Here is a 72089-nt window from a genome sequence, read left to right on the forward strand (position 1 = left end):
GGTCCTCAGGTAACTAAGAATGCTTGGCGCTTCTGCTAAGAGGAAAGATTTGACAAGTTGATCAGTGTCTTTTTCCTACCCCAGTGCTTCCGCTGTTCCAATCCCCCACCCTTTGTAGGGCTGTCCAACGCAGCCAATGGCACAGCCCAAGAGTCCTCCTTTCATTCACATGTAATTACCTTCTGTTTTGAGGACAGAGGGGAAACAAGAGCTGAGGAAAAACATTTCTCTGGGGCCTGAATAGATGTTTAGGGTTATAGGTTGCACACACCAGTGCTGAATGCCAGATCTTGGGTGCACTGTTCTTTAGGACATGTATTTCTTCATGTGTTTGTGATATGCATAGCTCTTAAAGTGTGGAGCCCATGGAAGGGACCTTTCTTGCCTGGTTGTAAGGACGATTCTAGGCACAGAAACTTATACCGCGTACTTTGCATTTTGCCATGCAGCATGAATGTGTGTCTCTACACATTCATACCAAGACACCAGGTTCTGTCAGTTCTGCTACCTAAATATTTCTTCATCCATCTCCTCTCTCCACCCCACTCTTCTGTGTGACTTCAGGCTCTCACCATCTCAATCCTGCCCAAGCCTTCTTGCTCTTCTTGCCTCCATATTCACCCCTGTTCAGTTGTTTTCCATGCTGCTTTAGAGCAATCATTTTAAAAGGCCATTAGTCATCTTATTCCCGTGTATGGCTCTCCAGGGCCTCAGTGATAAAATTAAAAGCACTTCCAATCCATGTCCTTCCTTTAGGCCTAATCTTTTACAAACCCTCCATTTAAAAGGGGTAGAGTAAATATGCCATTATGAATGTAAAGTTTGGAATTGGACACAACTGACCTATCACTTGTGAAACTTACTTCACCTTCTATAGGTCTAAGTTTTGTCCTCAATACAAAAGGGAAAAAGAATACTTCATTGTCTGGGTATCGGAGGCATGTGAAGCTGTTGATATACTAAGATCATAGTTGATATGTAAGAAATGGTAGCTATTAGCATTTCTGTTAAAATTTAAGGTCCTTCATCATTTTTGCTCATTTAGTTTCCTGCCATGATAAGGTAGTATGAATGCTTCCGAATTCCAAAGAGAACATGTGGAATTTGGAGACCTGTTCAGGTGTGAAAGAAAAAATGTGGGGGAAAAATCCTGGAGATGAGATGAAATTCCGTAGTCAGATGTTATTTTCAAAACTTGGTAGTGATAAGAAAATACAATGCTGACTTTGATACACCTGCCTCTTCCCCAGCCTGTTTTCAGAAAGGCAATTGCTGGAATGTAGATTGCTCTGGTTTTAGTCCCCTCTTCCCTAAAGTGATCTGGATCCATAAATAGCCATTGAGGTGATTTGGTTTTGATGTTGTATTATTTTTCTCATAAGAGATGGAATTACTCTGTCTTTAGGAAATTCCAGGAGCATATATATTTTTCTCTATCCTTTTTTACATGCTGTTAAATGAAATCAGTTGCTGAGATTTCTCATTTCCAATACCCATATTTGACAAGGGAGGGTGGGAGAAATAAAAATGACTTGAGCAGTGTAAAACAACAGCCAAAATTCATTATATTCCTTCCTGTTTTTGTGCTCATTCTTTTTTTATTTTTATTTTTATTTTTTAAATTTTTTTTTCAACGTTTATTTATTTTTGGGACAGAGAGAGACAGAGCATGAACGGGGGAGGGGCAGAGAGAGAGGGAGACACAGAATCGGAAACAGGCTCCAGGCTCTGAGCCATCAGCCCAGAGCCCGACGCGGGGCTCGAACTCACGGACCGCGAGATCGTGACCTGGCTGAAGTCGGACGCTTAACCGACTGCGCCACCCAGGCGCCCCTGTGCTCATTCTTAAGAGTACATTCTGCCCCAGTCAGACTCCAGTAGCAAATTTTCTAGGCAACATTCAGAAGAAACATAGGGCAAGGGTATTTTGTTACCAGAACAAAATACAATTTACCAGAATAAAATATAATTTATCAGTGTTTCGTTCCTGAATGAGGAATTTACTAAAGTTATAGTCTTCTCATCCTAAAAAGTCTTTACTATTAGTGCTAGTACAACAAAGAATGTAGTTTGGAATGGCAGTAATGCAGCCTATTGAAATCAGATTTAAAAAAATAAAAATTTGTTCTTTCTCATCAATGGGAGTCATATTTCATGGGATAGGAGGAAATCATCAATGTTGTATACACGTTATTCCAGGCCTTTCCCTCTTGGATACAGATGGAAGTTTCTATGAATTCCTTGCAGAGCCATGTATTAAATGACAGTGGCCATGGGGATCTTCCATGAGAAAATCTTTCCATGAAAATCAGCCTTCTTGTTGCTCTTAATCTGGAAACAAGTGGGCTGAGGAATCATTTTACGGCCCTTCCTGGAATGTCATTTCTGACACAAATGAATTCTGTTTAACTGAATGTATCATTTTATTGTAACCAGTTCAGTGGAATTTGAAAACGAAGTATTTCACATTATTTGTGTGAGGACTCCTGACTGTCACTATGGACAAACATTAGTGCACAATGTGCTGACTTCTGAGCTCGGGCCACTCTTCTCTTTGTAACACTCTTCTTTGCCCTTCGGTTTGGTTTAGCTTGAAGATTTACTACCAGGTGTACAAGCCGGGATGTTGTGAAATAGCCAGAGAATTAGGGTGGCTCTTGTGGGTGTTTCTTGCTTCCTTATTTGTGTTCTTTAATTCAGAGTTCTGGAATAGTGAACATGTCAGAAATTCATCTTGTGGTGAGTAATAGTGGTCTTCTATTATGGAGATTTCCAGCAGAGGGCTGTGCTGATAGTTCAGTGTTTTAAAATATTTTGGGGGCACCTGGTTGGCTCAGTGGGTAGAGCATGTGACTCTTGATCTCGGGGTTGTGACTTTGAGCCTCATTTTGGGTGTAGAGATGACTTAAAAATAAAACCAAGGGGCACCTCGGTGGCTCAGTTGGTTAAACGTCCAACTCAATTTCAACTCAGGTCATGATCTCACAGTTTGTGGGATCAAGCCCCACATCAGGCTCTGTGCTGACAGTATGGAGCCTGCTTGGAATTCTTTCTCTCTTCCTCTTTCCCTACCCCTCCCTCTCTAAACAAACAAACAAACAAACAAACATTTTTAATTAAATTTAAAAAATTTTAAAAATAATGAGTTATTTTGAAAAGGACTCTGTTTGATACGGACCAGTGACAAAGATAGAAAAGGGCACTTTTCTTGCTGGTCTACAATGGACCCCATTCCATTGTTGGCACAAGAGTGACTTATAATTTGGCCCCATAGCCAGGTTAGATTGCAGGGGTCTATCTTCCCACCATTTGAATCTTGCTTTGGCAGCAGAAGTGACATGAACCAGTTGTGGGCCTAGATATTATTATGTATAGAACTTGTTTGTGTGACTTGTCATGAATTCCTTCCCAGAGCTGCACATACACAATCATGGGGGGCTTAGTTTGCTTGTGCTCCATGGGTATCTGGCCTCGGGATCAGATTTGGCCCTTCAGTTCAGGATGCTAAGAAGGATTAATGTGCCTCACATTTCTCCTGGAGCCAGACCAGGATGGCCCCCTGGTATGGATCTGGAAGGGAAGAGGAATAAACAAATGCCCAGGCTCCTAAGATTGTGAGATAGGGTAAGAGAAACAGAAGGGAAAACAAACAAACAAACAGCCGAGGACTGCACTTAGGTAAACTTAGTAAGTAAATATAAATTACACACGGAAGGTACCTCTATTGCGCCTGCAGGAATAGTTAATTGGAAGCCTCACCTGAGCAGAGGACTCATTGCCCAGGACCCTCAATTGGGACTCCAGTGCGGCTGTTCACCTCAGGGCTTCCCCCGCCAGAAGGTTGGATGTTGTGAGTACCCAATTTAATGAATTAAGCCTTCTTCGTTCTTCTTTATACTCCTCTCCCTCTTTATGTTTACTGTAATTGTTTAATTCTGTATATTCCTTTCCCTTATGATTAATAAAGCTTTCCTCCACGAAGCTGAAAGTGCGGCTATTGTGAATTACTGTTATTCAGAACAGGTATATCCCCAGAGACCTTTTCATTACTACGAGGATGGCTATTATCAGAGACCAAAAACCACAACCAATACCAGATAATAACAAGGACTGGCAAGAATATGGAAAAATTGGGACCCTATGCACTGTTGGCAAGAATGTAGAATGGTGAAGGTGCTATGGAAAACAGCATGGGGAGTCCTCAAAAACATTAAAAACAGAAGTGCCATATGTTCTGGCAATCCCACCCAATTTGTTATGTCCAAAAGAATTGAAATAAAGATCTTGAAGTGGTATTTGCACTCCCATGTTTATTGCCACGTTATTCATAATAGTCAAGAGGTGGAAACAACCAAAATGCCCATTGATGGATGAATCAATAAAGAAAATGTGGTATACGTGTACAGTGGAATATTATTCAGCCATAAACAAAGAAGGAAATCCTGTCATGTGCTTCAGCTTGGATAAACTTTGATGGCATTATGCTAAATGGAATAAACCAGTTACAGAAGGAAGAATACTGTATGACGTGAGGTATCTAAAGTAGCAAATTTGTAGAAACAAAGTAGAATGTTAGTTGCCAGGGGCTAGAGGGAGGGGAAAATGGGGAATCTATATTCCCAGGATATGGAACTTCAGTCATGCCAGATGAAAAGTTCTAGAGATCTGCTGTAGAACATTGTGCTGATAGTTAACAATACTGTATTGTATACTTAAAAAGTTAACAGGCTAGAACTGATGTTATGTGTTTTTTGTGAAAAGGAAGAAAGAAAGAAAAGAAAGAAGAAAAGAAGAAAAAGAAAGGAAGAAAGAAAGAGTTTCTGCCCATAGAGTAGGGAGATTTGGCAACAATTGTCTAGTGAAATTTCGTAACTGTTATGGATCAGTGACTTGCACATGCTACCTATTCATCCCCCTTCAAAACAGGAGAGTCTAGGGGCGCGTGGGTGGCTCAGTCAGTTAAGCGTTCAACCTCAGCTCAGGTCATGATCTCACAGTTCATGAGTTCAAGCCCTGCGTCAGACTCTGTGTTGACAGCTTGGAGGCTGGAGCCTGCTTCAGATTCTGTGTCTCCCTCTCTCTCTGCTCCTACCCTGCTCATGCGCATGCATGCACCCCCCCCACTCTCAAAAATAAATAAACGTTAAAAAATTTTTTAAACAAAAAAACCAGGAGGATCTATGTGCTTACTTTGTCTCAGTCTCACTATTATATGTCAAGTGTACATACTGGAAAATTACTTGTGTTTTCTTTTTTTTTTTAATTTTTTTTTCAACGTTTATTTATTTTTGGGACAGAGAGAGACAGAGCATGAACGGGGGAGGGTCAGAGAGAGAGGGAGACACAGAATCGGAAACAGGCTCCAGGCTCTGAGCCATCAGCCCAGAGCCTGACGCGGGGCTCGAACTCACGGACCGCGAGATGGTGACCTGGCTGAAGTCGGACGCTTAACCGACTGCACCACCCAGGCGCCCCAATAACTTGTGTTTTCAATCACGTAGTCCTCAGATCGAGAGTGGCAGCCGGACCCAGTGTAGGTGACAAGATCCTAGACTTGAAACATGATAAGATTGGGTAAACCTCTTGGGGGTCTTGAGAGGAAGGGAGTATATTTTGTATGTGGGACTTATTTGAATAATTATGGTCGAGGAGAGGAAGATGGTGTGTTATTTTTCCCTCTGTGTCTAAATCCCTTTACAGTATTACTTTGAAGACTTTCCCGTTAAGTCATGAAGTCTGTCTCCCCACCACCTGAATCAGGGCTGGCCTTGTGACTTCCTTTAACAAATAGAATGTGACAGAGGTGACTTGTGCCAGTTTCAAGCATAGACCTCAAGTTTTTGTTCTCTCTTAGAACCCCATTAGAAGACTGAGCTAGCCTTCTGGATCCTGAGACACGTGGCTCAGCTGCCTCCAGTATCTCTCAAGCTGCAGCTGACCTTAGACACGTGAAAGAACCCAGCTGAAAGGAGAAACGCCACCCAGCTGAGCCCAGACTAAAACTCTCCGTCCTACAGAAGCATGACCTAAATAATTGTTTTAAACCAGTAAACTTTAGCAAGAGCTAATTCATACCGCCCCAGACAATTTATTACCTTGTAAAATCTTAGCAGACGAAAGGCTTTCTTTAAAAAGTATAAAGTAGCAGAAGGATTCACTGCTACTTTCTAATTGAAAAGCCACTAATCCCAAACTATTATTTTATTGTCACAAATGATTTTCAAAGTAGCTGGCTGGCTCAGTCGGTAGAGCATATGACACTCATGTGACACCTGAGTTCAAGCCCCACGTTGGACAAGGAGCCTACAAATAATTTTCTTTCCTTTTATTGTACATACAGCTTGCACTTCAGCATATAATGGGCTTGTTGAAACTTTTGAGTGTGGTGTGCTTAAACACACGTGTATGAGCTGTGTGAAGCTAGTAAAAGAAGCACTGGATGTTTCTAGCATCTTTCATAACGATTATGCAGACAAGTCATGAATTGACTCTCCAGTGAAAAGAGAAAAACTTCCACTATTTTACTAATTGTACAGATCAAAGGGGCATTTCATTTGATGATGATTGCACATTAGCTGCATGGAATAATTGTTTTTCAGTCTTCTTTAATCCTAAGGTTATTATAAGCTTCTTGTTTCACTGGAAACTTTGCCCCAAAAGGGATCTATTTATTCTATTACTGCTTTTATTCAGGAGATAACTATGGGGAAGTATACCAGTTGTTTTTTTTTTTTTTTAACACTTATTCATTTTTGAGAGAGAGAGAGAGAGAGAGAGAGAGAGAGAGAGAGAGAGAGAACACGAGTGGGGGAGGGGCAGAGAGAAAGGGAGACACAGAATCTGAAGCAGGCTCCAGGCTCTGAGCTGTCAGCACAGAGCCGGATGCGGAGCTCGAACTCATGGACCGCCAGATCTCATGGACCTGAGCTGAAGTCAGACACTTAACCGAATAAGCCACCCAGGTGCCCCCAAAAGTATACCAGTTTTAATGGAACATATCATAAACAGAATGGAAATGAAGCTCATCTTTTATAGCAGGACCTGTTCATGAAGACAGTCATACTGATTTTCTACCATAGACAACTAAAAGGGAAACAATTCCATTTGCAATGGCATCCAACAGGACAAAATACCCAGGAGTAAATTTAACCAAGGACGTAAAAACGTATACACTGCAAAGTATAAGACATTAATGAAGGAAATTGAAGAAGACACAAATAAATGGAAAGATATTCTTTGCTCATGTATTGGAAGAAATAATGTTGTTAAACACACTACCCAAAGCAATGCACAGATTCTGGGCAATCCCTATCAAAATTCCAGTGGCATTTTTCACAGAAATAGAATAATTCTAAAATTTGTATGGAGCCACAAAAGACCCTGAAAAGTTGAAGCAATCTTGAGAAAGAAGAAAGTGGAAGATGATTAAATTATGAAATTTTGGAAATTTTGGGTTTGAAAGTGAATGGCTAAGAAAGAATTCTTCAGATATTTTGGGTACAAAAAGGTCATTTTATTATAGCATGGGGACAGGACCTGTGGGCAGAGAGAGCTGCACTGGAATTGTGAGGAGTCATTTATTATATACTTTTTTTTTTGGTTAAAGTTTATTTATTTATTTATTTATTTATTTATTTATTTAGAGAGAGAGAGAGAGAGAGAGAGAGAGCAGGGGGAGGGCAGAGAGAGAGGGAGAGAGAATCCCAAGCAGATTCCATATTGCCAGCACAGAGCTCTGACGTGGAACTCCATCTCACAAACCCAAATGGTGAGATCATGACCTGAGCTAAGATCAGGGGTGGGACACTTTAACCCACTGAGCCACCCAGGTGCCCCTGATTGTATACTTTTAATTAGTGGGGGTTAGGATATTGTAAGTCTCTAAAGAATTTGGAAGCGAGGCTTTCAGGACCTTGAGGGGCTAGCTGCTGTTAAGATAAGATGATTTTTATTTTAGTCTTTAATAAAACATAAACATGAAGGCATGAATGCAGCCACGAGGTCCTTGAGGAAGGTCACGTTCTGCATGTTTCAGGTATCTATCAGTGGGCTGCAGGCTGTAAGATTCAATTTAAGCTCTATTTCTCTTGCCTTTGTTTCTCTCATCATTTCCCTCCCCGCCAACAACTTTGACCGTTAAATCTTTGAGGTTGTTGAAGGTGGAAGGTCTCAAGTTCTGTAACTCCTTCCTGTTGAACAGGAGGGTAGAGATGTCCTCATCCTTACTTGTGGGTCAAGGTTGGTCAGTTGAGAATTTAATAGGATTAGGAAAGGTTAAGGCAGCTGTATCTAGAGTTGGTAACATATGGGTATCTCCTTGAGTAGAAAGGATCATCTGTCAGCTTGAAGTTAAGGCAGTGAGGGAGTCTCAGCACCAGGTGGAGAGACATGGGAAAAAACATCAAAACATGATTAGAATAACAAAAAGAAAAAGAAGCCTAAATAAGAGTCTTTTGAGGGGCACCTGGGTGGCTCAGTCAGTTGAGCGTCTGACTTCGGCTCAGATCATGATCTCACGGTCTGTGAGTTTGAGCCCCGGTCGGGCTCTGTGCTGACAGCTCAGAGCCTGGAGCCTGCTTTGGATTCTGTGTCTCCCTCTCTCTGTCCCTCCCCCACTCATGCTCTGTCTCCCCCTGTCAAAAATAAATAAACATTAGGAAAAAAAGAGTCTTTTGATAGCTGACAAAAATCTTCCTTTAGTCCAGGAATTTAACCAATTATTAAAGGAAAGAGAGGGATTGTTTAAAACACCAATTTTGAGTATTTATGTCAGAAACCCAGAAGAATTTTTGTGGTAATCTGAAATGTATACACAGTGTTCTGTTTTTATGAGAACACAAGTTTCACCATGTGTAGCTGTTAAAACATCTAATGCCATTTTATTTTGTAGAACTGCTTCATGCATTTATTTCAGTGTTTAATAATATAATGCACTTTTGAGTGTCATTTAAGGCCTTAATTGTGTAGCAGGTGGTGTTAACTATCAAAATGATTTGTTTAGTAAGCAATGAGGTAATTAATAAGAGGCACTTCTATGGAAACAAAAGAAAAATGTAGGGTAATGGTTAGAGCAAATTATAAACCCAGTCTCTTAGTCTCGTGTGCTGCAGGTGAGAAGATTTTTTAGCTATCAGGTCTTAAGTGTCCTCAGATGGAGTGGGAACAGGCAGCAGCAGGAATCAAGATGGGTATTTCTGGTTTGTAATTCAGATACCTCTGATGATCTTTTTGAATGGTCTATAGAGCAACAGGCACAAAGATTGTCTATACGTGAGTTCTTGTGGCAATTTCTCTGAGGTTTACCTCAAGGCGTTAGCTTTGGTAAATAGCAAACATTTAAGGACAATCAGAACTAGAATTTAACATCTGCAAAGATATGTTATTGATACCTAATTTTTCATGATCACCCTTACTTCCAGAGATAGCCAAGGCAAGACTAATGTGTTTATAAAACAGGTCCAATTTTAACAGACTTGGCCTAATTATGTACGTAAGTTCAGCAAGAATCGCGATTGATCATATAAATCTTTTAAAATTTGCCTTTCTGGAACTTTTTGTAAGGATTCTGTTGAAATTTTAGTTAGCCTCTCAAGGCCAGAAGCCAAGCCAAGTACTTGTCCTCAGACATGCCTACAATACTTGTAGATTTGGGTGAATTTGTCTTCTTGAGGTCCTCAAAATATCTGAGGTTCCTGCACCTGCCAGGAAATGACATTCTTTATTCACCTTGGTAAGGCCGCTGGATAAGCAAGGTATCAGGTCAACATTTCCAAGGGGCTTTATGGCTCCATATTTCATAAAGTCAACCTCAGTTCCTTAAAGTTGTATGGTCATATCTGAGTCTATTCATGTGTCTCAAATATGACATTTCCAGTCAAAGCCTTGGCAAAGTAACCAATCTTTCCAATGGTGTCCTATTGCAAGGAGAACAAATTGTTATTGAACTTACACAGATTATTATAATTCCTATGAAAGAAAGAATATTCACTGAGGGTTTCTGAATTTCAGACCGTTCAGGCAGAGAGAAAAGTTAAATGCTTCTAATTGTTCACAAGGGAATATTTTATTATGCTTTTGTATATTATAGATAGCCTAAGAGAAAATTTCCTTAATCTGGAAGAGCAAATATTAGAGAACCAGCAATGTTTCAAAACAAGATCATTAAAACTATATTCATTTTCTTCAGTTCATTTAGTTTCATATTACTAATTCTTGATCAGTTTGAATGCAGCTTTTCCCATTAATTCGGGAAATTCTTGCCCATTTCAGTTTTATGATTTTATTTTATTTTGTAAAGTTTACGTATTTATTTTTGAGAGAGACAGAGAGCATGAGCAGGGGAGGTGCAGAGAGAGAGAGGGGTACAGAGGTTCTGAAGCTGGCTCTGTGCTGACAGCAGAGAGTCTGATGTGGGGCTCGAACTCACAAACTGTGAAATCATGGCCTGAGCCGAAGTCAGACGCTTAACCAGCTGAGCCACCCAAGCGCCCCCAAGTTTTACAATTTTAAAGATATCAAAAACATGTATTTGTCTTAAAAAGTACTTTTTTATGAATCTTCTTGAAGATGAAATTCATTTTATAAATGACAAAAGACTATAATGCAATTGACAAATTTAGTTATGACATAACATTCCAATGATCAGGATATCAAGTGAGGACCTTCTATCCAAAACAAATTAAAACGTCAGGAATTTTATACATATATATGTATGTATAAATATGTGTGTGTGTGTGTATTTGAACAGTTACAACATTTACCCAAGTGCAACACAAACTAAGGTTTATCATTATTTGTTGACAGTGCTTTGGAAGTAACCAAATAAGCCTAATTCGTCAAAAAGACTTCATTTACAATCCAAATCTTAGGAAAGTTTATTGAAACCTCAGGAAGTTTTAAACTACATGCCTAAATAGAGTTATGGATCATTATAAAACTTATTTATTTAACCAAGGTGGCAATAAGAGATTTTAAAGGCAAATATGTAGGGTTATATAGTTGTCTCCAAAACTTAGCTGTGTCAATATTGAGAAGTTTTAACTTTTTTTTTAAGTTACCAAAGACCAGATAAAGACAAAACACAGAAACTTGGGTTTTCTGGGCAGACAAAATAGAAGAAAACAAACAAACAAACAAACTTGGTTTACATTTTCATATCAAGAGTAAACCAACATTCCAAGAAAATGTTGTCTTTTTAATAGAGAGAAAAGCAGAATTTTAATTTTGTGACAGTGTGCTTTTAAAATTCATTTTTTGATTTTTTAATTTAACTTTATTGAAAAACTTTTAAACATTTATGTATTATTGAGAGACAGAGAGAGACAGAGCATGAGCAGGGGAGGAGCCGAGAGACAGGGAGACAGAATGTGAAGCAGGATCCAGGCTCCGGACTGTCAGCACAGAGCTTGATACGGGGCTAGAACTCAACAAAACTGTGAGATCATGACCTGAGCTGAAGTCAGATGCTCAACCGACTGGGCCACCCAGGTGCCACTAAAATTCATATTTTAAATCTTAGTCTGACCACACAAAATTTTTTCTAAGGCTTTCTCTTTACAGACCTTCTACAACTTTCTTTTGCATTCAGATTTTGACCTAAGCCATTTTTCTCCAAAGAACCAGTCTCCTTTAGGACAAAATTACTTTCTTTTACCCTCAACAAAAACGTATTCCCATTTCTCAGATCTTTGTTACAGATCTCCTGCTTTTTTTTTTTTTTCAAACTACTAACTCCCTTTTTTTTTCTTCAAATTTTATTTTTTTAATTTATATCCAAATTCACATATAGTGCAGCAATAATTTCAGGAGTAGATTCCTTAATGCCCCTTACCCATTTAGTCCATCCCCTCTCCCACAACCCCTCCAGCAACCCTCTGTTTGTTCTCCATATTTAAGAGTCTCTTCTGTTTTGTCCCTCTCCCTGTTTTTATATTATTTTTGCTTCACTTCCCTTGTGTTCATCTGTTCTGTGTCTTAAAGTCCTCATATGAGTGAAGTCATTGATATTTGTCTTTTTATGCCTAATTTTGCTTAGCATATTACTCTCTAGTTCCATCCACATAGTTGCAAATGGTAAGATTTCATTCTTTTGGATTGCCAAGTAATAATCATATGTATATACACAACATCTTCTGTATCCATTCATCCATCGATGGACATTTGGGCTCTTTCCATACTTTGGCTACTGTTGATAGCACTGCTATAAACATTAGGGTGCATGTGGCCCTTTGAAACAGCATACCTGTATCCCTTGGGTAAATACCTAGCAGTGCAATTGCTGGGTCTTGGGGTAGTTCTATTTTTAATTTTTGGACGAACCTCCATACTGTTTTCCAGAGTGGCCACACCAGCTTGCATTCCCACCAGCAATGCAAAAGAGATCCTCTTTCTCTGCATCCTCGCCAATGTCTGTTGTTGCCTGAGTGGTTAATGTTAGCCATTCTGACAGGTATAAGGTGGTATCTCATTGTGGTTTTGATTTGTATTTCCCTGATGATGAGTGACGTTGAGCATCTTTTCATGTGTCTGTTGGCCATCTGGATGTCGTCTTTGAAGAATTGTCTATTCATGTCTTTTGCCCATTTCTTCCCTGGATTATTTGTTTTTTGGGTGTTGAGTTTGATCAGTTCTTTATAGATTTTGGATACTACCCTGTATCTGATATGTCATTTGCAAATATCTTCTCCCATTCTGTCAGTTGCCTTTTAGTTTTGCTGATTGTTTCCTTAGCTGTGCAGAAGTTTTATTTTGATGAGGTTCCAATAGTTCATTTTTGCTTTTGTTTCTCTTGCCTCCAGAGATGTGTTGAGTAAGAAGTTGCTGCGGCCAAGATCAAAAAGGTTTTTTCCTGCTTTCTCCTGTAGCATTTGGATGGCTTCCTGACTTACATGTAGGTCTTTCTTCCATTTTGAGTTTATTTTTGTGTATGGTGTAAGAAAGTGGTCTAGGTTCATTCTCCTGCATGTTGGTGTCCAATTTTCCCAGCACCACTTGCTGAAGAGACTGTTTTTATTCCATTGGATATTCCTTCCTGCTTTGTCAAAGATTAGTTGGCCATACGTTTGTGGGTCCATTTCTGGGTTCTCTATTCTGTTCCATTGATCTGAGTGTTTTTGTGCCAGTACCATACTGTCTTGATGATTACAACTTTGTAGTACAGCTTGAAGTTGGGATTGTGATGCCTCCTGCTTTGGTTTTCTTTTTAAAGATTGCTTTGACTATTTGGGGTCTTTTCTGGTTCCATACAAATTGTAGGGTCGTTTATTCTAGCTCTGCGAAGGATGCTGGTGTCATTTTGATAGGGATTGCATTGAATATGTAGATTGCTTTGGGTAGTATCAACATTTTAACAATATTTGTTCTTCTTATCCAGGAGCATGGAATCTTTTTCCAGTTTTTTGTGTCTTCTTCAATTTCTTACATAAACTTTCTATAGTTTTCATTGTATAGATTTTCCACCTCTTTGGTTAGATTTATTCCTAGGTGTTTTATGGACTTCGGAGCAATTGTAAATGGGATCGATTCCTTGATTTCTCTTTCTGTTGCTTCATTGTTGATATATAGGATTGCAACTGATTTCTGTGCATTGATTTTATATCCTGCAACTTTGCTGAATTCATGAATCTGTTCTAGCAGTTTTTTTGGTGGAATCTTTTGGGTTTTCCATATAGAGTATCATGTCATCTGCCAAGAGTGAAAGTTTGACGTCCTCCTGGCTGATTTGGATGCCTTTTATTTCTTTGTACTGTCTGATTGAAGAGGCTAATACTTCCAACACTAGGTGAAATAACAGTGGTGAGAGTGGACATCCCTGTTGTGTTTCTGATCTTAGGGGGAAAACTCTCAATTTTTCCCCACTGAGGATGATATTAGCATTGAGTCTTTTGTATATGGCTTTTATGATCTCAAGGTATGATCCTTCTATCCCTACATTCTTCAGAGTTTTTATCAAGAAAGGATGCTGTATTTTGTCAAATGCTTTCTCTGCATCTATTGAGAGAATCATATGGTTCTTGTCCTTTCTTTTATGGATGTGATGAATCACATTGACTGTTTTGTGGATATGGAACCAGCCCTGCATCCCAGGTAAAAATCCCACTTAGTCGTGGTGAATAATTTTTTTAATGTATTGTTGGATCCGGTTGGCTAATATCTTGTTGAGGATATTTGCATGCATGTTCATCAGGGAAATTGGTCTCTAGTTCTCCTTTTTAGTGGGGTCTCTGTCTGCTTTTGGAATCAAGGTAATTCTGGCTTCATAGAAAGAGTTTGGAAGTTTTCCTTCCATTTCTATTTTTTGGAACAGCTTCAAGACAGTAGGTGTTAAGTCTTCCTTAAATGTTTGGTGGAATTCCCTTGGAAAGCCATCTAGCCCTGGACTCTTGTTTTTTGGGAGATTTTTGATTACTAATTCCATTTCTTTACTGGTTATGGGTCTGTTAAAATTTTCTGTTTCTTCTTGTTTAAGTTTTGGTAGTGTATATGTTTCTAGAAAATTGTCCATTCCTTCCAGATTGCCCATTTTATTGGCATTTAATTGCTCATAATACTCTCTTATTACTGTTTTTATTTCTGCTGTGTTGGTTGTGATCTCTCCTTTTTCATTACTGATTTTTTTTATTTAGTTCCTTTCCTTTTTTTTTTTTTTTTTTCATCCAACTGGCTAGTGGTTTATCAATTTTGTGAATTCTTTTAAAGAACCAGCTTCTGGTTTCATCGATCTGTTCTACTGTTTTGTTTTGTTTTGGTTTGGTTTTGATAGCAATAATTTCTTCTCTAATCTTTATTATTTCCTGTATTCTGCAGGTTTTGGGTTTTATTTGCTATTCTTTTTCCAGCTCTTTAAGGCGTAAGGTTAGGTTGTATATCTGAGATCTTTCTTCCTTCTTTAGGAAGGCCTGGATTGCTATATACTTTCCTCTTATGACCACGTTTCTTGCGTCCTAGAGGTTTTGGGTTGTGTTGTTATCATTTTCATTGGCTTCCATGAATTTTTTAACTTCTTGGTTAGCCCATTCATTCTTTAGTAAGATGTCCTTTAGTCTCCAAATATTTGTTACCTTTCCAAAATTTTTCTTGTGATTTATTTCGAGTTTTATAGCGTTGTGGTCTAAAAATATGCACTGTACGATCTCAGTCTTTTTGTAATTGTTGAGGGATGATTTGTGTCCCAGTATGTGGTCTGTTCTGGAGAGCATTCTGTGTACACTGGAGAAGAATGTATATTCTGCTACTTTCGGATGAAATGTTCTAAATATATCTGTTGAGTCCATCTGGTCCAGTGTGTCATTCAAAGCTATTGTTTCCTTGTTGATTTTCTTAAAAAAATTTTTTTTAATATTTATTTATTTTTGAGAGAGAGACGGAGTATGAGCAGGGGAGGAGCAGAGAAAGAGGGAGACATAGGATCCAAAGCAGGCTCCAGGCCCTGAGCTGTCAGCACAGAGCCTGACATGGAGCTCGAACTCACGAACTGTGAGATCATGACCTGAGCCGAAATCAGATGCTCAACCAGCTGAGCCACCCAGGTGCCCCCTTGTTGATTGTCTGATTAGATGTCTCTCCATTGCTGTGAGTGGGATGTTGAAGTCCCTTGCTATTATGGTATTACTATCAATGAGTTTCTTTATGTTTGTGATTAATTGATTTATATATTTGGGTGCTGTCACATTTGGTGCATAAATGTTTACAATTGCTAGGCCTTCTTGGTGGATAGACTCTGTGATTATGATATAATGCCCTTCTTCATCTCTTAATACAGTCTTTATTTTAAAGTCTAGATTGTCTGATAAAAATATGGCTACTCCAGCTTTCTTTTGTGACCATTAGCATGATAGATGGTTCCCCATCCCCTTACTTTCAATCTGAAGGTATCTTGTAAACAGCATATGGATGGATCTTGTTTTCTTATCCCTTCTGTTACCCTGTGTCTTTTGGTTGGATCATTTAGTCCATTGACGTTTAGCATGAGTACTGAAAGATGTGAATGTACTACCATTATGTTGCTTGTAGAATTGGAGTTCTGGTGGTGTTCTCTGATCCTTTCTAGTGTTTGTTGCTTTTGGCATGTATGTATGTATATGTATATATGTATGTATTTATTTCATCTTTTTTCCCCTCAGAGTCCCCCTTAAAATTTCTTGCAGGGCTGGTTTAGTGGTCACAAACTCCGTTAATTTTTGTTTGTCTGGGAACTTTTTATCTCTCCTTCTATTTTGAGTGACAGCCTTGCTGCATAAAGAATTCTTGGCTGCATATTTTTCTGATTCAGCACATGGAATATATCTTGCCACTCCTTTCTGGCCTGCCAAGTTTCTGTGGATAGGTCTGTTGCAAACCTGATCTCTCTTCCCTTGTAGATTAAGGACTTTTTTCCCTTGCTGCTTTCATGATTCTTTCCTTGACTGAGTATTTTGTGAATTTGACTATGATATGCCTTGTTGATGGTCAGTTTTTATTGAATCTAATGGGAGTTCTCTGTGCTTCCTGGATTTTGATGTCTGTCTTTCCCCAGATTAGCAAAGTTTTCTGCTATGATTTGCTCACATAATCCTTCTACCCCTATTTCTCTCTCTGCCTCTTCTAGAACCCCTATGATTCTGATGTTGTTCCTTTTTAATGAGTCACTGATTTCTCTAATTCTTAAATCATGCTCTTTTGCCTTACTCTCCCTCTTTTTTTCTGCTTCGTTATTCTCCATAAGTTTGTCCTCTATATTGCTGATTCTCTTTCCTGCCTCAACCATCCTTGCCTCCATGGCATTCATTCAAGATTGCAGCTCAGTTATAGTATTTTTATTTCATCTTGACTAGCTTTTACTTCTTTTATCTCCGCAGAAAGGGATTCTGATCTATTTTTGACTCTAGCTAATATTCTTATTATCGTCATTCTAAATTCTGGTTCAGACATCTTGCTTGTATCTGTGTTGGTTAAGTCCCTGGCTGTCATTTTTTCCTGCTCTTTCTTTTGGGGTTAATTCCTTCATTTCATCATTTTGAAGGGAGAAAAGGGATTAATGAGGTAAAAATAAAACTAAAAAATATTAAAATTTAAAACATACTAAAATTAAAAAAATTAAAAATAAACACACATACAAATCGAATAAATGATGCTAGATCCTGGGTGTGTTTTGGTTTTGGTTTTGAAAGGGGCTTGATAGTTTAGAGAAAAAAGGGGAAATAAAAAAAAAGGAAATCGTTTGAAAATTTGAAAAAATGAATACACTGAAGTAGACTAAAATGAAATGATGGAAGTAAAATAGAATTTGAAAAAATTTACACAAAAGTAAAAAATATGGTAGAAATAAATCAAAGAAAAATATTTGTAATAGAAATTGAAAATAAAAATGAATTTTTTCTTTTTCTGTATTCAAGAAAAAGAAACTAAAAAGAGAAAAAATAAAAAAAAATAAAAATTCAATACATGGGTCGGCAAACAGACTGAAATACGACTGAAATTACTTTGTTTTGCCCTAGAAGTCAAACTATGAAGTGCTTTATAGTCCATAAACTAAGCAGGCAGAGACGTGTTCCTCAAGAGTTAGGTTGGCCCAGTTGGGCAGGGCTTGGTGTAATGACTCTGTTCTCCACTAGATGGCGCTTCTAGCATACTGGGATGGATTGTTGTGGCACCTATAGGTGCGTATGTGCATGTGCAGGAACAGTGAAAATGGCGCCACCCACCTACCCAGTCTTTAGCATCTGAACTCTGTTCTCACTGATCAGCAATCACACCCTGTCCTTTCTCTTCATCTCTGTTTGCCCAGAATTCGTGATCCCCAAAGACCACCAGGGAGCCGAATCCCATGCAAAAGCAAAGAGCCTTTATTCGAGCTAGCTCGAGCTCAATCCCCTACCTGCACCGACGCAGCGGTGAGATACCGGAGAGAGAGAGAGCGAGTTTCAAAAGCACAAAGGTTTTATAGGGGTCTAGGGGCAGTTGGTGAGGTAATGGCTGTGGCCTCAGCCGATTGGCTGGGGAAGGGTCGTGGCCTCAGCCAATTGGCTGGGGAAGGGTCGGAGTCCCGTTACACAGGTCGCCAGGCGTGTTTTGATCGGGAAGTTTGAACAGGTGAACGGGAGTTTACTCAAGGGGAGGAGGTGTGGTCTGAGGTTTCTGCGATTTTCCCAGAAAGGGGCCATGTCGGGGACATAGTCACTCAAGGTAGAGGACACAGAACAAGATGGAGTCGGCCAGTGTAGGTCTGCTCTTTCATTCCCCCCTTGTCATGTAGCTTGTGGACCCAATCATGGGACTGGCTGCATTTCTATTTTGTAAAGGTTCTGCGCATGGAATCTGGGGGTGTATGGTGACAAGGGGAACAGAGTTTGGAGGTCTACGCAGAGTTCTGGGAACCAAGTGTCCCTGGGGTGGCTCTGGGAGGTCTGATTAAGTATTGTCCCCGAGCTGGTGTCTGTGATCTGTGAGGTGATGTTTTGGGGGGCGTGGGGACTCCCGGCAGCATGAGCAGTGACAAGCAGAGCTAACAGAGTTACCAATATTAGGTGGGTCGAATGCGCTGTAGCTTGAGCTTGAGCGGGTTGTGTTGGTCCCGATTGATAGCCCATCACGTGACGAAGTCCTTCCGTATCGAGGAGGGGTCCGCTGGCCGAATGGGGGTGTGATGGACCCAGGTCACGATGATGTCTACTTTGAGAGCAGTGGGGGTTGTCAGCACCACGATGTAGGGTCCCTTCCAGCACGGCTCGAGGGTCTCTCAGTGGTGTCTCTTGACGTAGACCCAGTCTCCCAGCCTGTACTGATGAGGTATTGGAGTTGGGCCAGCCTCATAGATGGTACGGAGGCGCAGCCAAATGTCCTCGTGCACCCTCTGGAGCCCTCTCAAGGAAAGAAAAAGTTCTTGATCTTTAAACTCAGTAAGAAGTTCAGCTCGAAGGTTGGGAATAATAGGGGGTGGCCTGCCAAACATGATCTTGGAGGGAGTAAAACCCAAAGTGTAAGGAGTGTTCCTAACCCAGTAAAGGGCAGACGGTAGGAGAGTCACCCAGTCCCCGCCAGTCTCCATGGTTAATTTGGTGAGGGTCTCTTTTAGGGTTCTATTCATTCTTTCTACCTGTCCTGAGCTCTGGGGCCTATAAGCACAATGTAATTTCCAGTTTGCCCCCACCGCCTTGGCTACTGCCTGCGTTACCTGTGAGATAAAAGCTGGTCCATTGTCTGATCCTATCATGTCAGGAAAACCATACCTGGGTAAGATGTCTTCTAGTAGCTTCTTAGTCACCATCTGAGCCGTTTCATGCTTGGTTGGGTATGCCTCCACCCAGCCAGAGAAGTTGTTTGTAAATACTAAAAGATATTTATAACCATACTTTCCTAGTTTGACTTCAGTGAAGTCGACTTCCCGTTGTGCTCCTGGCCTGGTGCCTCTGAGCCTGGTTCCTTTTTTATTTGATGTGGCTCTTGCGTTGGTGAGTTGGCAGGTCTTGCAGGCAGATACAACTTGCTCTATTTTGGTGTCCTGGTGGTGAATCTTGATTCTGGCATGTTGGATTAAGTCTTTTAATTTTCGGGCCCCCATGTGAGTAGACCGATGCATTTGCTCTAATATTGAGACTCCGAGCCGGTCTGGCAGCATGAGCTCCTTGTTAGGTGTATACCACCATCCCTTTATCTCCTGGGCCATGGGGAGTTTCTTGATCCACTGTAACTCCTCCTGGGAGTATTTGGGCTGGTCTGGTAAAACTGGGTCTCCTGGGTCCAGTAGTTATATGGTCATGGTGGGGACTGAAGTCAGGGCTACTGCCTTGGCTGCCTGGTCAGCCTTTTGATTACCTCTAGCTACTGGGTTATCAGCTTTCTGGTGCCCTTGGCAGTGGATAATGGCTAGCTTGGCAGGAAGCCATAAGGCCGTAAGCAGGTTAAGTATCTCCTGCTTGTTTTTATAGTCCATCCTTCTGCCATCAGTAACCCCTCTCCTGATAAATTGCCCCATGAATATGAGCTGTGGCAAACGCATAACGGCTGTCTGTGTAGATGTTAAGCCGTTTTCCAGCTCCCAACATCAGCGCCTTGGTGAGGGCTATGAGCTCTGCTCATTGGGCTGACGTTCCAGAGGGTAGAGCCTCCGCCCATATGGTGTCCGTTTCGGTGACCACCGCTGTGCCCGCATACCTGTGTCCATCTCACACAAAGCTGCTGCCATCAGTGAACCAAGTAGCCTTGGCATCGGGGAGGGGCCGGTCGGTCAGGTCCATCCGGAATCCGTGTACTTGTTCCAGGATTCCCGCACAGTCATGTAGTGGAGCACCTAGGTCAGGGTCGGGCAGCAATGTTGCAGGATTGAGGGCTGCACTGGGGTGGAACCGCACTCGAGGAGGGTTGAGTAGGAGGCTCTGGTAATGAGTCACACGTGTGTTGCTCATCCATCTATCAGGAGGCTGTTTCAGGACCCCTTCAATGGCGTGTGGGGTCGTGATCCAGATCTCCTGTCCTAGGGTCAGTTTGTCTGCGTCCTTGACTAGGAGTGCTGTTGCCGCAATAATTCTTAGGCATGGCGGCCAGCCGGCAGCCACTAGGTCTAGTTTCTTGGACAGGTAAGCCACCGGGCGGTTCCAGGGGCCCAAGGCTTGAGTTAGAACCCCTTTTGCTATTCCCTTATGTTCGTCTACAAAGAGGTGGAGGGGCTTCGTAATGTCTGGTAGGCCCAGGGCTGGGACACTTAGGAGGGCCTTTTTTAACTGATTAAAGGCAGTTTCTTCTTTTTCAGCCCATTTAAACGTTTTCCCCTCTTTGGTAGCTTCATATAGGGGCCTGGCGATCTCAGCAAAACCTGGAACCCAGAGGCGGCAGTAGCCGGCTGATCCTAGGAATTCCCTCACTTCTCTTCGGGAGGTGGGAGTAGGGATCTTTAGGACAGTTTCTTTTCTGGCATCTGATAACCGCCGCTGTCCACCCTCCAGGATATATCCCAGGTAACTTACCCTCTCCCTGCATATCCTGAGCCTTCTTCGCAGATGCCCAGTACCCTAAGGCCCCCAGGATAGCCAGCAGGTCCTGGGTCCCTCGCTCACCATCTTTGGCCGTGTTGGCAGCAATCAGGATGCCATCTACGTACTGTAGGAGGGTGAGGCCAGGGTGCTCCCTTCTCTACTCACCCAGGTCCTTGTGTAGTGCCTCGTCGAAGATGGTGGGTGAATTTTTGAATCCCTGAGGTAGCCATGTCCAGGTGAGTTGCCCACTGTAGCCCTCCTCCGGATAATGCCACTTGAAGGCAAACAAGGGTTGGCTCTGGGGTGCCAGCGGCAGACTGAAGAAGGCGTCCTTTAAATCTAGTACAGTATACCAGACCTTGGAGGGCGCCAAGGAGCTCAAGAGAGTATGTGGGTTGGGAACAGTTGGGTGTATGTCCGTGACCCTCTTATTTACTTCCCAGAGGTCTTGTACCAGTCGGTAGTCATTTGTGTGAGGCTTTTTGACCGGCAATAGGGGGGTGTTCCAGGGAGACTGGCAAGGAACTAGTACCCCTAGGCTTTGTAGTCTCCGGATGTGTGGCTGGATCCCCTTCTGGGCCTCCTGAGACATGGGGTATTGTTTGATCCTTACCGGACTCTCTCCTGGCTTGAGCTCTACCAGGACCAGGGTCCTGTGAGCGGCTAGTCCTATCCCTCCCGTCTCTGCCCAAATCTAGGGAAATTCTTGTAGCCATCTGTCTATATTATCCTCTCTCAGGAGCGCCTCCTGGTGGAGGCGGTAGTATTCATCCTCCAGTTTCATGGTCAGGACCTGGACGGGGTGGCCCTTGCCATCGGTGACCTGAGGCCCCCCTTATCTGAAAGTTATCTGAGCTCCAATCTTGGTCAGTAAGTCCGTCCTAACAGTGGGTAGGGGCATTCTGGTATTACCATAAAGGACTGGGATACCCGGCCCATCCCCAAATCTACCGTTCTTCGGGTAGTCCATGAATACTGGCTCATACCAGTTGCCCCTTGTACCCAGGACTTCTTGCTGGCTAGTTTTCCTTGTGGGGTGCAGAGGACCGAATGTTGTGCTCCGGTGTCGACGAGGAAGTCAACAGGAGTCCCCTCCACTTTAAGAGTTACCCTGGGTTCGGGGAGAGGTCTGAACCCCGACTCCCCTAATCACTTAGTTTATCTAGCTCTAGGACTTTTACTCGATCAGTCTTGCTTCCCTTCCCGCCGGCCTTTTTTGGACACTCTCGGGCCCAATGCCCTATCTCCTTGCAGTATGCACACTGATCTTTCTGCAGCCTCTGCTTCCCCCCCTTGGTGGTTCCTTTACCTTTTCTTGTGTCATCTGCTAGCTGCTGGAGATGGTGGTCTCGTTCCTTGGGGAGTCAGCAGTGGTAGCTAGTAGTATTCTGGCCAGGTCTCGAGTCTGCTTATTGCTGGCAACCGCCATGGCGCAAGCCTGCTTGTCCTCAGGAGGCTCCCGTTTATTATATACCTTTTTGGCTACCACCAGTAAGTCCTGCAGACTTTTTTCTCCCAGTCTATCTATTTTCTGTAATTTTTTCCTAATGTCTATGGCCAATTGGTTTATAAAAGCCATGATAACAGCCGCCTTGCTTTCCGGAGCCTCTGGCTCCATGGGGGTATAGGTACGGAATGCCTCCATGATCCGTTCTAAAAAGGCAGCTGGAGATTCATGTTTTCCCTGTTGTACATTTCCTACCTTGGCCAAATTGGTTGGCTTTCTAGCAGCCATTCGGACACCCCCCCCCCCCCATTAGAGTCTGGCGGTAGACCCGGAGCCTCTCCTTACCTTCTGCCGTGTTGAAATCCCACTGGGGCCGAGTTAAGGGGACGGAGGCATCTATCTGAGCCTGGTGGGTGGTGGGATTCCCGTCTGCACCCGGAACTAGTTTTCGGGCCTCATTGAGGATTCTTTCTCTTTCCTCAGTCGTGAACATGACCTGCAAAAGCTGCTGGCAACCGTCCCACGTGGGCTGATGAGTAAAAAGAACAGAGTCTAATAAATCAATAAGCCCTGCCGGTTTCTCGGAAAATTTAGGATTCTGAGCTTTCCAATTGTAGAGGCCACTAGTGGCGAAAGGCCAATAGTGATGGGGCTGATTCCCCTCCACGTCTGGGGGTCTGGTGGCTCGCAGGGGCAGAATAGTGGAGTCGGCAGTGGAGGCAGATTGCTCCCTCTGAGCCCTTTGTCTGGTAGAGGGTGGGCTTCCTACTGGAGCGTTTCCACCTCCCACTCTCGGAACAGCGTCTGCCTCCCCTGGAGGGGGAAGATGGTGTTCTTCCGGCATCCTAGGGGGGTTATACAGGGGAGGAAAAATTAATTCTTCTTCAGTCCCCCCCGTAGGACAGGGTAGAGGGGTGTTAAAGGAGGGTAAGACTTTTCTTGTTTTCCCTCTTCTCTGTCCCCTGCAAAGCAAGAATAGGTTTTGGCTCCGGAGGGAGTGAGGCTAGGAAGGGCTTAAGCCAAGAGGGTGGGTCTTCTACAAGGTCCTGCCAAGTGATAATGGTTAGAGGGGTAGTCTGAGTCTGTCCCATAATGTCCGTCCAGTAAGTCCACAGAACAAAACAGAGAAACACAGAAACAGACAAACAGAGGGCCCCTAGAAAGTCTTCCAACTCCATGGAAGCAAAACTGAAAGCTAGACGACGGCCTCGCGCCGACCGGCAGGAGTGACCTGCCTCATCTCAGACCTTTGAGGGGATTCCACGTCCCTCCAAAACCAATGAGGGGATTCCACGTCCCTCCAGAAGGGAGGATCGGAACGTCTTCCGAAACTCCCGGCCTGTGGTCCTCCACTGCGTCCACTTAGACCGTGCTGGGCACTACCAGAATTTCAGAAATGAGCTCACACAGAAAAGACAGAACGAACAGACACTAACCGTGGCCAGTCAGGCTCTCCGGTTCGGGGGTCCCTCAGGGGTCTTGGGGATCCCGGGCGAGCCCCCAAATGTTATGCCCAGAATTCGTGATCCCCAAAGACCACCAGGGAGCCGAGTCCCATGCAAAAGCAAAGAGCCTTTATTCAAGCTAGCTCGAGCTCAATCCCCTATCTGCACTGACGCAGTGGTGAGATACTGGAGAGAGAGAGCAAGTTTCAAAAGCACAAAGGTTTTATAGGGGTCTAGGGGCAGTTGGTGAGGTATTGGCTGTGGCCTCAGCCGATCGGCTGAGGAAGGGTCGGAGTCCCGTTATGCAGGTTGCCGGGCGTGTTTTGATCAGGAAGTTTGAACAGGTGAGCGGGAGGTTACTCAAGGGGAGGAGGCGTGGTCTGAGGTTTCTGCGATTTTCCTGGAAAGGGGCCATGTCGGGGACACAGTCACTCAAGGTGGAGGACACAGAACACGATGGAGTCAGCCGGCGTAGGTCCGCTCTTTCATGTCCACTCCCCCCTTTCATACAGTCCATGACCTAGCCTCAGGCAGCACCTCCCTCCTTAGTTTTGTGTCAGATGCAGCTGTGTTTCCTGACCCCTTATTTCGGAGGGACTGCGGCTTTGACACATTCTGCCCCTCTGCAGGAGGGTCTCACCGAGCAATGGCTGAGTGTCGGCCTCACCCAGGAATGTTTGAGGGGCCCTGCTGCTGCCGATACCCACAGACTGCCACCGGGTGCCAGCCCGCCCCAGAGCAAGTTCGTGAGATAGTGCAGCAGCAGCATTTCAGGGATTATGGAAAATCACAACACATATCTGGCACCAGGCTTCACCCTTAACGACCTTCTTCCAGCACCAGCGAATGTGGTTGTCCTCCTGGGTCCACAGGGGCCTTGCCCTTGGGGGACCCACACAGCCTCTATCAGGTGTCCTCCCAGCAGGGGCAGTGCCTCTCCCCATGTGGCCTGAAGACCCCCAGACTCCACTCTGCTCCTGGGGATTCACCCTTCTCAACAGAGCACCTCCAGGTATGGAGCTGCGGAGTTTCAGACTCTGCACTCCCCCTGCTTATAGTCTTAATGGAATTTTTTTTTAATGTTTATTATTTATTTTTGAGAGAGAGAGAGAGAGACAGAGTGTGAGCAGGGGAGTAGCAGAGACAGAGAGGGAGACACAGAATCGGAAGCAGGCTCCAGGCTCTGAGCTGTCAGCATAGAGCCCAACGCGGGGCTCGAACTCACGAACTGTGAGATCATGACCTGAGCTGAAGTCGGAAGCTTAAGCAATTGAGCCACCCAGGCGCCCCTGGAATTTAAACCCTCTCCTTTCTCCTTTCTCCTTTCTCCTTTCTCCTTTCTCCTTTCTCCCTTTTTAGCTCAGTCCGTGCAGCTGTTTCCACTTTTCCACTTTCTCTCCAGCTACTTTTGGAGGAGGGGTGCTTTTTCCGTGGCTTCTCTTTCCCCCAGCTCACCTCTCCACGCTGCATACCTGCTGAGTTCTGTGGTTGAGGTTGTGTAGATTGTTGTGTTAATCCTCAGATCAGTTTTCTAGGTGTGCAGGATGGTTTAGTGTTGGTCTATTTCATGGACGCAAGACGCACAAAAACTTCCATGCTGTTCCTTCAACTTGGCTCCTCCACTAACTCTTTGCTGCTCTTCTATGTACAGAGTCGCTCTCCTTATTTCCATCAGTCTTAATTATGTTTACCCGAGTTTTGACTCCTAGAAAACACTCTCCAGTGAGACAGAAACCTAGTAATCAATTGTGTAACTGTCACACTAGATTTCTGAAATCTATAAATACATTGTATAATTAAAAAAAACATTTTTTCATAGTACAGTTTTTTAATAAAGCACATAGCATATTTACCAACAGACCCAAGTATTCTCAATCTCTCTACAATAAGACACCAAAAACACAAACCTACATTTAGTAATCACTGCTTTAGCACTCCATCCTATTTGGGAAAGGCCTAGAAGCCCAATGAATTGAATCTAATATATCATCCAAACAAAACTCTAACGTTTCAGGTTACCAAAGACTTTGAAAGCTATCTTAAAAATTACTCAGGAAAACTTTGAGACAGAAAAATTATCTTTTTAAGTCATCCCTTTGCTGACAAATTGCAAGAGATCACACAACCTTATTTGACCTTTAGTAAAGCTAGGTAGAATAAAAAGTTTTATATTTAATGATAACTCTAAAAACGTGTCTGTCTTAATGAAACCAACAAACTTAACTCAGTTTAACTATCAAATAGATTCCACCTGTATCTACTTAAAAGCCAATCAACTTGTTTCCCATTGTCAGTTTTTACCTGGGACACTGGTGGGGCAAATGTGAAGTGTAAGGTGTAGGTTCAAGGGGGTGCTCTTAACTCCTTGACAACAAGGGGAGGAGGAGGAGCCCGTGGTGCCAGAGGCACTGAGGATGGAAAGGGCCAGTTATGTAGGCCACACCCAAGGTGCTGCAGAAACAGGAGGAGGGGAGAGGAAGGCAGAAGAGGGGAGGTGCAGCCTCGAAGTGTGGAGGTCTATAAAAGCCCAGAGGGCAGGAAAAGAGGTCTCTGGGTCTTAAAGCCTGTCAGCACAAACAGATGAGTGGAAGCAGAGTTTTTCTCCACACCACGTGGAAATAGGCCCCCACGTCAGGCCAGAGAAGACGGAACTTCCATGAAACAAAAGGAGTTTCAGCAGCTACTTGGGAATATCCCTTAAAGTCCCCGTCCTCATGCACAGTTGGCTCCAATTATCATAGCCATCAGCCCCGGAAATGAATGAGGGAGAAACCCCCACACACAGCCAGAGTAACCTGAGTCTATTAGGAAGAACAGTGAGAGTATCAGTGTCCCCTTCATTATGGATGGCCTATGTTTCCTTCAGCAACCTGGCTTTATTTGAGGGGGCCTGTATAGAAAATTATCATCCAATATGATCGGAGGGAGTTTATCAGCCTGGCTAGTGGCCAAACACATTGGTAAGAGGCCCTTAGGCTGGGGTCCTGATTTATGGTTATTCAGGGCAGGACAGAGGGTACTTCAGTCCATTTGTCCTGTTTCTTGCAGAAGAGTTATAACTGATAGATCATATCAATCTTGCAATCTGAATTGATTTCAGTGGGTTAAAAGGCATGTTAAGGGAGAGTCCTTGGAAACTGAAGAAGCTTAGAGAAGATCCATTACCCCAAATCCCCTCTCCCCCTGGCTCCCAGGCCGAGTCCCATGCAGAAGTTCCAGGTGTCAAACGTCACCAGAGGCAACCCTCGAATGAAAGTGCTATTGATCACCATTCTGCCATAAAGACCCACAGAAAGGATGCCAGCATACCCCCCACTGCCCACCCTTCCCCACTGCATTCTAGACTACAAATAGATGCCAGTGAGTGGCCCGAAATACCTTGCTGTACCAGGAAGAATCTACTGTTTGTAACCCATGGAAAACACCAGAAGAGTTTTACAAGGGGAAATTATCCAATTTTATAACTGAAGTAGTCAGTAAGGGACACTGGTGAAAAATAGTAAAGATAGAAATCCATCATGGTCTAAGTGACATTTCAACCCATGTAGTCTTTACAGCTGACTTCCCTAGAAAAAGGTCCAGGTTGAGTTTTAATTCAGTTGGGTACTGGTTTCAGCCAGCTTCCAGTGGAGGTCTCTTATCCAGAAGCAGCTAGACCAGAGATGTGGAGGGGATCACATTAGACCAATGAGATGGGAACCTCACACTGGAGTCTTAAGATTGGCAGCTGTGCTGGTGACTGAGGTGGTTGTCCCGTACCCAAAAGACAGCCCTGTATAAGAATAGGGATAAAGAGAGCACATCAAGTTTCTGGGTCTTATACCCCTTCTGGGCCAGGGTACTGATTTCCAACTGAAAGGCCGGCTTTCTCCTCCATATAAAGTAGCCATGGGCTACAGGGTTGCAGCCGGAGCAATTGACATGAAAGTGTTCCAATAAGATTGTTTTCCCTAAAAAGCTCCTGAAATGAAAATAAAGGGAGAGAAGAAGAAAAAACCAAGTTTGCACCGAGGCTTGGAGTCCAGATGAAAAGACTTGAAGCCTGATGTAAGAACACCAATAGGATGGGATTACATGATGTGATTTGGAAGTTTTGGGTTCGAGAGTGAATGGCTAGGAAAGAATTGTTAAGACAGTTTTGGTGCAAAAAGATGATTTTATTATAGCAAGAGGACAGGACCCATGGGCAGAAAAAGGTGCATTGGGATTATGAGGAGTGATTGATCGTATGCTTTTTTTTTTTAAGTGGATGTATTTATTTTGAGACAGTGTGTGTATGAAGGGGAGGAATGGAGGGAGAGAGAGAACTACAAGTGGTCCGTGCTGCCAGTGCAGAGCCCAACTGATGATATACCTTTAAATTTTTGAAGGGAGAGGGATAGAGACAAAGTTAAGTTTCTAAGGAACTTGAAAGCAAGTCTTTCAGGACCTTGAGGGGATAGCTGCTGTTACTTGTAGTCTTTAAGAAAACATAAACATTAAGGCACTTAGGCAGCCATGAGTCCCTTGAAGAAGGTCACACTCTGCATGGTTCAGGTATCTTACAGCTGCAGGCTGTAAGATTTAATTTACATTACATTTCTCTTGCCTTTGTTTCCCCGTCAGAAGGCATCACACTTTTTTATTTCAAACTAAATTGCAAAGCTATAGTAATCAAAACAGTACAGTATTGGCATAAAAACTAACATATAGATCAAGGGAACAGAGAGTCAGAAATAAACCCATGCATATGGTCAATGAATTAATTAATTAGTTGTTTGTTTACAATGGAAAGTTTTTTTGCTTAGTACACCAAACATGATGCAAACACTGTTATGACACACATACAGAATATGCAGAACAATATCAGACAGTAGTTTAAATGAAGGGAAACCTTTTTATTGTTATAAAAATGTACTCCCAAGAATCTTTTCTTCAGGTAATTTAACGGTGCATTTCAATAAAATAAAGCATAATGGATTATGTGGAAGTTAGCTTGTGAATTATTCTTTTTTTTTTTTTTAACATTTATTTATTTTTGGGACAGAGAGAGACAGAGCATGAACGGGGGAGGGGCAGAGAGAGAGGGAGACACAGAATCGGAAACAGGCTCCAGGCTCTGAGCCATCAGCCCAGAGCCTGACGCGGGGCTCAAACTCACGGACCGCGAGATCGTGACCTGGCTGAAGTCGGACGCTTAACCGACTGCGCCACCCAGGCGCCCCTAGCTTGTGAATTATTCTTAAAGATAAAACTCCAATTCTATCAATCATGCCAGTGAAACTAGAACTAAAAATTTCCAAATAAGTGCAAAAGGAGAAGAAGGAGTTAGTTACCTTTTATGCTCGAACAGTCCAGAGGGAAATGGCTATATTACAAATACAACAGGCAACCCGTTAAGGTGGACTGATCTAGAACAGAGTGTTGTATGGATTTTCAGTCTCAAATTGTGCTAAATGCTCATCATTGGTATGGTATGTTTTGGTCTATATGGATTAATGCCAAGACAGATCCCAATTAGTTACAGAAAGTTGGATTACTGTTGATTTTTGTTTTGTTTTTTTAAATATATATACTTTAAAAAGCCAGATATACTTCCACATGCAAAGGCAGGTTTTTCCTGGGAGGAATTACTACAGGAAGTAGTCTGAGGTATGAAGGGTAACATGAGGCTCTCCACCATGAGGTAGCGGGCCAAACTGAAGGAAGGAGTATTCGATTTTTTAATTATTATTATTATCATTTTAGGTAAAGAAGGAACATTTTGAAGTGTCATCTAATCCCATGATAGCGGCCTCGTTCCCACAAGTCTTACAGTAGTTGGGTGCACTGAAAATGGTAAGCACATTTTGATCATGACACCAATTGTATCCTCCCATTATAAGTTGGTGAGCTGGAGAAACCAGGGTAAGACCACTGGCATGATTACATGTTTCAGAATGTCCAAATGTGTAGCTAGTACCACCTGATGAAATGCCCCACCCACTAGGATCATCTGCATCTGGCCAAAACAGATCACACTTTGGGTCCTCACGTGGAACTTCTTGTAAACGATCCTAGGCTCTTATATGATCCAGTGTTATCTATGGGTGGAGAGATGCTGTAGAGGCAAAATATCCGTCCATCTACTAAAGCTGTAAGTGGAAGGTAATCAACTAGATCTGTAAAATATGTCCAAACATTGGTATTTGCATACTTTCGTAGACATTCGTCATAAAAGCCTTATAATTGGGTAATTTGTCAGCTTTCTTGTTTTCCTTGCAATATTACAATGTGTTCTGGGTAATGCATCTGTTTTTTTTTTTTTTTTTTCAATATATGAAATTTATTGTCAAATTGGTTTCCACACAACACCCAGTTGGGTAATGCATCTTTAATGCCACAAGAAGAGTCACACTCTCCACTGAGTAGGAGCCTCTGTCTACATAGTCCTCCTTGAATAGATCATTTGTATCTGGTGATTTTCCACCAATTCCATAAGATCATGGAACTGACAATGCACATTTCTACACAGAAACAGGACAGCAAACTTCTTGCACATTTGATTCTTTTGCTAAAATCTCCTTAGCCTTTTGGCACGGCGTCTGCACTTGGTTCTGGTTAAGCTGTTTCCACTCATTCAGCTGCTCGACCCATTAGTCCATCTCCTTGGTGAACGCCTTGTTGTCAAGGAGAGCCTGATCCCCTTCCCCACCACCTCCCTGCCCTCTCCCTGCCCCTACCTTCTCATGCTTGTGTGGAGCTCCCAGGAGAAGAAAGAACCAGACAGCTGGCTGCTGGGCCCCTCACCCCACCCCAGGTCAGCTGTCGGTGAGGGCTCTGGCCCAGAGGAGTCCTCTGCCTGCCCTTGGCTTCCAGGCTGCATACCTGGGAGTCAGTGAAGGGTGAAGGGTGTGGGGAGGTTGGAGTGTGGCTCAGGTGGGTGTGGGTGCAGTGTCCAGCAGAGGCTAACTACCTGCTACCTCCTCCTTTCCCCCAGCCTCTCAGGGCTCTCTCAGCCCTTTTCTCACTCTTTCTATCCCCTCTTCCTCTGGCCAATTAATTTATGACAAAGGAGCAAAGAATGTACAATAGAGGAAAGAATTATCTCTCCAAAAACTTGTATTGGGAACACTGGACAGCCACATGCGAAAGAATGAAACTGACCACTATCTTCACTACACACAAAAAATAAAGTAAAAATGGATTAAATACTTGAAATAGGATGTAAACCCAGAAAAGCAAACGTAAATCAAAATCATAGAATGTAAAACCAGAAAACTTAAACTAGAAAGCTTCTGCACGCAAAGGAAAGCATCAGCAACATCAACAAACGCAATCTACAGAGTGGGATAAAATATTTGAAAATCATATATCTGATAAGGTGTTACCATCCAAAATATATCAAGAACTCATTCAACTCAGAAGAAGGAGGAGGAGGAGGAGGAAGGGGGGGAGGGGGAGGGGGAGGGGAAACCCCAAACAACACAAGTAAAAAATGGGCAGAGGAAGTGAACATATGTTTTTTCCAAAGAAGACATACAAATGACCAACAGGTACATGAAAAGCTGCTCAACATCACTAATAATCAGGGGAATGCACATGAAAACTGCAATGAGATTCCACCTCATACTTGTTACGTGGCTATTACCAAAAAGACAAGAAATAAGTGTTGGCGTGGATGTGGAGAAAAGGGAACCCTGTGCACTGTTGTAAATTCATGCAGCCACTATGAGAAAGATTATGGAGTTTTCTTAAAAACTTGGAAAAGTAGAACTACCAAAGAAAGTCTGCTGGAAGAATTCCCTCTTGAGTGCAGAAAGTCTGCCTTTATGAAGGGCAATCTGCTTTACTCAAAATCTGCCAATCTAAAAGTAAATTTGATCCAAAAACATTCTCACAGAAATATCTAGAATAATGTTTGATCCAATACCTGGGCACTGTGACCCACCCAAGTTGATACATGAAATTAATCATCACATGCATTATTGGCAAAATTATTGTTTTGTTTCTAACGTTTTGCCTTGAAACAATTTACCAGTAATAAGCCTAATGATTGTTTTTGATACCTTTTGATTTTGAATCCAAAATTCTTTATTTTATGTAATAATTGTGATGAGATTTTTTTTTGGACTGGTATATTAACGCTGGAGTGAATTACTTCCATTAAGCGTCTAATGAGTTGAAAGTCTTCTCTTTTCCCTCAGTACACTAGAGATGAATAAACAAGTATCTAAGATCTCACATATTTTACATTAAACATTCCTAACTTCTCATTTTCCTTCAACAATGCAATGTGAGTTGTGAAAAAGACCTCAAGTCAATTGGTAGAGATTAGGACGTACAAGTTTAACCCATCATCGTTGATAGCGATCATGATTCCATAGAGAAGTTAGTGAATGAGGATGTGGGAAGTCTGAATTCTGGCTCTGTTGTATCTTCAATTAGCTGTGGGATGTCAGGAGATGAGAAAAAAGGCTCAGGTTCAAGGCTCACCTCTGCTACTTTTGGTTGTTTGCCCCTGAAAGGTAAACTTAGCATTGTGCTTAGCCAGGCTTGCTTTCTCCATGAAATGGAGAGTATAACAAAACTGTGTTTCTCACAAGGTCATTTAGATAATTAAATGAAGGAGTCTTATAGAAGATGAGTGCATTTCATAACAGATTACTAACTGAAGGACTTAGTTGTATGAAGGGGTAATTAGGTGTAGAAGTGTGTTAAAATCCAATCCCATTCTGGTCCAAATCTTTGGCTGAGAGAACACTCATCTGCTTTTTATCTCCAGTTTTGTGTCTCTGAAAAGAGGATCATGATCTCATAAATCTATTCCAAGAAAAGTCTAAGAAATTTGTGATAAGCCAGCACAGATATTATATAATATACTCTTATGAAATTATGGAATAATATCATTAATCTGGGAAGTAAGAAATTTTTAAAACCTGTAAAGACTGGTATTTGTGTGATGTTTTGTAGTTTGTAAAGCACGGCTACATTCATGATCTCATTTGAACCTCACACCACCCCCACACAGTAGTATCTTTGAACCCACTTAATCAAGGAAGAACCTTGGGCTCAGAGACAAAAGTATGTGACTTTCTCAAAGGCTAGTGAGGGGCAGAGGTGAGATTTGATGGAATCAGGGTCTGAATTGAAGGCTCATGATTCAGTTCATCATCCCCTTTCTCATTGCAATTCAAGTTGGTAGACTAGGGCCCTGGAAAGCCCGTAGGCAAGGAAAAAGTCAGAAAACATAAGTCTCAAAGCAGTGAAAGGAAGGGGCTAAAAAATTTTAATAAGATCACAAGTTATTGTTTTAGGTACTATGATTTGGGATACCTTTTTTTCAGCATTACTGTGGAAATAGCCTACTGACAAAGATGAGTAACTACTATACCTAGTTCAACATTCAGCCGAGGCTTTATTTTCTCTAGGAAGATTTTTTGGAGACCCACCTTGGCCAAGGGTCTCTCTCTTCTGCTGTCCCACAGAACCCTAAGCAGACCTTCAGCTCTGCACTTAATGTATTATCATGAACTTGTCTATAAGTCTGCCTTTTCCACCAAACTCTAAGCTCCTTGATGAAAATAGTACTGAAAAGATGAAAAGACTGTCACTGGTTTCTAGGACTTAGCAAAGTGTCTTGCCTCAGCTAAAATCATTTTTATTTTAAATGTTTTATTTTTAATGTTTATTTTTGAGAGAGAGAGAGAGAGAGCAAGAGCGAGACAGAGAGTGAGAGAGAGCATGTGCATGAGCAGGGGAGGGGCAGAGAGGGAGGGAGACACAGAATCTGAAACAGGCTCCAGGCTCTGAGCTGTCAGGACAGAACCTGACATGAGGCTTGAACTCACGACCTGAGCCAAAGCTGGACACTTAACAGACCGAGCCACTCACGTGCCCCTCAACTAAAATCTTAATACATGTTTTTAAGTAAATCAAGTAAATATTTGTTGTCTGTATAAGTGAATAAACCTTAAATGTATTACCCTATTAGATGAATTGTATTTCTGCTATCAAGATACATTTTTTAAACCATTGAGCATATATAGAAAATATAAGGGATGAGTAATCGTATGAATCTTGACCAGAAGTGTCCATCAGATTGTTAATTATACCCCACATATTTTAGAGGCTCTAGGACTTCAGTCCTGAGGAATACTTAGATGGTAAACTTCCTCGACTTTGCTCCAAATGTCTGACCGAAATTTGATTATATATTTCCTTAAACCAATTTTACATCGTAACTTGCTGTTTCTTAGCAGATGTTATTGGTGTTTATTGCATAATATATTGGGGCTACAGCGTTATTTAAAAGGATTATCTTAGTTTGACTCCGATCCTTCCCTTGTTCATTTGCAAAGATAGCGTTCTGCTGATAAAGTAGTACTTCCTGCATGTAGTTATAAGGTCCTGGTGATTTCATAATTTGCTTATTGTATCCACCACATTAGCCACTAATGATGCCTGGGGGCACCACTCATGCTTGGTCTAAAACTCAATTTAGTTCATAGCGGCAGTTATGAATATCGGCTGCTGTTAGGGTCACATGAATGAAATAGCCCCCTTTAGCTCAGGAGAATTATTAAAGGAAATTGCTAACTCTTGAGCGACATTGTCTACAATGTATTAATTTGTCTCAATATATGAGTGCCAATCTTCCAGGCTAATTTATGTGATTGTATATTAATGTATGCACATTTAACATGTTGCCCACGTTGCTGTCAATTCAGTAGTTACTGTAGTATAGAAGAAGCTTTAAAAATAATTGAATCAGAAGACTTGTCCTCTCAAGACTAATCTGATACATGGCTTAAAGCTACTTGATTGGGAAGAATTTATCTTTAGTTCTATTTCAGACCTTCAATTACACGATGTGATTTTTCATTCTTGGGCAATATCTAAAGTCAGTCCATTATTGGTTTCCTTCTGGAAAGCATAATGCTTCTCTGAAGAGATTAAAAAAATTTTTTTAACCTTTATTATTATTTTTTTTAAATTTTTTTTTCAACGTTTATTTATTTTTGGAACAGAGAGAGACAGAGCATGAACGGGGGAGGGGCAGAGAGAGAGGGAGACACAGAATCGGAAACAGGCTCCAGGCTCTGAGCCATCAGCCCAGAGCGTGACGCGGGGCTCGAACTCACGGACCGCGAGATCGTGACCTGGCTGAAGTCGGACGCTTAACCGACTGCGCCACCCAGGCGCCCCCAACCTTTATTATTTTTGAGAGACAGAGAAAGAGAGTGATCAGGGGAGGGGCAGAGAGAAAGAGCTACCGAATTCAAAGCAGACTCCAGCCTCCAAGCTGTCAACACAGAGCCCCACCACGGGGCTCAAACCCACAAACCTTGAGATCATGACCTGAGCTGAAGTTGGACGCTCAGCTAAGTGAGCCACCCAGGTGCCCCTGAAGAGAGTTTTTAAAGAGTTTTTCTGATGTTTGTAGTGTGTGTCTTTCCTTTACACATTACTATAGACTGCAAAATCGTGTAGACTGCTGTAGCTTCAAAATAGCACAGTTCCGGGGCACCTGAGTGGTTCCATTGGTAAAGTGTCCGACTCTGGTTTCTGGCTCAGGTCATGATCTCATGGTTCGTGAGCTCAAGCCCTGCGGTCAGGCTCTGCACTGACAGTGTGGAGCTGCTTGGGATTGTCTCTCTCTCCCTATCTCTCTGCTCGTACCTCCCCTCAAAAATTAAAAAAGAAATAGCACAGTTCCCCTCCTTCCATCGTACACAGCTCACTCATCTCTACATCTTGTGGATTTTTGTCTTCTAAGCATTTCTTCCATTTCTTCCTTCAACTTTATCCCTGATACAGCTGTCACAGTTGAAATTAATCACCTTTTACTGGCAGTGATCTTTCACCTGATTTTTTGTGACAGACTCTTAATTTATATTCACTCCTTTGTGAGTTCATCACCATTCCTGTGCCCAGTGGCCACCGCCAGCTCCCTCAACTCCACTCTTCCTCTTCTGAAACCTTGTTCAGTTATCATACTAAGGAGCATCCTGTATACCCCAAGTTGAATTGGGTGTCCCCCTTGGTTCCCATAAGACCTTGTGCTATGGATGTTATTTGTAGGCACCTAAGAATCGTCAAATGCTCTCTGGCTCCCCACTGTTACCTCCTTGAAGATAGGATCCCTACAATCCACTTTTAACATCCCCAGCATGACTTTTTATGTTGTTGAGTTCTGTCAAGAGCCTCTCATTGAACTGAGATCATACTACCTGACTTCTTACATGTTTTCATCTCAGTGCTGCGATAAGTGAAGGTGAGGTGGAAACTGTTTTCTTTTAAAAGCCACTTTAAGATTGGACAACTGTACATGAAATGCATTCTCATGATCTAAAACAGAAATATTTCTTGAAAATCAAATGTTTATGCTTTAACTATCAATGTGCATATGTACTTATGACATATGTCATCATGTCACTCAGAAAACATTAGTATTTCAATGTATGATCAAATACATACAACACACAAGGAAAAATTAGAGTTATACCTATATATTTTTTAAAGTAGGCTTTATGCCCAACATGGAGCCCAATGCGTTGCTTGAACTCATAACCCAAGATCAAGACCTGAGCTGAGATCAAGAGTCGGACACTCAATCGACTGAGCCACCGAGGTGCCCCAGAATGATACCCACTCTTAACTTCAACCAGATTTGCATATGAAACATTGACTGAGTATTTCTCCTGTTCCCCCCATTGTAAAAATTAAATCCGTAATTGGGTAAATTAGACAAGCTTCTTCAAATGCTCTTAGTTCGTAATATGGCTATTTTTCATTTTGTCCTCAACTGAATAACATAACGTTTCCCTATTTGATATCATCATCACCTATCTACCATTTCTTCACCTAAAGCCATGTGAATATATAAAAAAAAAAAAAATCTTTCCAGGGGCGTCCGGGTGGCTCAGTCGGTTGAGCATCTGACTTCAGCCCAGGTCATGATCTCACAGTTGACGAGTTTGAGCCCTGCGTCGGGCTCTGTGCTGACAGAGTCTGCTTCGGATTCTGTGTCTCCCTCTCTCTCTGCCTCTCCCCCGCTCATGCTCTGTTTCAAAAATAAAGATAAACATTAAAAAAAATCTTTCCATTCTCGTTCCATACTTCTTCCAGAGTGATGAACTAAAACATTCCAGTTGTGTCTCAACTTTACTTAAATGCTTTCAGTCACTCCCCTTTGTCTGTAGGATACAGTTTCTATTTTTGGTCTGGCATTACTTCAAATTTCACTTCCTGTCATTCTGTTGCTCAAGCCTCACCTGTGCTATGGGAAATGTGAGCCACTCATGCTCTGCTCTGGCCATGCTATGCACTGTCACATGTTCCCTGCAGCTCACTTGCTCTTCTCTGTCTGGAAAGTCCTTCCCCAGGCCTCTTTCTGGGAAAGTGCTTTGGTCATTCAAGATCTGGTCCAGCCTGTGATGTTACCTCACTCATCCCCTGCAGAGTAAATGTATGCAGTTTCTGTTAGCCTTCTCATTTTATTACAGTTATGTATATTTCTGCTTTCCCAGGTCATTTGGGAGCTCCTCAACTGCAGTGAAATGCCTTGTTTGAAAATTCCAATACTTAGCAAAGATAACTGCTGGTAGCAGATATTCAATAAATACTTGTAGACTTGAGTTGCCTCACTCAATATAACATCTTGAGGTAGATATATATACATATACACACACACACACACACATACATATATGTATATACATGCATATATATGTATATACATACATATGTATATATGCAAAAGGGTTCATCTTTCCGCATTCTCAACTACATCTGTCGTTGCCCGAGTTATTTATTTTAGCCATTCTGACAGGTATGTGAGGTGTTATCTCATTGTGGTTTTGATTTGTATTTCCCTGGTGACGAGTGATGTTGAGCATTTTTTCATGTGTCAGTTGGTCATCTAGATATCTTCTTTGGAACAGGGTCTATTCAGGTCTTTTGCCCATTTCGTCACTGGATTATTTGTTTTTTGGGTGTTGAGTTTGATAAGTTCTTTATAGATTTGGATATTAACTTTTTATCTGATGTGTCATTTGCAAATATCATCTCCCATTCCGTCAGTTGCCTTTTAGTTTTGCAGATATTTTCCTTCGCTGTGCAGAAGCTTTTTATTTTGATGAGGTTCCAATAGTTCATTTTTGCTTTTGTTTCCCTTGCCTCTAGAGACATGTTGAATCAGAAGTTGCTGCTTTCTTCTCTAGGATTTTGATGGCTTCCTGTCTTATGTTTAGGCCTTTCCTCGATTGTGAGTTTATTTTTGTGTATGGTATAAAAAAGAGGTTAATTTTTCTGCATGTCACTGTCCAGTTTTCCCAGCACCATTTGCTGAAGAGACTGTGTTTATTCCATTGGATATTCTTTCCTGATTTGTCAAAGATTAGTTGGCCATATGTTTGTGGGTCCATTTCTGGGTTCTGTATTCTGTTCCATTGATCTTAGTGTTTGTTTTTGTGCTACCATTTTATTTTTAAAGTTTATTTGTATTTATTTTGAGAGAGAGAGAGAGAGAGAGAGAGAGAGAGCAAGCAGGGGAAGGACAGAGAGCAAAGGAGACAGAATCCCAAGCAGGCTGTGTGCCATCAGTACAAAGCCAATTGTGGGGCTCCAACTCAGTAACTATGAGATAATGACCTGAGCTGAAGTCAAGAGTCGGATGCCCAACTGACTTGAGCCCCTCAGGAGCCCCAACGTATCTCATTTAATGCATGTAGACACTGTCTTTATGAATGACCATCATGAGAAAGGCTGTGAAGATGAGCAAGTACTTTCCACAGTGACAGTGTTAACTCTTTTTTTTTCTTTTAGAGAGAGAAAGAGAGAGTATGTCTGGGGGGGGGGGGAGGGAGGGAGAGAGAGAACCCTAATCAAGCTCCATGCTCAGAGTGGAGCCCAATGTGGGCTCCATCCCAGGACTCTGGGATCATGATCTGAGCCAAAATCAAGAGTCAGATACTTAACCGACTGAACCACCCAGGGAACACAAGAGTGACAGTATTCTAACTCTTGTAACTGTTCCCATTTGGGGTATATATCGGGGTTAGTTCAGATGAGATGGGGAATAGTACATAATCTTTCCTGTATTTGGTGGAGTACAGAACAGTTAGAAGCTGAATTTAAAATACTTTTGGGGCGCCTGGGTGGCTCAGTCGGTTAGGCGGCCGACTTCGGCTCAGGTCATGATCTCGCGGTCCGTGGGTTCGAGCCCTGCATCGGGCTCTGTGCTGACACCTCGGAGCCTGGAGCCTGTTTCAGATTCTGTGTCTCCCTCTCTCTGACCCTCCCCTGTTCATGCTCTGTCTCTCCCTGTCTCAAAAATAAATAAAATGTTGAAAAAATAAAATAAAATACTTTCAACCTACACTCTAGCTAGAGTTTAGACTTTATTGAGGTTTTTTTCAGATTTGTGTGGTATAGACAAATACTCCTATCAACTCCGTAGGACTTTGAGGATGTTTGATTAGCAGTAATTCACGGTTATAATTTTCTTAAATCCTTGAGATACTGAGCAAAGGTCAATACTTTTTCGATGAGCATTTTCTACTTCTCTACAAGTTTGTAATTTGTGTTTCTCTTTTTTGCTTCCACTACCTCTACAATAGAGTAAAGGATGGAATACAACTTTATATAAAATAAGACATGAAAATAAATTTTCCCATTTGGTCAGTGTTTTCAAATTTGGAAGTTACAAATATAACTTTAGGTTGATATGTAAATATATAGATATCTTCATTTATAACCATCATATCTGTGAATGTAAAATTATAAAATTAGATGATGCATATCAATGAAATATTCATATTTGAGAATAAATATTTACATCTGGAATCAGAAGCCAAGGAAAATTGAAACATAAATACACGTACATTTCTCTTTTGAGGTGCCAGGGGGGAAAATCATAGGATTGGAAGATTTCACGCTATTCCTTTAAGGAAACCCATTCATTTTTCAAAATCAACATATTCTGTCTCCCTTTACTAAGCCATTATCACACACACAAATAAAAAAGAAATCAGTTGGCATATGGAAACTGAAATCCATTGAAATTACACTGAATAATTCAACAAACAGGAGAAGGAACATCTGGGGCACCTGGATGGCTCGGTCAGTTGAGCATCCAACTCTTGGTTTCAGCTCAAGTCATGATCTTATGGTTCATGAGTTTGAGCTCCACATCGGGCTCTGTGTGGGCAGCATGAGCCTGCTTGGGATCCTCTCTCTCCTTCTCTCTCTGTCCCTCCCCTGCTCACGCACTCTGTCTCTGTCTCTAAACAAACAAACAAACGAACACACTGTAATGCCCGAAGTTCCAAAACCTCCCACAAAAGACCACCAGAGTCGTGAGTCAAAGCCAAGCGGCAAGGGACGTTTATTGCAGGTTCGAACCTGGACCTCTGCGCACTCGTTGCCGGTGACGCTAAGAGGCCTCGATCAGGGTTGGTACAGGGTTTTTATAGACAGGGACAAACAGCATAGGTGAGTGAGGGTCCTGATTGGTAAATTTTAAAGTAAGGACATTTGTTGTTTTCTGATTGGGCGTCCTTTGTCTGTCCTTCGGCGGGAAGGCTTTGTCCGTTACTTGTGGTGGGAGGGAAAAAAGGGGGAAGGGGAGGAATGTGTTAAGCAAGCAAGATTACAGAAGCGAAGGACGCCAGTTAGTTTATGTACAATTACTACAATTACTCATTTCATTACATATCAGATTACATTTAGGACGGTTTACAACCCATTCTACTACACAGCGGGTTACATCCAGGAAAGGTCTCACAATGCTCATAGCAAACAGCAAGCAAAACAGACTTCTCAGCAATTGTATTTCTTATCAAAGATCCATAATACGCGGAAGAGAGAACTTAGCTTTAAACTAAGGCAAGGCTGTCATTTGGATTGTTATTTTCATTCCCCCCTTATTCTTGTGCCTAAAGAGCCAATCTTGGATCTTCAGTTTTCTATTTGTAATGTCTTGAGCGGTTGGTACTGAGTTCGTAAGACCATTAATTGTACAGCATTGACCCTGTCTTGGACAAAATTAATAATTTTGTTTATGATGCAGGGGCCGAATGTGAGAGCGAGAAGTAGGATGGCCAGAGGCCCGAGTAAGGCGGAGAGCAGGGTAGTTAACCATGGGGACGCACTGAACCAGGATTCAAACCATCCAGCCTCTTGTTCTCTTTCCTTTTTTCGTTTATTTAGTCCTTCTCGGACCTTGGCCATAGAATCTCTTACTATTCCTGTGTGGTCAGCATAGAAACAACATTCTTCTCCTAGTGCTGCACAGAGACCACCCTGCTGTAGGAACAGCAGGTCTAATCCTCTCCTGTTTTGTAAAACTACTTCCGAGAGGGAGGTTAGGGACTTTTCAAGCGAAGTGATGGCAGTTTCTATTCTTTCTATATCTTTGTCAACCGCTTCTCTAAGTATACTAAATCCCTTGTTTTGTATAGTTAAGGCCGAGATCCCTGTCCCGGTTCCGATGGCCCCGAGTCCAAATATGGTGGCCAGAGTTAGAGCCCCTGCAGTAATGAGTTCTCTTTTAGTCACTCTTTTAGGTGCTATCCACATCTGGTCTACATACTCAGCTGTGTGGTATATGATTTTTGGGAACACAATTACCATTACACAGAATTCTGACTGATTGAACATGTCTTTATAGAGGCAAGGGGTTAATCCCGCATGAGAACAGAGCCACCATGAGTTATTTGGTGGAATAATCCAGTTTTCTGAAGTATTGAATTTATTCCTGTTACTTATGCATAAGCGGCTATATTTTGTTGGCACTGTTCCTATACATGTCCCATTTCCCGTAAGTACTGGTAGTGTGAGGCTGGGTTTTCTCTGTCCCCAACTGCAAGCGTCTGAGTTGTTTGCAGGGGTATAATTTCCTATTATTGCTACTGACTCGTAAAATGGAGGTTTTATGGAATAACACAGCCAACAAGCTTCTGTTTCATTGGGTTTAATATGGTTTAAGGCCTTATAAGTGGTATTTATCATTACCCATAAGGGGTCATCTTTGAATGGGATTTGAATTTTTTTGGGTTTTTTTCGGGGTCACCTGAGTGGCTGAAGAACTAGTACCCTTGCCCGTGGTGTGAGGAGGCTTACTAGTGGGCCCTGGAGTAGTAGTAGTAGGCTCACTTGTGGCCCTTATTACTGGATTCGGTCCTACTAACACTGGTGGAACCTTGGGTTGTACTTTTAGTTTTATCTGAATAATAGTTGCATAGTAGGGTGGTCCCCAATATAAATAGATTCCCCAAGTAAGCCCCTTGGTCCATTTAGTTTCTTTTTTTCCATCTTCTAGAAATTTGATACGGACAAGGTTACAATTTTCTGAGTAATATCCTCGGCCAGAAAAGCCTATGTTACCCCACATGTTACAGGGCCTGATAAATGACATGTCGATGTAAAGAGGTATTACCTTCCATTTTGATTTACCGTCATTGGCGGTGACACAACTCCAGGACTTACAGTAGTAGCTGAGAATTCCCCCATATATGGAGCGAGCTTTCTGTCCAAACCCAGGGCATGCATAAAACCCTATTTCGCTTAAGTAAATTCTTACTTCTTTTCCCCTCCCGTGGACTAGTCCGACTGACTTAGCCACCTGTTCTAAATTAAAATAGAGATCCGGCCACCAGGTATTTAAGGGAACATCTGTCTTTGTGGTAGTATTATAGACTTCATGGGTCTCCCAATTAGAAACCTCCCAAGTTAAAGTATAGGGTATATGGGGGTTGCTCGCAATACTTATTAGTCCGTAGGAGGAGAGCAGGAGTACGCTTATGAGTGCTCCTCCAATCATTGTGGGTCCGGAGCTGCAGCAACAGTCTTGGTATGGGACACCCAGGCCTTTGGTCTTAGCTGGTTTTCGGGGTCAGGTTTTCGACGCAGAGTCAATTTTAAAGGATGGGTCTTACTCTGGTCAACTGTCCAGGCGGTGTTGGCTTCCGGCACGAAGTCTTCTCGAACCGCAAAGGGATCAGCTGGTCGGGCGTGGATGTAATGGATCCAGGTAGCAATCCCGTCGACTTTGAGAGCAGTGGGTGTGGTTAGGATCACAATGTAGGGTCCCTTCCACCGTGGTTGGAGGGTCTCTTGCTGGTGTCTCCGCACGTATACCCAATCTCCGGGTCGGTAGTGATGCGGCTCAGGAGGGGGCCCGTTCTCATAAATGGCTCTCAATCTGGGCCAAACTTCCTGGTGGGTGTGCTGGAGTTCCCTCAGGGAAATAAGAAGTTCATGATCATCAAATTCAGTTAACACATTAGACTGTAGGTTGGGAATTATAGGGGGGGGCACTCCATACATGATTTCAAAGGGGGTTAATCCAAGTTTGTAAGGGGAGTTCCGCACCCTGAACAGAGCGTAGGGGAGTAAGACTACCCAGTTAGCGCCAGTCTCCATGGTCAATTTGGTTAGGGTCTCTTTTAGGGTTCTATTCATTCTTTCTACCTGTCCTGAGCTTTGGGGTCTATATGCACAATGTAGTTTCCAATCGGCCCCAATAAACTGCGCTATCCCTTGTATTACCTTTGAAATGAATGCTGGTCCGTTGTCTGATCCTATTAGGGTAGGGAATCCGTACCTGGGCATGATGTCTTCCAACATTTTCTTTGCTACTACCTGCGCAGTCTCATGCTTGGTGGGGAAGGCCTCTGTCCATCCTGAAAAGGTATCTATAAACACTAGCAAATATTTGTATCCATATTTTCCAGGCTTTACCTCGGTGAAGTCTACTTCCCAATAGGCTCCCGGCCTGGTTCCGCGAGTTCTGGAGCCAGGGTTTTTCCCGTGGTTGGTGGCGTTGGTTAGTTGACAAGCTTTACAGCTAGTAACTGTCTGTTCGATTTTTGTCCTAGAGTTTTTAATGGTGATCCTAGCATGTCTTATTAAGTCTTGCATTTTTCTTGTGCCCATATGAGTGGCTCGGTGCATTTTGGATAAGACTTTATTTCCCATTTCCTCTGGGAGGATTATGCTACAGTCCGCTGCTCTCCACCATCCGTTTAGGCACTGAGTCATAGGCAATTTTTGGATCCAGTCTAGGTCTTTTTTAGTGTAGGTGGGACTTTCTGGTAAACTAGCTGGACCGGGTCTGGTAGGGTGGTCATTAAAGCACAGTCCACCTGTAAGGCCACCTCTCGGGCCACCTGGTCAGCCAAATTATTTCCTCTGGCCACCGGTGTGATCGGTTTTTGGTGGCCTGGGCAATGTATGATGGCTAGTCGTTTAGGCAGCCAGAGTGCCTTTAAAAGAGCCAATATTTCTTCTTTGTTTTTGATGGTTTTCCCCTCTGCAGTTAACAGTCCCCTCTCTCTGTATATAGCTCCATGTATGTGGGCCGTAGCAAAAGCATATCTGCTATCGGTGTACACGTTTAGTCTCTTGTCTTTTCCCAAAGTCAGTGCCTTGGTTAAGGCCACAAGTTCAGCCCGTTGGGCAGAGGTGCCAGCTGGCAAAGGCTCTGCCCAAACAGTCTCAGTTTCAGTTGTGACTGCTGCCCCCGCGTACCTTTGACCCTGATGTATAAAGCTGCTGCCGTCAGTGAACCAGGTAACTTCGGCGTCTGGCAGCGGATGATCCTGTAAATCTTCCCGAGCTCCATGAACCTGTGCCAATATCTCAGCGCAGTCATGGAGAGGGGTATCCAAGTCCGGGTCTGGTAACAGGGAGGCAGGGTTTAGTGTTCGGGTGGGAGCATAAATGATTCTGAGGGGATTTAATAATAGTCCCTGGTAGTGAACCAGTCGGGCGTTACTAATCCATCGGTCAGGAGGTTGTTTGAGGACTCCCTCGATGGCATGAGGGGTTGTGATATGTAACTCTTGTCCCATAGTTAACTTATCAGCATCCTTTACCATTAGAGCTGTAGCAGCGATCATACGGAGGCAAGGGGGCCAGCCAGCCGCTACTGGGTCCAGTCTTTTTGAAAGATAGGCAATGGGCCTGGGCCATGGGCCAAGGAGTTGCGTCAGCACTGCTTTGGCTACCCCTTTATTTTCATCTACGAAGAGATGAAAGGGTTTGGAGACATCGGGGAGCCCTAAGGCTGGTGCTGACAACAGGGCGAGTTTAATTTGCTGGAAAGCCTGCTCAGTTTCCTCTGTCCACTCAAAGGGCGCCTGCTCTCGGGTGACCAAGTAAAGAGGCTTAGCCATCTCGGCGAACCGAGGTATCCACAAGCGGCAGAACCCGGCCGATCCTAGGAACTCTCTTACCTGTCTTCGGGTCGTGGGTCGGGGGATGCGGAGAACGGTTTCCTTCCGTGCATCAGTGAGCCATCGTTGGCCTTCCCTTAACAGATACCCCAAGTAGGTTACCTCGGATCTGCAAATTTGGGCTTTCTTTGCTGAAGCCCGGTACCCCAGGGCACCAAGTGTCCGGAGGAGATTTTTGGTGCCTTGCAAGCAAGCTTCGGCAGTCTCAGCGGCGATTAAAAGATCGTCAACGTACTGCAAGAGAGTTACTTCGGGGTTTTGATTCCGGTACTCACCCAGATCCTCGTGGAGTGCCTCATCGAACAAGGTGGGTGAGTTTTTAAATCCTTGGGGGAGCCGGGTCCAGGTGAGTTGCCCATTTATGTCTCTCTCAGGGTCGGACCACTCGAAGGCGAAGAGCTCTTGGCTTTTGGGGGCCAGAGGCAGGCTGAAAAAAGCATCTTTTAAATCAAGGACCGTATACCATTGTTTTTCTGGGCTGAGGGCACTTAGGAGGGTATAGGGGTTGGGTACTGTTGGGTGTATGTCCATGACTCGGCGGTTAACTTCTCTCAGATCTTGTACCGGACGGTAGTCTGCACTGTTAGGTTTTCGTACGGGCAGCAGGGGGGTGTTCCAGGCTGAATGGCAGGGACGCAAGATGCCTAAGTCTAGGAGGCGACGGATATGTGGTGTGATGCCATTTTTGGCCTCCATTGACATCGGGTATTGTCGGACCCGAACTGGATCTGCCCCCGGCTTCAGCTCTATGAATAGAGCTGGGCGATGTTTAGCCAACCCCATACCCCCGGTTTCAGCCCATGCTTCCGGAAACTGCTGGAGCCAGGGCTCTATGTTTTGACTTTGTGAGGGTGGCCCTTGATGGAGTCGATATTCATCTTCTAATCTTAGAGTAAGTATGGTAATGGGTTGGTTGTGAGGGCCAGTCACTTGGGGGCCCCCTGGCGTAAAATGAATCTGGGCCCCCATTTTAGTGAGTAAGTCTCTTCCTAATAAGGGGCACGGGCTGTCAGGGATGACTAGGAAGGAATGGGTGGCCTTTCCATTTCCTAGGTCCACAGTCCTTTGGGTGGTCCAGGGATATTTTCTTATTCCAGTATCCCCTTGGACCCAGGAAGATTTTTCAGAAATTTTTCCATGGGGTCTGATCAAGACCGAATGTTGTGCCCCTGTGTCGACTAAGAATTGAACTGGGTTCCCCTCCACTTGTAGCGTTACCCTAGGTTCGGGGAGGGGATCCGAACCCCGTCCCCCCTATTCTGCATCTTGAGTGAAGAGGGCGGGTGTGGTTTTTGGCTGCCACGGTTTTTGACCATGATGTGGCTTTTTCTTTTTAGGACATTCTCGGGCCCAGTGGCCTTTTTCTTTGCAATAGGCGCATTGGTCCTTATCTAGGGGCTTGTGTTTATCCAGGGGCTTTTGGACAACAGTAGCCAGGACTTTGGTCATTTTCTCGGTGGCTTTAAGTTGCCTGTCTTCTGGAGTCTCTCTATTATTATAGACATGCTGGGCAATGCGGAGTAAGTCCTGAATCTGTTTTCCCTCCAGGTCCTCTAGTTTCTGGAGTTTCTTTTTAATATCAGTGGCTGCCTGATTTACAAAGGCCATTACAACAGCAGCTTGATTTTCGGGGGCCTCGGGGTTCATGGGGGTATACTGTCTGAAGGTCTCCATTAATCTTTCTAAATAAGCGGCAGGGCTCTCTGTCTTACCTTGTATTATTGAATACACTTTTGCCAAATTAGTGGGCTTGCGTGCAGCAGCCCGGAGACCCGCCATTAGAGTCTGGCGATAAATGCGCAGTCGTCCCCTACCTTCTGCCGTGTTGTAGTCCCAGCCATCCTGTGGGGGTCGGGTCAAGGGAAAAGCTGCATTAATGAGATCAAGGTTAGCAGTGGGTTGGCCGTCATCTCCAGGAACCAGCTTTCTTGCCTCCAATTGAATTCGTTCTCGCTCCTCGGTGGTGAACAGGATTCGGAGGAGCTGCTGACAATCATCCCAGGTGGGTTGGTGAGTAAACATAACGCTGTCTAAGAGACTTATTAAATCTTTAGGGTTGTCAGAAAATCGGGCATTCTGGGTCTTCCAGTTATATAGGTCACTAGTAGAGAAGGGCCAGTATTGAAGTCGGGGATTCCCCGTATCATCGGGAGGCCCTATTTCCCGTAAGGGTAAAGCTACGGTGGAGTCAGGAAGGCGGAGTCCTGGCTCACGTGGGGCCCGCCTACGGGTATGTCCAGCCGGCCCTTGGACTTCGCCCCCACTAGGCATGGGCGCGGGTTGAGCCTCCCTATTCTCCAGTTCTCCTATGGGCTGGGCTACGGGAGGCTCTGCCGGCGCAGCAGGGATAGGGGCAGCTTGCGGAGTACGAGGAGGAACCTGGTAAGGGGGAGGGTCAAGGAAAGGTAAATCTTGGCTGTCGGGGAGAACAGGGGGTGCAGCTGGAGTCGGCGGCTTAGGAGGGTTGATAGGTTTAGCCGCTAGGATTTGGCATGACTCTGCTATTAAGGAAGAGGCCATCCAAGGAGGAGGGTTTTCTACTAAATCTTGCCACACCAGAATATATGGAATCTGATCCGAGTGACCTTCTTTCCCTGGTAGAAAAATTTTTGATTTTACTTTATGGACCACAGGGAGGCAGAAGGTTCCCTCTGTAGGCCAATTGACTCCAAAGGTGGGCCATTCAGAGCGGCAATAGGTGATCAACTTCCTTTTGTGAATGTCTAGGCTTAAGCTGTGTCCTCTAGCTTTTACGTCCCTGAAGTTGGCGAGAAGGAGGGAGAGAGGGGTGCTCTGCGTTTGGCCCATGTTCTGATTCTGAGGAAGAGGAGAGGAGAAGGAGGCGCCGCTGGCCAGGGGGCGGGAAGGAAAGCTGCAGGGAGCTGAGGAAGGAGGAGAGAGGAACAAAGGATGGAATAATTAATTCTGATCAGCCGAGAAAACACTTAATTCCAATAAAGCATCCGACCCATGAAAGAAAAACAAGAACTAACAAAAATCTTTCGCAGCGGTTCCAACTTTCTGGTGCCGTCTCGGCCAGCCCAACAGAAAGGGTTATGGCTAGGACGGCGGTAATTACAAGGGCCCAGGGGTGACAATACATTTAGACAGACAAAGAAGCACTCGTGTACTCGCCCGTCCGCGTCCCTCGCGGGAACTTAGGTGCCTCTTAGCATGGGCGGGCAGGTATAAACCCCCTGCTCGGATCAAAAAAATTTTGACCGCCTTAAGCCGTATGAGGATCACCGCGGAAATCGGGTTAGAGCCCACTTGAATCCCGTAGCTTATGCTGTGGGACTACACATAGGGTAAGTCAGGCGCGTGCCCCTGACTCCCAACAATCATTCCAGTTGATTCAACAGACAGACACACAGACACACATTACGTCAAAATACGGTTAACAATTGGCATGCCTAGATGGTTTTTCCTTTTTTAGACGCCTAGAGATATTTCTTAGCACTCTGGAAGTTCATAGAGAAAATGAAAGTATTTAGTTCGCAGGCGCGTTGGGCGTAAGCAACCCACAGAAAAGAATCCTGATGGGCCAAAAAAGGCCCCCCGATGGACCAAGAAGGTCCCCAGATGGGCCAAGAAGGCCCCCAGATGTCAGTGGACGTCTCCAACTGACCCCGGCCGGGTGCCCTATAGCGCGTCCGCCAGGGTTACACCAGCTTCCAGACAGAACCGGTTCTCCAGAGAAGTAACACAGATCAGAGAGAAAAAGAAGAACGTTAGAGCCGGCTTACTTACCGATCGGAATCAGATACGACCCATTGACCAGAAGTCTGGTGGGCTCGGGGGAGATCTCGGTGGGACCTCCAAATGTAATGCCCGAAGTTCCAAAACCTCCCACAAAAGACCACCAGAGTCGTGAGTCAAAGCCAAGCGGCAAGGGACATTTATTGCAGGTTCGAACCTGGACCTCTGCGCACTCGTTGCCGGTGACGCTAAGTGGCCTCGATCAGGGTTGGTACAGGGTTTTTATAGACAGGGACAAACAGCATAGGTGAGTGAGGGTCCTGATTGGTAAATTTTAAAGTAAGGACATTTGTTGTTTTCTGATTGGGCGTCCTTTGTCTGTCCTTCGGCGGGAAGGCTTTGTCCGTTACTTGTGGTGGGAGGGAAAAAAGGGGGAAGGGGAGGAATGTGTTAAGCAAGCAAGATTACAGAAGCGAAGGACGCCAGTTAGTTTATGTACAATTACTACAATTACTCATTTCATTACATATCAGATTACATTTAGGACGGTTTACAACCCATTCTACTACACAGCGGGTTACATCCAGGAAAGGTCTCACAATGCTCATAGCAAACAGCAAGCAAAACAGACTTCTCAGCAATTGTATTTCTTATCAAAGATCCATAATACGCGGAAGAGAGAACTTAGCTTTAAACTAAGGCAAGGCTGTCATTTGGATTGTTATTTTCACACACAAACTTATTGTTTAAAAAAAACCCTGCAGAGTCTGTCTCTTCAGTTCAGGTCAGCGGGTGTTACCCAGAGCCTTGTGCAAGGTCTGCTGGGTGAGGAACAACCACCTGAGCAATGGGGACCCACTTACTGTCCTCTAGAAGATTTCTTTACTCAAGAAGTATCTGTGGACTCATAAGAGCCACAGAAATCAGGATGCTTCCTATCTGAAGTTCATAGTGATAATAAAAAATGGAGAAGGGATTATCTGGACCTCCAAGTTTGCTGACTAAATGATGCAGTGTTTTGGGATAATAATAAAATGTGATCACTCACCAATGGAAGGAAACACTTCTGGGAGCTACCTAAGGCAAAACTGTGGTTAGCTGACACTTTTGAAGGTGAATGCTTTTTGTTCTCTAGGCCTTTAAAATTTAATTGGAAATAAAATTATTTTGTATCAACTGGTTTTCCTGTTGATGGCAATAAGTTGTATCTACTTCTGACTTTATTTAGTCACTAGCCTGCCAAAGGGAAGCACACACACCCAAATCTAAATCTTTCCTTATCTTATATGCACAATTTGGAGAATTCCAGCGACATTCAGGTGCCGGGTACCCAAACTGCACACCTACTGTACTATGTCCTTTAATTACATATGTCAAGAAAGCAGGCATTTTTTTTTTTTTTTTTTTGCCTGATCATTCTCAAGCTGTAAAGTTTTCTGTTGTTGTGGAATTTTTTTGATTTCTGAATTTTAGGTTAATTTAGGACAAAAATCTACACAAAATGATCCCTCTTCATCCATCCAGCTTATCACGATTTTACGAGCTATGTAGCTTTTGAAGAAGCTTAGCAAGTTCTTTGTGTGTAAGAAGAATGACTTTTTGCCAGTCAAGTGATGAGTCGTAGGGTTTTCTTTTTGCTACTCAGAGCATGGTCTGAGCAATAGGAGAGTTCCTTGTGAATCTTCCAACCTTCCACAGCCTCAACCACCTGCTGTCTGTGTATAGATGCTTCAGAGTTGTCAGAGACAAGGTTACCAGAAACCCTGAATTAACATTTGCAGAAAAGGAGCTTTAGCAATAGCAGGAAAGGGCAATGGGAACTTAATAAGAATGCAAGCTGCATTTTTAATAACCCCTTGTACTTGCTGTTTTTATACAGTGAACTTTTGACTGAGATGAATACATGTAGGAAAGACCACGGGGAAAAATTCATTAGAATTTAAACACTTTTGATTGGGCACCTGGGTCGCTCAGTCGGTTAAGCATCTGGCTCTTGATTTCTGCTCAGGTCATGATCTATGTGGTTCCTGAGCTTGAGCCCTGTGTCAGGCTACATGATGACAGTGCAGAACCTGCTTGGGATTCTCTCTCTCTCTCCCGCGGCCCCTTCCCCACTTGTGTGCACTCTCTCCCTCTCTCTCTCAAATAAAAAAAAAAAAAAAAACTTAAACAAAATTAAACCCTTTTGAGGTTGACTTACTTGCGCTTCTTTGCTTAACCTTAGACTCTTATTTGACTGATTACAGCGTGCCTCCCAGATCAGTTCAAATTGTCCGACAAAGTTTACTTTGCTTTCTCTCAGTTAAAAAGTGGTAGCTTCCATCAAGGGGAAACCAGACTCTAATTAACCTAATTAAGTGGTTTGCCCAAAGCCAACACTTATTGAGCTGAGGTTTGAACTCTGCACCAATTAACTTTCTACTGCTAAACATTATTTTTTGATAGTTGCACTCTGAGTTGAGGAAATACCATTGATATATATAGTTTAGCCAAACACAAAAGCATCAACTTTAAAGGAAAACCTTCTTTTCAAGTTTCTGATTATTTGGTCAATTCTCCTTATTCATCAGAGTCACATTATTCTCTTGATTTCTCTCTTCTCTGTGTTTCGTCACTAAATTTCATCATGCTCAGGACTTCTAGTTTACAGAGTGCATTTTTCGTCCTGGTGAGAGGAGGTTGCAAAGTGGGATTAGGGGTTCACACAGGTGACAAGAAGGCAGAGAAAGCCTTGGAAGTGAAATCATTAAAAGTCCATGTTCAAATGTTGAAGTTTAATGTAATAAGAGTTACCTTTAATCAAAGGCATTCTTGCAGGAGGGGCTTATGCCGTCTCCTCTCTGGATGGGAGCATGAATTTTTTTTAAATGTCCCTACTGTGCACATACAGCATTAAAGAGCCATAGCAGCTAGATAGGATGCTGACTTGTTGCTTCCAGTGTCATATCCTCTGGTCCTACTGTTTGTTTTTTTATTACTACTTAATGTTTGCAGGTGTATGTCTTTGATAGTTAATGCTTCTCTATATCCCTTATTGTTCTTTTTTTTTAATGTTTTAATTTTTAAGTAATCTCTGCACCCAATGTGAGGCTCAGACTTACAACCTTGAGATCAAGAGTCACATACTCCATAGGGTGAGCCAGTGAGGCACCGCTCCCCTGTCGTTCTTAACATAGTATGTTACACATAGTATGAACAGGTATGGAACAAAATAATTAAGTTGGGTTTCCTGGGTCGTTGTTTCTTTGTAATTTTTCTGTGGATCTTTGCAAGCATTACAAGAATGGTAGTTACATCTAGATCGCAAATATCTTAGGAGTCCTGTGCTTTAAGTATGAGAAAGGCAGCAGGTACTCCCCAAAGGTTTTATGACTTGATCTTTGTGTTTGTGTGTAGGTGTGTGTGTGTATGTGTGTGATTCTCATATGAGTAACAGTCAATGAAATAAATCCCATCCCACATTATAAATACATTTCAGTATTCTCAGATGTTTGCTTTATGGTTTTAAATCACCTAAAGGAATGTCAGCTTTGAAATATCCTTCATCCAAGTCACAGATGTCTGGTAGACCCCATCCTGAGGCTGAATGGACAGAGGGGGCATTCTATCCTGAGAAGTGAAGTAACGACACATACTTCTAGGAATCTAAAAGGAAGGATAATTTGTATGTGTTTAGTCCTTCATGCAATACTTTAAAATGCATTTTCATATTTGGTCTTCACTGCAACTCCATGAGACACATTCATGTTATTTCTCCACTTAACGGCTGAGTAAACTGAGGCTTTACAAATTTAAATGAGTCAGGATTTGAACCTGGGCCTTCTGATACCCTAACCCATTGTCATTTCACTAAAGTAAGTTACTTGTCTTGGCTTGGGAAGGTCTTATCTTTAGGAATGTCACCTCATGGCATAATCTTTCCAGTGTGCCATGCATCTATGTGTATATAATTTTCTATATTTTACCAAGAGGGTTTCCTAGAAAATTATAAAGAAATCAAAATAATTGTTAGACCACGGATATGTTCATAGATGATGACCCAGATAAAATTCAGATGTAATTTTTTTCTATATGGGGGAGAACATGCTTTTCTCTGAATCAGGAACTTGAATGTTCCTGAACCTAGTTCATTATGTTGAACAACTCCACTCAAGGTCCTTCCTGTCCAAGACTTGCCCTGAGTACTGTTAGAATATTGACAGGAAGTCCTGGTTCTGTTAGAAGGATGTGGTAGGTATGCAACTGGTCTTAGATAGTCTTTCCCAAATTTTGTTGCACATCAGGATCCGGGCTTTCAGGATTGAAATCTCTAGGAACAGGATCTGAATAGCTGTTTTTACAAGCTTTCTGGTGCACTTTTTTGGGAAATGCCGCTTAGAAATTTCATTTAGGAAAGTGTTAAGGGCCTGGGAACCCAACTCCACAGGAGTCAATGTAATAGGCTTGTCGCAGAAAGAGCTCACGGGGTTTGAATGTATAAGAATGTACCCCAATTTATTCTCCAAGGTCTAGGAGGACCAGAAGTCAAAGTAACCCTGGGGGTGGGGGTGGGGGTGCCTGAGTGGCTCAGTCAGTTAAGCATCCAACTCTTGATTTCAGCCCAGGTCATGATCTCACCATTTGTGAGATGGAGCCCCGTGTCAGGCTCTGCGCTGATAGCATGGAAACCCGCTTGGGATTCTTTCTCTCCCTCTCTCTCTACCCCTCTCCCCTGCTTGCTCACTGTCTCTCTGTTTGTCAAAATGAATAAATAAACTTAAAAACAAAAAAAAAAACAAAAACAAAAGCAACAAAAAGTAACCCTAGGCCATTCTCCACAGCTCCCTAGACATTTAAATACTTGTCAAAATTCAGAGACTTTTGAAAATCATTTCCATAGCACTAAGTTCATGGAACCATAGAATTGAGTACTAAAAGGGCCTGTAAGGTTCTTTAGCTAAAACACTCAATCTGAAAACAATGAAAGTAAATTATTATATAGAAAAGTGATCAAATAAAACAAACATTTATTAATGCATTTAATAAGATTATACTGAAATGGAAAAAATCTACTGAGAGACAGTAAAGGAGAGAGATAAGTGGAGAGCATAACTTCAGGAAGGAAAGATGGGATATTCTTAAAGAGTTTTTTTCACTCTCCTCTACAGAGTCCTTCAACATATTCTGGTGACGCTCAAAAGGAAATTCTAACTCCTTGGCATTCATCCAAAGGCCCTTGGAATTCAACTTGTGTCCCCTCTTTACCCTCGTCATTCTCCTCTCCCTGCAGATGCTCTCTGGCTCCTCTGATTCCTGGCATCTCTCCCCCTTGAAAACCACACAGCTGCCTCCAGATGACCATCTTTATCCTACTGACCTTCGTATTGTCTTATCTAAAACGTGACCTCATCGCCCTTGGTCTCTGCACTTGGCATTAGCTTTCCTTCAGAGTATGTACTATCTAGCACTCCCCACATCCTGACTTCACATTGTATGCGTGCGTGCTTGCTGTTTTGCACTCTTTTATGCAATTATGCCATAACTGTTGGCTCTTTGGATTGTCCACTGCTGTCTTAGTGCCAGGCCCATAGTAGGCACTCAGTACACAGTTATTGAACAAGTAAGTAAATGAATTCTCCTTAACCTAGTCTATAAATTCTATGAGATCCCAATCAAATTCACAAAGAATTTACGGTTTTGGAACTTGATCAAATGACTCAAATTCATACATACTAAAGTTTAGAGTATACATATTTTTTGGAACAAATTCTACTTGCAGAAACTTCTGCAAACAATAATGGAATAAATGTTTGGAGACACCTAGAGAATGACCATCACAGAATTATTCAGAAAGCAGAAAATGGAAAATAATTTTTAAGTCCATTAATGAGAGTGTAGTTATATGATCTATGGTTGGAGAAAAAAGGTACTAGAAGATAATATTTTTCAGAGATATTTCAGTGATATTATAAATGAAGTGTTACCAAACAATATATACAACTTTTAAAATAAAGATATATGTATATTTACATATATGCATAGCATATCTGAAAGAATATTTATGAAGATATTAGTAATTATTTCTGATTGTGGGGAATATTATCTTGACTTATTTTTAGAATTCATCATTTCTTTTTTTTAAATGTTTATTTATTTTTGAGGGAGACAGAGAGAGACAGAACGCAAGCAGGGGAGGGGCAGAGAGAGAAGGAGACACAGAATCCGAAACAGGCTCCAGGCTGTGAGCTGTTAGCATAGAACCGGACAGGGGGCTTGAACCCACAAACTGTGAGATCATGACCTGAGTCAAAGCTGGATGCCTAACGACTGACCCACCCAGGAGACCCTAGAATTCCTCATTTCTACTATAGCCATGATTTATTTTTAAAATGAAAAGGTCTAGGGGCGCCTGGGTGGCGCAGTCGGTTAAGCGTCCGACTTCAGCCAGGTCACGATCTCGCGGTCCGTGAGTTCGAGCCCCGCGTCGGGCTCTGGGCTGATGGCTCAGAGCCTGGAGCCTGTTTCCGATTCTGTGTCTCCCTCTCTCTCTGCCCCTCCCCCGTTCATGCTCTGTCTCTCTCTGTCCCAAAAATAAATAAACGTTAAAAAAAAAAAAATCACCCTCTTAAAAAAATAAAATGAAAAGGTCTATTTTTACTTTGGAAAAGGGAAAACAGTATCCAGTACAATTTCCGTATTGTATACATGAAAAAATTGGTTCAAGATAGGAATTGTGTGTGTGTGTGTATTTAGGTATGTCCTCCCTCAAGTATGAAGATGGAGATGAAGAAGTTTCTTGAATATAATCCATCAGGAAGAAGAGCAGGCTTTGTTTTACTGAAAGGTTGGGAGTTGTTTTAATTTTTCCTGAACCAAATAGCTATTTTGAGTAATCCCAAGCTTAGCTGCCAAAGTGTCATGTGAAAAGACACTTGATTCAGAGAGAGAGCTCCGCACACAGAATATGTTTACCACAGGACATTAAGGCAGCAAAATGTGACACTCATCCACCCCCACACTGACTATATTTTTTTGGCTTGATTTTTATAGGTCTCCCCTGTTTTGTTTCTTAGCATAGTTATAGAACTTTTTTTAAGCTTTATTTTAAGAGAGACAGAGAGAGAGAGAGAGAGAGAGAGAGAGAGAGAGAGAGAGAAAACAGGGGATGGGCAGAGAGAGAAAGAGGGCCAGAGGATCTGAAGCAGGCTCTGTGCTGACAGCAGACTCACGAACCGTGAAATCATGACATGAGCCAAAGTTGGATGGTCAACTGACTGAGCCACCCAGGTTCCCCAATAGTTGTAGAACTTTCTATGGCCTTGATGTGTTCTATTTTAAAATTCATTTTCTATTTCTACTATAGTGAACCTCATCTGTCCACTCTTTAGATTTCTTCTCCTTTTCCCCTTTTCTTCTCTTTAAAATCTTATTTCCAGCATACATGAAGAAAAAAACCTATTTTCATGCCATTGAAAAAACTCACAACTGCCTAAATGCTGTTTCAGTTCTTAAAATGTAACAGTTAATATTGCAGGGTTTTCCATTGTCTGTATTATCTTTTTACTCCATTCAAGTGTCTTTTACATCACCCTTAAATTTCACCTTTACTTTTTTGTTTTCTACCTTCTCTTTAGTACCTTGCCATAATTTTCTTTTCCTGTTTTCTTTTTGTTCTCTCTTTCTCTTCTCTTGCTCTCTTCCATTTTAACAAACCCAGTGACGTGGAAGTTCCATGCCACAGACAGGAGCTGTCTGAGGACTCGTTCTCTTTCCTGCCACTGTCTCTGAAGCTTCCTCAGGCTTCCAGGGGATTTGCTCTTCCACTTCGGGATGGCTTTTCAGAAATCTCACCTTGAGAATGAAATCCAGCCATTTGCAACAACATGGATGAACTTTGCAGTCATTTTCATGAAATAGGTTAAGTCAGACAGAGAAACGTAAATACTGTACTAATCTCATTTATATGTGGAATTTCATGAAACAAACTCGTAGATGCAAAGAATAGATTACTGGTTGCTCGAGGAGTGGTGTGGGGAGTGGGGGGGTGCATGAAATGGGTGAAGAGGACCAAAAGGCAGAGGGTTCCAGTTGTAAAATGAGGAAGTCCTGGGGATGTAATGTACTGCATGGGGACTGTGGTTAATAAAGCTGTATTGCATGTTTGAGAGTTGCTGAAAGAGTAGATCCTAAACGACAAAAATTTCTTTGTAAAGATGAATGTTAACTAGACTTATTGCGGTGATCATTTTACAATACGTAAAAAAAAAAAAAAAAAAAAAAAAAAAAAAGCATTACATACTACACCCAAAGAGTAATATATAATGCTATGTGTCCAATATACCTCAATAAAAAACAAAAGAAAAACAAACCAAAAACCCCACAACTTCACCTTGATATCCCAATTTTACTACTGGTTACAATTCTATTTGTGTACCTGATATTCTTGATATTTCTGATTTTCTGGAACAGTATTCCTTCTCAAATCCTCATACTGTCTGGCCTTAAACTAAGAAATATGCATTCATGGTGCACCTGGGTGGCTTAGTGGGTTGAGCGTCCCACTTAGGTCAGGCCGTGATCTCACAGGTCACCTTGTGAGTTCGAGCCCTACATTGGGCTCTCTGCTGTCAGGGCAGAGCCTGCTTTGGATCCTCTGTCCCTATCCCTCTCTGCACCTTCCCTGCTCACACTCTGTGTCTCAAAAATACAATAACATAAAAATAAAGAAATAAGCACTTACAATCTACTTTCTTTGATATACATGCTATTAAATTTGAGACAAAGAAAAAGAGAAAATGCTATGTGGCAGTTCTCTGCAGGTTGCTCTGGAGACAAGGCATTTCAAGGCAGAAGCCTGCCTGTTGTCCTTGGTAAAGAGCATAATGGTGCTAAGCAGTGTCTGGACACTGGGAAGGAAAAACTGTGGTTTGCTTCTGTGCCCTTACTGCCCAATTGGTTTCTCTTTTAGTGGGGCAGGAAAGAAGTTTACTCTCCAGGATCTCTTAGAGGTCTTCCTAAATTCCTGGCTCTTTTTATAAAGTTTGAATAGAATCAGAGTTGTTTGTTCCTTTTTCTTGGAAGAGGCATTTGGTGCTCGGTGGCAATATTAATGGCTGAGGGGTTGCATTTTGGCAATGTCAGTCTGCCTGGAATGCCATTCCCTGAGAAGTAGGAAGGCCATTTTCTTAACTTATGGACCTTGTTGTCAGGCAAGTTCCCACTGGGAGAAAGCCTGTGCTGGGCTTCTCTGTTTCCAGGGAAAGCTGAGCAGAGGGGTGGTTGGGGTCTCTGTCGATCTAGGATCAGCGTTCGGCTTGTTCATAGAAATGCTGAAGACTGCACACACAGCCCTCACCCAGATCCCCAGTTTCTACTGGAGTTCTCTCCATGCAGCGAGTTTCCTATATCTATCTCATGGCTTAACAGTGTCTCACATACAGAAGGTGCAGGAAGAAAGACAAATCTCCACTGGTAGACTGAGCAACTTCTTGTCTGTTTTTTCCTCATGTGTATGATGTATCATAGTAACTTGATTGGTGAGCTTCCTCACAAAAAGGGCAAGGGTTTCTACTTTTTGTATTCCTGCTGGCATCCAGCTCATTACTCTATTCGCCGGGAGCACACAGAATGTCACTGACCTTTATTCAGCATCCATATTTGTAATGTTTTATTTCATATTATAAAACTAGATGACTAGGTGATAGTTGCACAATCATGTGAAAGCACCATGGAACTGTATGCTTACAGATGGTTAAAACATGAAACTAGGAAGAGTAGGTGAATAGCATCTTTTGAAGTGTTTTGCACAGTAGATCAATGAACTGTTGTTCTGTAACAAGCCACCATGAATTGTCACTGGTATACAAAATAGATGTGAATTTTTCATGTGTCTTGGGGTTCATCCCATCCAAGCTGGACTTACTTGAAGGCCTCTGATGAAGGTCTGGGCTGATGTAGGCATTGAGTGCTGGCTGGAGTTTGGCTAATTAGGCATTAGGACCTGATGATGGACCTCAGTTCCAAGTGTTTCTCATCTGCCCGAGGCCAGTGCAGCATGCCCTTCTCCTGGTGCTCCTGGAGGCGCCAGAGAGTAAGCCCCAAGCACAAGCTTATCTTGAGCCTCTCTCTGTGCCACTTCTGCTAATATCCTGTTGATCAAAGCAAGTCCGTGGAGCCAAAGTCAAGTCTCAGGGTGAGTCACTCAACCACAGTGGATAGGAGGCACTAAAGAGTGTATGGAAGAGAATACGGAAATAGGAAGGTGTGAAGAATCAGGGCCAAATGATGTAATCTACCATACATTGTGTGGAATACTAGTGACTAGTGACCAATTCTATGAGAAGAATTATTTTATATAACTTTGTGGTGCCCTCCCACTGTGGCCAAGATTTTAATCAGACCTGTATTGTAATCTGGAATATCCATTTTCAGCAATTAGGATTGTGGTTGCACATTTCAGGGAGAGTGTAGTTTGGTGACAGTCTTGTCTAATATTCAGCCCAGCTGACAAAGACTGACCATGCTACGCTGAGCCTACATTTTCCAATCAATAAAGCACCTTCCATGCCTTTCCTCACATTGGTGATTCTTTCATCTAGCTGCCCTTCTTAGTCACTTGTACCTATATCTGAATCGTACTGATCCTTACCCCAGACTCATTTCAAGACACTTTACCCCATGAAATCTTCCCTGAGGTTTATACTAAAAAAACATTTTTTTTTCCACCTTGGCTTATTCCCATGGCTTAGCATATTTGGCATACCATTCATTCATGACTTACTTGCTACTGGGTTCTAAGTTCTGTGTATGTGTGATTCTTATGTGTCTAAACAGAATGCAAGCTCCTTAAAGAAGGAGTGAAAAAAATCCTAGGTTTGCAGATTGGAAATCCAAGCTCTCGTGCTGACGCTGCCATTACCTAGCTTGGCAAGCCATTTCAGTATGTGCCGATGCATCACTATTGTTATGGGGGGTCCCTCAATGCAATGTGACTTAGCAGAAGGGAAGAGAGAGACACAGGGAGGCAAATCTCATGTGAAGAGCCACAGAGGGAAGAGGCCATATAAACAAAGAGGCAGAGGTGAGAGTGATATGGCAATAAGCCAAGGGACATTTGGGAGTACCACAAGCTGCAAGAGGCAAGGAAGGATCTTACCCTAGAGGTTTCAAAGAGAACATGGCCCAGCCAACATCTTGATTTTAAGGTCTAGCCTCCGGAACTGTGACACAATAAATTTCTGTTGTTTGAAGCCATCTATCTGGTGGTGCTGTATTGTGCAGCCCTAGGAAAATCATACAGCCATCCTTCCACTGTGAGGTCTTGAACAAACGGTCTGAAATATAAGAGACCCTCTTGTGGTATGTTCGATCTATTTGCAGTTCCCCAAAACACCTCATGTAGCACACTGTTAGAGAGTAAGTTCTCAATATATTGATTGTATTGATTTATTAAAAATTTATACCCTGATTTTATACAGGGTATGTTTAGAACAGTGAACAGCATTAGAACAGAGAAACTATTCTGTATGATACAGTAACAGCATATACAAGACATTGTCCATTTGTCAAAGCTCATAAAACTGTATGAGAAACAGTGAACCATAATGTAAAGTATTCCACACTCATGCAAGATGTTGATAATAGGGGAAAGTGTGGTGGGGAGAGGGAGTAGGTGGGGACTCTACTTTCCGAGCAATTGCTCTGTAACTGTGAAACCATTCTAAAAAAAAAAAAATCTAATAGGAATGACTAATCTGCTCAATGAGATTTGAAGGTCCCCCCCCCTACCAATCCTAAATTGAATTGTATCTCCATACAAAGGAAGGATGGAATTAAATGCAATAAAGTTCCTTAGCAGGGAAAACTGAACTTGCCCAAGTATACTGGTAAGTTCAATGACAAGTAATTATCACTGAAAGTAATAATAAATGTAGCCATTCCTTTTATGACGAACTCTTGATTTCTTAAAAGATTCCATTTAAAATTTTTATTTAAAATTGTATTTTAAATTTGTTATTGTTATCTTAAATTGCTGAAAATGCATATTCCAGGTAAGATCTGGTTTGGGTGAAAACCCTAAACATGGTGAGGAGGCACCGGAAAGTGATATGGCAGAATGTGGACAATGAGATAACGTGTACAGGTATGCTGCTATGTTTTCCCCAAAGGAAACAAAATCAAAGACTACTAGAGATTCTCATGGTTGTCGTATCTTTGGCAACCTTTTAAGAGTGACAATGACTTCACATTTGGTTTTTGACTCAGGAAGGCTATCCATTAAGATAGAGAACAGTTAGACTATTTTGTCTCTCCTGTGCTAAAAGTGTGTTTCCTTCCTTCCTATAATTTTACATCCAGTAAGATTGGTGGGGCTAGTTTTAGGATGGAAGTTTCTCATTCAAACTATCCTTGTTGGATTTTCTCCTCATCACTTTCTAAATGAATCACACATCACCTGTGATCATTTGGGAAATTATGACACACGCAACACATGGAAGTTGACTTTTACTACGTTAATCTAAGCTGTCTGATAGACAGCAGTGATGAGTGACTTATAAGGCAGTGGAAGGAAAAATGATATTTCATACTTGTTTCCATGTACAGTGTTGCATAAGTGTAATGTAGTAATTGTGATATTACACAAAATTGATTCTGATCAAAATATCCCTTTCCATTGATTACATGTGAAAGCGATTTATATCTCTCAAGTCAGTATCAAGAAATCATAATTATGTTAATGAAAATAGTACCAGTAAGGCAAATAGGCGTGGGTTTTGTGCCACTCAATTTCAGGTACTGTATAGTAAATGAATTCTTAAAAGTGACACTTTAAACCCATAACCAGTAAAGAAATCAAATTAGTAATCAAAAATCTCCCAAGAAACGAGAGTCCAGGGCTGATGGGTTTCCAGGGGATTCCTCTATTCTTAGAGGATAATAGAATTCCTGTATTCTTAGAATAGAATCACCTATTCTTTTGAAGCTGTTCCAAAAAAATAAAAATGGAAGGAAAAGTTCCAAAGTCATTTGATGAGGCCAGAATTACCTTGATTCCAAAAGCAGATAAAGACCCCACTAGAAAGGAGAAGTACAGACCAATTTCCCTGATGAACATGGATGCAAAAATCCTCAAAAAGATACTAGCCAAACAGATCCAACAATACAGTCAAAGAATTATTCACCATGACCAAGTACGCTTTACACCTGGGATGCAGGGTGGTTCGATATCCACAGAATAACCAATGTGATACATCACGTCAATAAAAGAAAGGACAAGAACAACATGATCCTCTCAATAGATGCAGAGAAAGCATTTGACAAAATGCAGCATCCTTTATTGATAAAAACCCTCAAGAATGTAGGGATAGAGGGATCATACCTCAAGATCATGAAAGCCATATATGAAAGACTTACCACTAATATCATCCTCAATGGGGAAAAACTGAGAGCTTCCCCCCTAAGATGAGGAACATGACGGAATGTCCACTGTCGCCACTGTTACTCAACATTGTATTGGAAATCCTAGCCTCAGAAATCAGACAACATAAAGGAATAAAGGGCATCCAAATCGGCAAGGAGGAAGTCAAACATTCACTCTTCACAGACAACATGATACTCTATATGGAAAACAGAAAAGATTCCACCAAAAAACTGCTAGAACTGATCCATGAATTCAGCAAAGTCGCAGGATATGAAATCAACGCACAGAAATCAGTTGCATTCGTATACACTAATAATGAAGCAACAGCAGGAGAAATCAAAGAATTGATCCCATTTACAATTGCACCAAATCTCAGAAAATATGTAGGAATAAACGTAACCAAAGAGGTGAAAAATCTGTACACTGAAAACTATAGAAAGCTTATGACATAAATTGAAGAAGACACACCAAAAACAAAAACAAAAACAAGTGGAAAAACATTCCATGCTCATGGACAGGAAGAACAAATATTGTTAAAATGATGATACAATGTAAAGCAATCTACATATTCAATGCAATCCCCATCGAAATAACACCAGCATTCTTGACAGAACTAAAACAATCAATCTTCAAATTTGTGTGGAACCAGAAAAGACTCCGAATAGCCAAAGCAATCCTGAAAAAGAAAACCAAAGCTGGAGGCATCACAATCCTGGACTTCAAGATGAATTACAAAGCTATAATTATCAAGACAGTATGGTACTGGCACAAAAACAGACACTTATATCCACGGAACAGAATAGAGAACCCAGAAATGGACCCACAAACATCTGGCTAACTGATGTTTGACAAAGCAGGAAAGAATATGCAATGGAATAAACACAATCTCTTCAGCAAATGGTGCTGGGAAAGCTGGACAGCAACATGCAGAAAAATGAAGCTGGACCACTGTCTCATACCATACAAAAAACTAAACTCAAAATTGAGGAAAGACCTAAACATAAGACAGGAAGCCATCAAAGTCCTCAAGGAGAAAGCAGGCCACAATCTCTTTGACCCAGGCTGCAGCAACTTTGTGGACATGTCTCTGGAGGCAATTAAAAAAAAAAACAAAAAGTAAAGTATTGGGACTTCATTAAGATAAAAAGCTTGTGCACCACAAAGGAAAAAATCAGCAAAACTAGAAGGCAACCAACAGAACGGGAGATGATATTTGCCAATGACATATCACGTAAAGGGTTAGTATCAAATCTAGAAAGAACTTAGCAAACTCAACATCATCCCCCCCCCAAAAAAAGAAATAATCCAGGGAAGAAATGGGCAAAAGACCTGAATAGTTCCTGTTCCAAAGAAGACATCCAGATGGCTAACAGACACATGAAAAGATGTTCAACATCACTCATCATCAGGGAAATACAAATTAAAACCACAGTGAGATACTACCTCACCCCCGTCAGAATGGCTGAAATAAACAACTCAGACGACGACAACAACAGAATTTGGCGAGGCTGCGGAAAAAGAGGATCGCTTTTGCATTGCTGGTGGGAATGCAAACTGGTGCAGCCACTCTTGTAAACAGTATGGAGGTTCATCGAAAAATTAAAGATAGAACTACCCTACAACCCAGCAATTACACTACTAAGTATCTGTCCAAGGGATTCAGGTGTGCTGTTTCAAAGGGGTACACACACCCAATGTTTATAGCAGTGCTACCGACAATAGGCAAAGTATGGAAAGAGCCCAAATGTTCATGGATGGATGAATGGATAAAGAAGATGTGGTGTATGTATATACGATGGAGTATTACTTGGCAATTAAAAAGAATGAAATATTGCCATTTGCAAAAATGTGGGTGGAAGCAGAGTGTATTATGCAAAGCGAAATTAGCTGGTCAGGGAAAGACAAGTATCATATAACCACTCATATGATGAATTTAAGATACAAAGCAGATGAACATAAGGGAAGGGAAGCAAAAAATAATATAAAAACAAGGATGGGGAGAAAAGATAAGAAACTCTTAAATACAGAGAACAAACTAAGAGTTGTTGGAGGGGTTTTGGGTGGGGGGAATGGGCTAAATGGGTAAGGGGCATTAGGGAGGACACTTGTTGGGATGAGCCCTGGGTATTATACATAGGGCATGAATCAGTGGAATCTACTCCTGAAATCATTATGGCACTATATGCTAACTAACTTGGATGTACATTGAAAAATTAAAAACAAAAATTTAAAGGTGAAAATTTCACTTTATAATCATGCAATATGCCCTTTATTTGAAGATATACAAAATCATTAAATCTGGTTAGGGAGAGGAAATTCTGGTTGAGCAATAGCATCAAATCGTAACCCAATTAATTATCTCTCATCTTTTAAGGTGTTCTCAATGAATGCCTGAATTGCCTGTGTTCAGAAAGCAAGTAATTCAGAATTCAATCATGCCCTGTTGGGACAAGGCTATAGCCAGAGATCCAAATGAAACAGATATAAGTAACATGCCTCATAGAAAATTTAAAGCAATAATCATAAGGATAATCACTGGACTTGAGAAGAGTGGAAGACAAGAGTGAGGTACTTAACACAGAGATAAGGAGTAACATAGCAAGCAAAAGGGCTCAATAAAAGATATGAGAAAAACACTTAATGGAATAAACAGCAGTATGGAAGGAGCAAAGGAACAAGTTAGTGACCTAGAATAAACAGTAAGGGAATGTAATCAAGCTGAACAAAAGAGAGAAGAGTTATGCAAAACAAGAATAGATTCCATGTCTTCTTCAACTCAGTGACTTCATAAAATGAAATAACATTCATATTAACAAAGTCCCAGAAGAAGAAGGAGAAAACGGGGCTGAAAGTTTATTTGAAGAAATAATAGCTGAAAACTTCCCATATCTGGACAAAGAAATAGATATCCAGGTCCAGAATGCACAGAGAACTCGTGCCAGAATCATCAAAAGGAGATGCACACCAAGACCTACTGTAATAAACTTTGCAAAATACAGAGATAAAGACAAAAATTTTAAAGCAGCAAGACCAAAGAAGTCAGTAAGTTACAAGGGAAACCCCATAAGGTTAGGAGGAGATTTTCAATAGAAACTTCACAAGTCAGAAGGGAGTGGCAGGATATATTCAAAGTGCTGAATGGGAAAAAATCTGCAGCCAAGAATATCCTATCCAACCAAGAATATTCTATCAGAATGGAAGGAGAGCTAAAGAATTTCCCAGACAAATAAAAACTGAAGGAGTTCATGACCACTAAACCAGCTCTCAATAAATATTAAAAGGGATTCTTTGAGTGGATACGGGAGACTAAAAGTGACAGTACAGAAGTAGGATACACAAAAGCAGTAAAAGTGAATATTTTAGTAAAAAATCAGTCAAGGGACTCACACGAAAAGGATATAAAATATAATAACACCTACCTTAAATATGGGGAGGAGAGGAGAAAAGAATGAGTTCAAACTTAATGCATCTCAGCTTAATATAGACTGCTGTATGCAGAAGAGGTTATATGCAAATGTAATGGTGACCTATATCAAAAGCCACAAATAAATATGCAAAGAATAGGAATAAATTCAAATATATTACTAAAGAAAATGATGAAAACATGAAAGAGAGAAAGACGAGACAGGATCAGAAAAAATCTTTAGAAACAACTGTGAAACAAGTATTGAAATGGCAATAAATACGTATCTGTCAATAATTACTTTAAATGTAAATGGGCTAAATGCTCCAATAGAAACACAGGGTAGGGGCGCCTGGGTGGCGCAGTCGGTTAAGCGTCCGACTTCAGCCAGGTCACGATCTCGCGGTCCGGGAGTTCGAGCCCCGCGTCGGGCTCTGGGCTGATGGCTCAGAGCCTGGAGCCTGCTTCCAATTCTGTGTCTCCCTCTCTCTCTGCCCCTCCCCCGTTCATGCTGTGTCTCTCTCTGTCCCAAAAATAAATAAACGTTGAAAAAAAAAATTAAAAAAAAAAAAAAAAAAGAAACACAGGGTGGAGGCACCTGGGTGGCTCTGTTGGTTAAGTGTCCGACTCTTGGTATCACTCAGCTGAGGTCAACATCTTGCTATGGTGAGATTGAGTCCAGTGCCGGGCTCTGTGCTGAATGAGCAGCCTTCCTAAGATTGTTTCTCTCCCGCGGCGCCTGGGTGTCTCAGTTAAGAATCCGACTCTTGATTTCAGCTCAGGTCATAATCTCACAGTTTGTGAGTTCAAGCCCCACATCACACTCTGTGCTGACAGCGTGCAGCCTGGCTGGGATTCTCTCTGTCCCTCTCTGTCTGCCCCTCCTCTTCTCTGTCTCTCAAACTTTAAAAAAAATGTAAAAGATTCTCTCTCTCCCTCTCTCTCTGCTCCTCCCCTTCTTGCATGCATGCACTCTCATGCTTTGTCTCAAAATAAATAGATCAATAAATAAATAAATAAACAACAACAACAAGACATAGGGTAACAGTAAATTAAGAAAAAAGACACATCTATATGCTGTCTACAAGAGGCTCATTGTAGACCTAAAAACACCTGCAGGTTAAAAGTGAGAGGATACTGAAATATCTATCATGCAAATGGAGGTCAAAAGAAAGCAAGAGTAGCAATAGTTGTATCAGTGAAAATAGACCTTTAAAGCAAAAATTACAACAAAAAACGCAGAAGGACACTCTATAATAAAAAAGTTGACAGTGAAATAAGAAAATATAACAATCGTAAATACTTATGTACCCACCATTAGAGTACCCAAATACATAAAACAGTAACAAAAAAAAAAAAAAGAAACTAAGTGTTAGTAATACAAGAATAGTAGGGAATTTTAACACCCCACTCAGATCAATGGACAGGTCATCTAAACAGAAAACCAACAAGGAAACAATGGCTGTGAATGATACACTGGAATAGATGGATTTAACATATATATTCAGAACATTCCATCCTAAAACAGGAGAATACACATTATTTTCAAGTGCACATGGAGCATTCTCCAGAAAAGATTACACACCAGCCCACTAAACAAATCCCAACAAATTTGAGAAGAGTGAAATCATCCAATACATCTTTTCTGACCGTGATAGAATAAAACTAGAAGTCAACCACAAGACAAAATCTTGAAAGACGACAAATTCATGGAGGTTAAATAACATGCTACTAAAAAATGAATGGGTCTACCAGGAAATTAAAGAAGAAGTGAAAAAGTGCATGGAAACAAATGGAAAGGAAAACACAATGGTGCAAAAACTCTGGGATACAGCAAAAGCAGTTCTAAGAGGGAGGTTTATAACAATATAGGCCTACGTTAATAAGCAAGAAAAATCTCACAGAAAAACCCTACCCTTACACCTGAAGGAGCTAGAAAAAGAACGACAAAAACCCTAAAAGAAGCAGAAGGAAGGAAATAATAAAGATTAGAGCAGAAAGAAATTATACAGAAAGTAAACAAATACATGGAACAGACCAATGAAATCAGGAACTGGTTCACTTTTTTTTTTTTTTAATTTTTTTTTCAACGTTTATTTATTTTTGGGACAGAGAGAGACAGAGCATGAACGGGGGAGGGGCAGAGAGAGAGGGAGACACAGAATCGGAAACAGGCTCCAGGATCTGAGCCATCAGCCCAGAGCGTGACGCGGGGCTCGAACTCACGGACTGCGAGATCGTGACCTGGCTGAAGTCGGACGCTTAACCGACTGCGCCACCCAGGCGCCCCAGGAACTGGTTCTTTGAAAAAATTACTAAGTAATAAACCTGTAGCCAGACTTATCAAGAAGAGAAAGGATTCAAATAAGTCAATCACAAATGAAAGAGAAGACATTAAAAAAGAGGAGAAATAACAACACCACAGAGATAAAAACAATTATAAGAATATTATTAAAAACTGTATACCAACAAGTATGACAACCTAGAAGAAAAGGAGAAAGTCCTAGAAACATATAACCTCCCAAAACTAAAAGAGGAAGACACAGAAAATTTGAACAAATAACCAGTAATGAAATTGAATCATTAATCAAAAAAGAACAAACAAAAGTCCAGGACCAGAAAGCGTCACAGATGAGTTCTACCAAGCATTTAAAGAAAAGTTAATACCTATTCTTCAAAAACTATTACAAACAAATAGAAAAAGAAGGTAAACTCCCAAATTAATTCCATAAGGCTGACATTACCCGAAACCCAAACCATGTGAAGACAGCACTAAGATACAACTCTAGGCCAATATCCCTGATAAACATAAATACAAATTCTCAAGAAAATATTAGCAAACTGAATTCAGCAAAACATTAAATAAATAATTCACCATGATCAGGTTGGAATTATTCCTGTGTTGTAAGGGTGGCTCATTATAAACAAATCAATCAACGTAATACATCACATCACTAAGAGAAAGAACAAGAACCACATGACTATTTCAGTGGACACAGAAAAAGCATTTGCCAAAGTGCAACATCCATTCAATATAAAAATCCTCAACAAAGTAGGAATAGAGGAAACATATGTCAGAAGGCTGAATACAAAAAACCCACAGCTAATATCAACTCAATGGGGGAAAAAGTGAGAGCTTTCCCCCTAAGGTCAGACACCAGACAAGGATGTCCACTCACACCACTTTTATTCAACATAGTACTGGAAGTCCTAACCACAGACATTAGACAATGAAAAGAAATAAAAGGCATCCAAATATGTAAATACGTAAAAATTTCACTATTTGCATATGATATAATACCATATATAGAAAACCTAAGGACAACACTAAGACCATGCTAGAATTGATAAACAACTTCAATGCACTTGGTATATACAAACTCTATGTACCGAAATCTGTTGCGTCTGTGTACGCCGATAATGACACCGCAGAGAGACAAATGAGAAAAGAAAAGAAAAAGGAAAAAAAAAAAAAAAAAAAAAAAACAAACCCAAAACAATCCCACTTACAATGGTACCAAAAATAATAATAATAATAATAATAATAATAATAATAATAATAATAAAGAACACGAGGGGCGCCTGGGTGGCGCAGTCGGTTAAGCGTCCGACTTCAGCCAGGTCACGATCTCGCGGTCCGTGAGTTCGAGCCCCGCGTCGGGCTCTGGGCTGATGGCTCAGAGCCTGGAGCCTGTTTCCGATTCTGTGTCTCCCTCTCTCTCTGCCCCTCCCCCGTTCATGCTGTGTCTCTCTCTGTCCCAAAAATAAATAAACGTTGAAAAAAAAAAAAAAAAAAAAAGAACACGAAAAGAAATAAAGGAACAAAGAAACATCCGGCCACGAGCGAGCGGGTCTCCCCGTACGTCAGATAGATACGTTAGAGGGTCCCTCTCCCAGAGACCCCCTTCAGCTCAACGGTGGGCTGCGGTGTCCCCGTCTCCAGCCCGATGCATCTTGGTGCGAGCACCCTGAGTGGCCAAGCAGGCCCCTGGTCCGCGGGGAAAAATCCTGCCTGGGTCCGGCGGAGTTGTGTATCTCGGGCACAGCGGTCGAGGGGTTGGCGAGATGTGTGTGGAGGAGAGGAGGTATCTGTTCCGGGGCCGCCCTCCCGGGCACCGCTCTGGCCGAGAAGAGGGCAGTGGGGCGCGGCCTGGACCTGGACGACGACCGTTGCTGCCTGCTCCCGGGCCGAGGGCCGAGGGTAGTGGGGCGATGCCCACGCTGGCTCCTGCGACGCAGTTCGTCCTGGGCACCTTCTGTGGTTTCCGTGGAGGTGCCGGTTGCCGTGATGACCGAGGAGGCTATAAACTCCTCTCTCCGCCTGGTCGTTCAGACGCCCGATCCTCCCGTGTTCTCGGTACGTGGACTGACCCGCCACCCTCCCGTCCCCCCAGACCCCTTGTGCCAATAGTTCCTGTTTCAGAGTTCTTTCGCCTTGTCCGGAAAGTCAGCCAACGACACTCGCAGGTATCCACCCCGCGAGAGAACGAAGAGACGTCCGGCCCCGAGCGAGCGGGTCGCCCTGTGCCTCGGTGTACTTTAGAGACTCGGTCTCTTAGAGACACCTGAAGCTCGACGATGGGCTTCGGTGTCCCTCCCTCTCTCTGGCCCGGTTCCGTCCCCGGGCGAGTCCCACGGTCTCTTTGCACGACGACACCACCGCTCGCTCACGTGAGCCGGAGGCCACGTGCTAACGGGACCGGAGGGTGGCACTGTGGATTCAGAGTGACCTACGCACCAAAGCGTCCGTAAACGTGGTGTCCGGAAACCTTGGACGTTGCCGTGCCCTGGATGAAATCGTCGCTCTGGAGACTCGGGCACGTGTCGCCCACCTTCTCTACGTTCTTCCTACCTTTAGTCTCCCTGTGTGTGTTTGCCCGACATCTTGCCTGATGGTTCACGGAGGAACGAGACACCCATCCGGCAAGAGCTGATGCTCCACTCACCGCGGCACACGACTGACGGAAAAGAATACGCACGGGCCCGCACTCATCTTACCCTTCGTTCTCCACCGTGTCAGAAAAACATGTGGCCTGCCTTCCTCCTGTCCAAAGCCAAACTGGAAGGAAGACTTAGATGTCAAGGAAACGTTAGAGAAGCTTTCAAAAAGTAGCAGCAGGCAAGCAAGCAAGCAAGCAAGCAAGCAAGCAAGCAAGCAAGCAAAGTAAACCACCCACCCCTACCCTCCTGCCCAGCAGGTGCAAGAAGCGTGCACGGAGCACTCTCCTCCTTTTCTCCCTGGAAGTGCCCCCCCCCCCCCCAGGATGTCTTTCCTATGCCACCAGGGGAGTGACATTCTTATCCTCAAGGACAGGAGGAGAAGTGGAGAGAATTCCGGAGGAGAACAGATCTCGGTTGGTTGGTTTCGTTGGTTTTAAAATCCTCATCATCCTTTAGCCTCCCCGTGTAGTTCAGTTAGTCGTCCACCGTCGCTTCTCCTTGTTCAACCCAATATACAAGCGTTTAGGTCTGGCCACTTCTCAGGGTCTTGGTTTACCTCAGGAGGGGCTCTACCTGTCACGTGAAACTTGTAGGAAATCAATGTGTCAGCTCCTTGTACGGCTAACCTGTCTCGTGTCAGTGTCACCCTCAGGGTCACCCCTAAGAGGGTGGAGGCATAGGGTGTGTCTCGGTGACACCTTCCTTCTCCCTGCGGGCCCCCCCCCCCTTTGGACTGTAGGGTCCTCTGGGAACCGGGACATTTTTAGTGAGTGGCTATTAACTCCTTCCGTTCTCCATCTCCCCCCCCCCCCCCCCGCCGCCGCCGCCGTAGTAGTGTGTTTATTGAGGACAGTAATGGTGGAAGCCATATTCTTGTCGCTTGCCACGCGGTGCACTTGCACCCGTGTTCCCCGTAGCTGTTTGTGGTCTTTGGACTTCGTCGTGGCCCCGTGCGGCGAAGGACTTTGCTTAAGCTTTATCCGTGGTCGTTCGTTTATCCATCACCCCCTTTCTGTCCCCCCCGCAGCTTGGTTTGTTATGTTTCCGAGAGAGACGTTCCCCCGCTTGACCCGATAGAATAAAAATGGCTCGTCCGGGGGCGCCTGGGGGGCTCAGTCGGTTGAGCGTCCGACTTCGGCTCAGGTCATGATCTCGCGGTCCGTGGGTTCCAGCCCCGCGTCGGGCTCTGTGCTGACAGCTCAGAGCCTGGAGCCTGTTTCGGATTCTGTGTCTCCCTCTCTCTCTGACCCTCCCCCGTTCATGCTCTGTCTCTCTCTGTCTCAAAAATAAATAAATGTTAAAAAAAAAAAAAAAAAAAAAAATGGCTCGTTCGTCCGTCCGTCCGTTGTTGTTCTGGGAGTACTCTCTCGCGTGGTTTCGGTTTGACCGTCCGCCTCCCTCCCTCCCTCCCTCCCTCCCCGCCGAAATGTGTCTAAGTCCTCCCGGGAGCGCGGGCGCCGCCTGGGCCACTCTGGGCCGCCCGTGCCTCACGGGTGCCCGCGGCCCGCCCGGTGTGTGCGGGGAATTTTCCGCGCCTCGGCCGGCCGGGGAGTCGAGTGGCCGGTCTGCCCCCCCTTTCCAGCGGCAGCCGCCCCGATGCATTTTTC

The 72089-nt window shown here is 42.8% G+C and overlaps 1 protein-coding gene and 1 pseudogene across 1 annotated transcript; both read right to left on the bottom strand.

Annotated features, from left to right (window-relative positions):
- Positions 1 to 29452: 29452 nt before the first annotated feature.
- Positions 29453 to 30510, bottom strand: LOC123603152 (annotated as a pseudogene).
- A 109-nt stretch (positions 30511 to 30619) lies between these two features.
- On the bottom strand, positions 30620 to 47848 carry LOC123604222. The gene is given in 4 exon segments (XM_045490031.1): positions 30620 to 30686; positions 42691 to 43906; positions 43942 to 47161; positions 47558 to 47848. Coding segments are annotated over 4 exon segments (4794 nt in total).
- Between the last annotated feature and the right edge of the window lie 24241 nt (positions 47849 to 72089).

This window comes from Leopardus geoffroyi, chromosome E1 (genome assembly GCF_018350155.1).
Source record: "Leopardus geoffroyi isolate Oge1 chromosome E1, O.geoffroyi_Oge1_pat1.0, whole genome shotgun sequence".
NCBI lineage: Eukaryota > Metazoa > Chordata > Mammalia > Carnivora > Felidae > Leopardus > Leopardus geoffroyi.